General features: G+C 40.9%; 2 protein-coding genes across 3 annotated transcripts; both read left to right on the top strand.

The window, feature by feature from the left end:
- Nucleotides 1-10,911: 10,911 nt before the first annotated feature.
- LOC117819016 (VIP36-like protein) lies at nucleotides 10,912-32,439 on the top strand. The gene is made up of 8 exons (XM_034692209.1): nucleotides 10,912-11,173; nucleotides 17,943-18,061; nucleotides 18,209-18,326; nucleotides 24,108-24,190; nucleotides 25,976-26,137; nucleotides 27,561-27,675; nucleotides 27,915-28,031; nucleotides 30,276-32,439. Exons 1-8 carry the CDS (start codon nucleotides 10,969-10,971, stop codon nucleotides 30,416-30,418), a joined length of 1,062 nt encoding a protein of 353 aa, XP_034548100.1. The 5' UTR covers nucleotides 10,912-10,968; the 3' UTR covers nucleotides 30,419-32,439.
- A 1,907-nt stretch (nucleotides 32,440-34,346) lies between these two features.
- LOC117819262 (leukocyte surface antigen CD53-like) lies at nucleotides 34,347-48,249 on the top strand. Of its 2 annotated transcripts, XM_034692539.1 has the most exons (8): nucleotides 34,347-34,810; nucleotides 35,345-35,435; nucleotides 39,898-40,086; nucleotides 45,017-45,091; nucleotides 45,175-45,285; nucleotides 45,412-45,519; nucleotides 47,873-47,956; nucleotides 48,074-48,249. In XM_034692539.1, exons 2-8 carry the CDS (start codon nucleotides 35,373-35,375, stop codon nucleotides 48,140-48,142), a joined length of 699 nt encoding a protein of 232 aa, XP_034548430.1. In that variant the 5' UTR covers nucleotides 34,347-34,810; nucleotides 35,345-35,372; the 3' UTR covers nucleotides 48,143-48,249. The 2 variants fall into 2 exon arrangements, with proteins under 2 accessions (XP_034548430.1, XP_034548432.1); XM_034692541.1 differs by lacking the exon at nucleotides 45,017-45,091.
- Nucleotides 48,250-67,823: the final 19,574 nt, after the last annotated feature.

The raw sequence follows: 67,823 nt of genomic DNA, 5'->3' as shown, positions 1-67,823 counted from the left end.
GTTGTTTGCGCTCACAAAAGTGTTCAAACCCGAGACAACTTCCTGCTCTCCATCTCCATCTCCATCTCCATCAAATAAAATACGAGGTCTCTAAATGATGAGTTAGCAGAAACACATGAATATGCAAAATGAAAACTTCTGTGTGTCATTACCATGTCTGTGGCATGTGTACTGTGAGACATGTGTGGGCAACATATCAAATAGAAAGTAGTAAGGGAATTAGCATTGCTATTAAGAAGATGTGTTTTCCAGTTCGTCAGCACAAAAGCCGAGGGAATGAAAAGCCAGATAAAGAGCGGTGAAATAAGAAGGGACCATATTTCACCCCACGGGCCGCGCTGACCATCTTCTCTCAGGCCTGTTGATTTGAATCGTGTGAATATTTATGTCCAGAGGTGTTTGTCTGTTCTTAATGTCTGCACTCTGTAGACAGACGAAGAGGACAGTTAATGTCTGCTGTAAGTGGTCATATATTAACAGAGGCTTGCCCTGCCAGAAGAAGCATTAAGGTCTCCTCATTATTGAATCATTCCCTGCTTCACACTGTTGGCCTGTCAGGAGGCTGGACACACCGGGTAAGCGCTATCTGTGGTGTGCAGGGGTGGGTAGAGTAAACCGAAACAGTACTCAAGTAAAAGTACTGTTACTTTACAATGATGTTACTCAAGTAGAAGTAAGAGTACTAGTAGAAATCAAGCGTGCCGGACACGGCCCAGGTGGTGAGGCTTTCAGCAGTGTGACTGCCCCCTGGTGGGTGGCTGCAGTATAGGTAAAAAAATCCGTCTCCCCCATTCATTTGAATGGGGGAGCAGTCAAACTTTAAAAAATAAATACACGTGGTACGAATGTTTCTCACAGCCATATGCTGTGGTGATATGTAGTTAGTATTTGACTGTTTTGTGTTCAAGGCCTCTTTTTCCTGAAAAGTTTATTTTTCATTAGTTATTAGAGGTTAAAAAACGGGGTTTTACTTCCTGTTTCCTTTGATTCACAGCCGCCGTGTAGTGAAACTTCAAAGGACACACAGCGTCTTGTGACGTCACGCTGTAGGGCGGAGCTTATCACAGTGGCTTTAGAGGCTCTGGCTGCACAATGGCTGCGCCCAGGAGAGGGATTTTTTGGCTTCAGAACCGTACAACGGGAAGAGGCAGAGCAATGCTGTCCATTTTTATTTACAGTCTATGGTAGAAATAAGTACTTGAGTAAGAGTGAATAAGTACCTAAAAAAAACCTACTCAAGTAGTGAGTAACTTGTGAGTAGTATCATATATAAGATTGTATTGTATTGGAAATGCTAATAACAATGTGAAGTGCACACTGCCTTTAATAAAGTGACATAAATAGGAAAATGCCAGAATGAATGCTGTTAGGCAAAGTTTACTTTCAAACATTAAAAAAAGAGAAGCTGCACTGTGCTCAAACTAATGTACCCGCTTTCATTTTTTAAAACAAGCTAGAACTTCAAACTGTGTCTGAGATGTCATCAGAACTCCAGAACATTAATACTCCAACATTACAATAAAAAATATATCTATGCCTTCCAAACTTTCTTTTTTAACCTTTAACTTATTTTCAGTCTTACTTAAAAACATAACTTGAAAGTGCTAAAACATAGAACCCTAAAGTGTTTAAAAAGGCCATGAACTCAGTCCTGAAGAATCTCTCTGAGGTGACTGTTGAGCTTCAGAAGCAGCTGTTTGTATTAGCATGCTAGCTTACTGCTCTTATAAGTTACTTTAGATTACTTTACAACATTTCTAACATGATTTTAAGATTTAATTCTAACCAGTATGATCCTTAGCTTACCTCACTGATAACTCACTATGACATGTTTTTAAGATTTAATATTAACCAGTATGATCCTAAGCTTACCTAACTGATAACTCACCATGACATGTTTTTTAAGATTTAATATTAACCAGTATGATCATTAGCTTACCTCACTGATAACTCACCATGACATGTTTTTAAGATTTAATATTAACCAGTATGATCATTAGCTTACCTCACTGATAACTAACTATAACATGTTTTTAAGATTTAATATTAACTAGTATGATCCTTAGCTTACCTAACTGATAACTCACTATAACATGTTTTTAAGATTTAATATTAACCAGTAAGATCCTTAGCTTACCTAATTGATGACTAACTGTAACATGTTTTTAAGATTTAATTGTTCTATGTTGAAGCTCAAGATTTCCACCGTATAGAACAGAGTAATCAGCTCATAATGTGACTGTTTCTCCTCGTCATTTAGAAGTTATGAGAGAGTCTGGATGTTGGGTACAGAGTAAACATGTAACTCCAAAGGGGACGCAGGTATTAAGGCTGATTTATACTTCTGTGTCTCCCCTACACAGCAGGGGCTGACGCAGACATGAGCACCACATACTTGTGCGTCGGTGTGTCCGTGTCACGCAGCAATTCTCTGCCGAAACACTTGAGGGCAGTGTGGTCTCTCTGATAGCCGGTCGCCTGCTTGCGATCTCTGTTTCCTTTTCCACAGAGATTCAGAGCGTGTTCTGTTAATCTACAGCTGATACATGTTGCTGTTTATCATACAGACATGATTACATGATGAATAGAGAGGAGGAGATGAAATACACGGCTGATGTCCAGGATCCTGGAAGTGCTGTCAATGCGGGAAACACAATGCCGCCGAGTGGACCAATCACAGGGCTTGCAGTCCGCTTCGGCTCTACGGGGCTGATTTATACTTCTGCGTTGAATCAACGGCGTACTCAACTCAACTCAACTCAACTTTATTTATAAAGCACCTTTCATACATAGAAACATGTAGCCCAAAGTGCTTCACAGAGTAACAGACAGTAAGAAAACAACAGCAATGGTAGAATTATAGAAGGCATGAAAAAAGAAGAAATACTTAAAAAAGAAAAGAAAATCAACACAGTAAAATTAATAAAATAAGTAAGAGTGGAAATAAAAGTTAAAAATAAGGTAGAGTTAACGAGATCAGGTGAACACAATAAATAAACAAGATGAATAAATACATGTTAAAATAATGGTTTAGATAATAATGATAAAAATAATAAAAATGATAATAAAATAATAAAATAATAATAAAAATAATATTAATAATGATACTGATAATGCAGTCCAGGGCTAAAATAAATTACTTCACATTAAAAGCTAGATTAAAAAGGTAAGTCTTAAGGCGTAACCTACGCCGGGGGTCTGCGTAGCTCCTGTGCCTATGCCGAGGCCTACCCACGTAGCTGACGTGCACCTCCTCCAAAATGTAGCTCCCCGTAGAGCCGACGCAAACCGCAAGCCCTGTGATTGGACACATTGACGCACAAGTATGTGGTGCTCATGTCCGCGTCAGCCCCTGCTGAGTAGGGGCCACGCAGAAGTATAAATCAGCCTTTACATTTTGGAGGAGGTGCATGTCAGCTACGTTCGTAGGTACAGGAGCTACGCGGACCCCCGACGTTGAGTCAACGCAGAAGTATAAATCAGCCTTTACGCAGCCTCTCTCCCAAGCTGTAGGTGGAGGCGGGGGCGGAGCTACTTCTCTGTGCATTCAGTGTTGAGGCTATTTATAGCTCTGGATCAGAAGGAGCTGCGTGAGAGATCGGCTGAATATAAAACATATAAAATGAAGAAAAAAAGGAACGGTAAAAGTAGCGACTGGACAGCTCAATGTAACAAAGTAAAAGTCCATCTTTTTTAACACAAATGTACTTGAGGAGGAGTAAAAAGTACTCTGCAAAACAAATACTCTCAGAAGTACACTTTTATGAAAAAACTACTCAAGTACATGTAAAGGAGTAAATGTAACTTGTTACTACCCACCTCCTGGTGGTGTGTGTATAATATAAACTCAACCCAAGGGTCCAACTGCTTATATGCAGGCGCACAGCCGTAATCTGTCCGAGTTGGTCTTCATCCCTCATAACAGGAGAACTTCCCTGTCGAACGGGGGTCAAGGCCAGGCGGCAACCTCCAGGCGGTCTCAAAATATGAAGCCCATTCTGATGTGTTAAAAACTGCAATTCATGGAGAGTCCACTAGAGGCTGGCTGCAGAAAACACAGGAAACCACATACACACCCATTCAAAGAAGACGATCTCTGCAGCAGAAATAAACATGTTTACAGCCTGGTTCAAAAAATGGTTTCGGTCTAGGCAGCTAATCTCTCTATCTGCACACACTGTACGGGGGGTAGTGTTTTTTTCAATGTGCCAATTCAGAAGATATTAAGATTACGAGTTTTGCCCAAATAAGGACATGACTGACTTGACTGACAGACGGGAACACATAGCTGTTGGCTAGGAGGCTCAAACCCCGCCTCTTTACCTCACACTAAATTAGGTTTAGTTCCGCATTTCCAATATGGCTGCCGCCGACGATTGGCTTCAAAACAGCGCTCAGAGCAGATGGGTGATGTCACGGATCCACTACGTCCATTATTTATACAGTCTATGATCGGGAGCTGTTTAAGCTCAGGCATCAATGATGGATTGACCTTGACATTGTATGGTCATATTAACATTGCACATGTAACATTGCAAACTACAAAGAAAGGGGATCATGTTTTCTTAAGAGGCCATGGAAGATAAGTTATTGATCAGTTTTAATTATGAAGTGAAACATCTTGTAGGAATAACATGAGTAATTCTTCTAAACCTGAATGTGTCGGCCGTGTGTTGTGCAAAGTGATGCCTTCTCTTCTGCTGGGAAACGTTCACCCCGATGTTTATACTAGAACAGGTGTGTATGGCTTTAATAAAGATAAGGGCTGATCTGACTGTGCCCAATGGATATTAAAATATCTCTTGACCTTGCAAACAGGGATCACAATACACGGCTGCCACAGCAGGAGGTGGCTGCATGCAGCATGCCCTGCAATCCTCTCTGCTCAATAAGCTGAAGCAGAATTTATGGCCTTGCAGACAGCCTCATGCTGTATGTGTTAGTCTCTGCAGTGGTTTATGGGATACACAAATGGTGATGCGTGGGTGTCACGAGAGGTGCTAGACGCTGACGTTTCAGGTTTCAAGGTTCAGCTCGATTGTAGAATTCTGCAGCTTTCTGGACGTAAGGGAATAATATCCTCCCAGGGGACGTATACAGGAAATATTGAGGGCCTCAAGTCACAGCTGGATCATAAACACCTTTATGTTTGGTCTCTTATACCCACTCTGTCTTTTTGTCTGTCTCTGAGGAGCAATAGCATCACCCTCAAGTTGCATTACTGTAATTTCTCCCAGGATCCTGGCACAAACCTGGCTTCCTCCATCATGTGTCAATACTCGGCTCTGTCCATTAATCCAGCCAAGCACCATCCGTTTATGAGACACAACAAGTCTGGGTGAGGGCCCAAGACACTCTGTGAAGAGCTGAGTCAAATGTAATTCACTATTCACCCAAACATCATCATTAGATGCAATAACACTAACGAACTTCCGGGAGCACTTGTGACTGATTTAAATATGATGTGATGTAAGGCTTATTTATTCTAACTTATGGGAACATGTACATTACATCCATTATGTGTCTTCTTTGACATGTTTGTTGTTTTTGATGTGTGCTTTGTATGTTATATTTAGATGCATTTGGACCAAGAGTTCCAGGGTCTTTTAGGCCCCAGAACTACTTTCCCCTGAACTAAGATAAGATAAGATAAGATAAGATATTACTTTATTGATCCCCCGGGGGGGAAATTCAGTTGTTACAGCAACCCAGACATAAGTACAATCAAGAAAGAAGTTTCAATAAGTACAAAATAAGTACAATAAGTACAAAATAAGATAAAAAAATAAGTACAAAATAAGAATAAAAATAAAAAATAAAACAAAAAATAAAACAAAATAACATAAAATAAAATAAAATAATAATAATAATAATAAAATATAATAAAATAAAATAAAAATAAGTAAAATAAAATAGATAAATAAAGCTAGAATACAATTTAGATATATACAATGTTACAAATGGAATTTAAATTAAATAGCAGTAATTACAGGCAGTATTAAAAAATGTTTCAGTAGTGACAGGTTGACATGGTGTGATTATGGTTGGTAATGACAAATTAAGCAATAAATAGAAGAATATTTGTATGTAATATGACCATGGGTTGTACTTAGTATAGTAATGTAATTTAACAAAATATAATATAGCAAGATAATTATATAATACAGTATATTATACATTATAATGCCAGCAGCAGTCAAGAGAGAGTTCAGGATGGGATGATGGAGTGTGACAGACAGAGCAGGGATGTTATGGATCTGTTCATGGGGGGGGTGTCAGTGGTCAGCATGGTGCAGTCTGTGGCCTCCATTACTGTTCAACAGTCTGATGGCAGTGAGCACAAAGGAGCGCCTGAAGCGTTCAGTCTTGCACCATGGTGGAATGATGCGCTGACTGAACGAGCTCCCCATCAGCCACAGCTCATCATGGAGAGGGTGAGAGGGGTTGTCCAGGATGGCTCGCAGTTGGTCCATCAACCTCCTCTCAGCCACTGACTCCAGACTGTCCAGTTCTAGGCCAACCACAGCGTGGGCCTTCTTTACCAGCTTGTTGAGCTTGCTGGCTAAAAGGTCCCTGTGCCCCCATTGTTGTCTAAGTTTCGACCGCGGGCTGAAGTAAATTGTGCAAATCAGGCCAGTGACGTATGGAGAAAAAAAAGTAAATGCACTACACCATTTCGAATGTGTGATATGTGGTTGCCATTCAAGCAGTGCCTTGCTCCTAAATACCTTTTTTGTAATTATTCATTTTACAATGATTATTTTTTATTATCATTTAAATGTTTCAGTTTAATTTTCATATTTTAATTTGCATCTTTTCTGCATCCGTCTTTAAAAACTGTGTTTGTCAGACGGGTTTTAATTTGGAAATCAAAAACAGGAAGTGTATATTTTTCTGGTAAAACCATGTGACCGGTTTAAAGTGGGAGTGTATTCATATTCACAGATGGTTCAAAAGACCCTAACACAGGACATGCAGGGGCAGCTGTATACATTCCAGAGCATGAAATATACATAAAGAAAAGATTATCAGATCATGTATCTGTATACACAACAGAACTCATTGTAATGTTAATAGCTCCTATAGTAACAGCACCTATATAACATTTAAAAACAAGTTGGTGACAGAAGGTTGGTGGGAGGGAATGGAAGGGAAAAAAGTATCATCACTCGCATGAGAATAGGTCACACAGGTCTCAAACACGCAGAATAGGCAAACACCCAACAGGGGAATGTGCACATTGTAATAAACCTGAAACAGTTGCACATATATTACGTGATTGCAAAGGATAAAGCATGATGAGGAATGACTTTTTTTTCCATTTTTAAAGAGGTAAAGCATATTCACATTTCATTTGCAGGGCTATAAGGGAAAGCTACGGTGGCCATGAAGTGCAAAACACAACGGCAAATCAGAAAACATTACAGCAAATCAGAAAACACTATGACACATCAGAAAACACTATGACACATCAGAAAACACTACGACACATCAGAAAACACTATGACACATCAGAAAACACTATGACACATCAGAAAACACTATGACACATCAGAAAACACTATGACACATCAGAAAACACTATGACACATCAAAAAACACTACGACACATCAGAAAACACTACAACAAATCAGAAAACACTACAACAAATCAGAAAACACTACAACAAATCAGAAAACACTACAACAAATCAGAAAACACTACAACAAATCAGAAAACACTACAACAAATCAGAAAACACTATGACAAATCAGAAAACACTACAACAAATCAGAAAACACTATGACACATCAGAAAACACTACAACAAATCAGAAAACACTACAACAAATCAGAAAACACTATGACACATCAGAAAACGCTATGACACATCAGAAAACACTACAACAAATCAGAAAACACTATGACAAATCAGAAAACACTATGACAAATCAGAAAACACTATGACACATCAGAAAACACTATGACACATCAGAAAACACTATGACAAATCAGAAAACACTACGACAAATCAGAAAATACGACAAATCAGAAAAAACTACGGCAAATGAGAAAACATTACGACAAATCAGAAAACACTACAACAAATCAGAAAACACTACGACAAATCAGAAAACACTACAGCAAATGAGAAAACACTACGACAAATCAGAAAACACTACGACAAATCAGAAAACACTATGACAAATCAGAAAACACTACAACAAATCAGAAAACACTACAACAAATCAGAAAACACTACAACACATCAGAAAACACTACAACACATCAGAAAACACTACAACACATCAGAAAACACTATGACACATCAGAAAACACTACAGCAAATCAGAAAACACTATGGCATTAAATTTTTTCTCCATTGTTTACACACATTTTCTGAAAGCATGCCTCATACTCTCACAACTCTACACACAAATAAAGAAACACACACACAATGAGCAAAACCCCTCAATTCTCCTGCAAAATGAATCTTTACATACATAACAATGTTATTTCTTCTCAAAATGGTATTTTGTTTTCTAATGACACACACAGACCATCATATGAATAGACATATATAAGAACCAGTTGAACACTGATGTGCTCAATGTAAAACACTCAACACTCAGTGTTACACTTACTACAGACAGTACTTAAATAAGTGTGTTGTAAAATATTTTAGAATATTGTTTTTATACTTAAAATACACAAATACATGTTAACATATATATTTTATTTCCCCCCAGAAAACCAAAGTACACTGTGTACATCCCAACCAACACAAAGTTACACATGCAGCGGTCTACATAGAAAACAACAGAGTAATTTACTGTATACAGTTACAGTATATATATATATAAAAACTATGCTGCATCCTCTCCTCTGTTTTGGCCACAGAACCTCATCCACATCACAAGTATAGTTTTCCCTGGCCAAGCAGCAGGGGAAATAAAGCTCTGATTGCTAATTGTAAAACTGTGAGACAAATGTTTACCCATGTGATGAGTCAGTGTGCATAGTAGGGAAATTAACTTTAGATTTTTGAATGACAGTGTGTTCCTTGTGAAACAAGAAATTTTCTTCATGAAAATTGTGCCACATGCAGAGAATTGTGTGTAGTGTTTTGAAAAAAGTGTGTTTTAGAACTGCAGTTTGAGTGTAAAGCAGGAATTGTGCATGTAGTTTAGCAGAATAGGTTCAGGGGTTTGGTGCATGGGTTACTGTCACAGTTCAGGACGGACCCAAGAGCAGAATTAAGGAAGAAAGTGGATTTATTCACAGCAGGCAAAGCAGAGTACTGTCCGTTCTAAAGTTCAAAAACCAAAAGCAGTCCAACCAGGCAGAAGTACAAAGTCGGCAGGCAAATCCAAAAACAGGTTAACAGGCAATGGTCTAATTCCAAGGAGACAAAAGAACATATAGCAGGCTGAGATAGAAGCTGGCAGGAGCACACATGACAATCTGGCAAACAGCGAAGGAACTGGCTGGCTTATATACCAGGGAGTGATTACCAACTGGTTGCAGGTGTGTGTGAGCAGGAGAGCGCAGAGGGGGTGGGGCTAGGAGGAGCAGGCTGCTCCAGCAGTGTCCATGACAGGTTACATGTTGTGGTCATTGTATTTGTGTGTAAACAATCGAGAAAAACTGTAAACACTGATGAGCTCAATGTAAAACACTCTGATGAATGGAAAACACTTCTTCTCCATTCATCAGAATGACTTAGGCTTTTTTTATGTTCAGTGTTACACTTACTACAGACAGTACATACTGTACATAAGTGTGTTGTAAAATATTTTATGATATTGTTTTTATACTCAAATCAAACAAATACACGGTGACATATATATTATATTTTCCCCCAGAAAACCAAAGTACACTGTGTACATCCCAACCAACACAAAGTTACACATGCAGCGGTCTACATAGAAAACAACAGATTAATTTACTGTATACAGTTACAGTATATATATATATAAAAAAAAACTATGCTGCATCCTCTCCTCTGTTTGGGTCTGGCCACAGCACCTCATCCACATCACAAGTATAGTTTTCCCTGGCCAAGCAGCGGGGGAAATAAAACTCTGATTGCTAATTGTAAAACTGTGAGACAGATGTTTGCCCATGTGATCAGTCAGTGTGCATAGTAGGGAAATTAACTTTAGATTTTTGAATGATAGTGTGTTCCTTGTGAAACAAGAAATTTTCTTCATGAAAATTGTGCCAAATGCAGAGAATTGTGTGTAGTGTTTTGAAAAAAGTGTGTTTTAGAACTGCAGTTTGAGTGTAAAGAAGGAATTGTGCATGTAGTTTAGCAGAATTGCTTCAGGGGGTTGGTGCATGGGTTACTGTCACAGTTCAGGAAGGACCCAAGAGCAGAATTAAGGAAGAAAGTGGATTTATTCACAGCAGGCAAAGCAGAGTACTGTCCGTTCTAAAGTTCAAAAACCAAAAGCAGTCCAACCAGGCAGAAGAACAAAGTCAGCAGGCAAAACCAAAAACAGGTTAACAGGCAATGGTCTAATTCCAAGGAGACAAAAGAACATATAGCAGGCTGAGATACAAGCTGGCAGGAGCACACATGACAATCTGGCAATTGGTTCAGGGGGTTGGTGTATGGGTTACATGTTGTGGTCATTGTGTCTCAAGTACCAGTATCTGTGTGTAAACAATCGAGAAAAACTGTAATTAAAAGTATTTAGTTTATTTCTTTCTGTTTTTTTTTTTATTGTATTAATTAATTTATATCTATTCATTTAGTTTGTTTGTTTGCTTGTTTGTTATTAATTTTTTTTTTTCATTTATTTAGCTTAGTTTAGTTTGGTTTGTTTGTTTGTTTGATTTAATTTAATTATTTTCTGGTCTAAAAATCTCCTGTTTCAACTCCAGGCCAGTTGGTGGCGGTAATGCGCCGACAAGCCGGTTCGCCAACCGCCAATAAACTACAAAGAAGAAGAAGAAGAAGAAGAAGAAGCAGAAGAAGTAAAGATGGCCGCCGCTGAAACCAAGACAAATCCTGTTCCATTGAGGAGTTGGAGTTTCTGGTCTTCACTCTTTTATTTCAGAAACATCCGTGAATTCACATGTCTGTTTGTGACCGTGTGTGTTCTGATGAGTCCGTCTCTGGCCGAGGATCAGGACTTTGCGGAGGACTTTCTGAAGCGGGAGTTCTCCCTAGCGAAGCCGTACCGGGGTAAGTTTCTGAGTCTGATAATAAGATTAAGACACACTTCACACCTCTTAGCTAAGGTCACAAACCAGGGAATGGTTCCTTCTGTCATCGCAGAGTGAAGGCTTATCAACTTATCACTCCGGAAATGAAGTTTAGGATGTGAGGATCCTAAAACTAACGAGCTTTAACAGTGACAGCAGAGAGGAGCAGAGAGGAGCAGCTCTATGTTAGCTCCACTTCCTGAGGGTGCGTTCAGGGACAGAAAGAAGAGTCAGACAAACTGAATTATTTACAGCCCATTACAATCTCTAACGGAATCATAAACTGATTATAAACTCCACTCATTTATTATGTACAGAACAATTTGACACTTTGGTTATTAGCTTGAAAGTGGGTTCCAATAAACTCCAGACTGTAATGTTCTGATGTTCAGACACATGATAAAACAAAGAAAATGAAGGTTACCTTACTGCAAATGTTACAATGTTACAATGTTACAATGTCATTTAGCAGATGCTTTTATCCAAAGTGACGTACATATGAGAACAAGAACAACACAAGCAAAGATCTAGACAAGAGGAAACAAGATCAGTAAGAGTAACAAAGTGCTTCAAGTCCATTTGGATGCAGGTAGTAAGGAATTATTTTTCTTTTTTATTATATAAAATAAGGAACATCTACAATGAAGCAAGGAAACCATTTAAGACATTCCATTATCATCATCAACAATTAACATCATCACAATAATGACCAAAGTACCAAGTGCTGGGTCACTCCAGAGCTGAACACAGATTCCCAGAGTAGAGCAGGACAGTGTGAGTCAACTGTAGCTGGAAGACATGATCTGCCACTGGGGACAACAGTGGAGAACAGTCTAGCTAAGTGCACAGTGCTTCTTAAAGGTGACATATCATGCAAAATTGACTTTTTAATGGTTTTTCACCTGAAATATGTTTCCCTGGCATGTCTACAAACCCCCCGAGAATGAAAAGAATCCATTCTGCCCCTGTTCTGATTTCTCCACCTTTCTGTAAATGTGTGTGAAACCAGCCGTTTCAGTTTTCAGTGTTTTTGTTACGTAACAACAATATCCGGTCTGTCACGGAGTCAGAGCTCGGAGCTTGTTCAGCCCATAGACTGTATAAAATAATACTGAATCCCCCCTCCGTTTTTCATTACCTGCACACATGTGTGCTAACAAGGAGCTTAGGAGGGAGGCATGCTAGTTGTAGGCTGTCTTAATAAACACAAAGGTCGGTTTTACTCCCCACGTCTGCAGATTTGAAGATCTAGTGGATGATTTTTACTTATCATGGATAAGTGCTAGCGCTGATTAGCATAGCCACATAGCTACATGTTCATAGCTGTAGCTGTAGCTGTGTACCAAGACACACGTCGACATACTGACAAATAAAACAACAAGAAACACAGAATCTGTGACCAATCCTTCAGAAAGGTCCTGCTGCCTTTCTGGTTGAGGTCGGTTTTACTCACCACGTCTGCAGATTTGAAGATCTAGTGGATGATTTTTATTTATCATGGATAAGTGCTAGCGCTAGTTAGCATAGCCACATAGCTACATGTTCGTAGCTGTGTACCAAGACACACGTCTACATACTGATAAATAAAACAACAAGAAACACTAAATCTGTGACCAATCGTTCAGAAAGGTCCTGCTGCAGGCGCCTCTCCGTCAGGATCAGATTCAGAGGGTTGAAGTAACGCGATCTCTGAGCAGCCGTGTATATTCAGCCAACATGTAAACATTAGATCAACGTGCTGGAGAGCCGAGGCACATCCACTTCCGGAGGGGGCGTGGTCTGAGAGAAAACAGAGTGTTCTGAGGAGGACTGAAGAAGAGGGTTCTTCAGGCATGCCAAAATCTGATTTCAAAGTGATTTTTTGAGCATAAACTTTAAAGACATGTTTTGGGGACCTCTTAGACCAATATATATTGATGAAAAGAGCGTGATGTGTCACCTTTAAAGAGCTGGGTCTTTAGCTGTCTTTTGAAAGTAGAGAGTAAATATTGTGTTGTTGACTCCCCAACATCAATACAATGGAAAATAACATCAAACTTTAAAGCTGGGGTTGGTAGTCAGATTTACATCCACTTTTTGTCATACTGGTTAAAATGATCTTTATGTCCTGATGGTAATCAATACATAATGTGTTCTTAAAAAAGAGTGAAAAAAAGCTGCTATCTACAGCCGGAGTAAACCTGGGAAAACACTAACCAATCACTGTTTTTGGGTCCCCCGCCTCCTGCGCGTACATTTCCCCGGCGTGCACTCTGAGTCCCCGTCCCCTGCCTCTGCTTCCCCTGACTCTATTTACTGCCCCTCTCACTCGACCTCGGGCCTGTCCCCTCTGACCCGATGAGGTGGTTTGCTCAGGACTGTAGTCCGGATCAGAGTCTAAAAAGCTCTCACCACGAGGATCTGACAAGCAGAAGAATGAATGACATTCAGTAAGTCCTACAGAAAATGTAGATGTACTGTAGCGTCAGTCCGGACGCTGTAGTGATGACGAGCCGATTCGTGAACGTTGAGTTTCAATAACCGGTCACTGTCGGCCGTGATCACGCCAACCAACAAAACAACAATCAATGTTTGAATGAATGAAGAACTTCTCCTCTTGTCTCTCCTCTCTCCCGCTCACACACTGTACACCTCTCCTGATGCCTTCACTGACTGTCAACACTGTAGGAATTAAGAACATCTACACTGAACACGTTTAACAAACAGTAGAGCTGTTACAGTATTATATATGTGTTATAACTTTTCTCCTGATATCGTGTCACCAGAACAACTGGATAATGCTAGCATGACAGTTGTGAGTACTAACAGCAGCCATGTTTGTTTGTGTTTTTAACTTTCACTTGAGAATGTTTTGGTGAGGACCGGTTTTCAATCAGTCACCATCATATAGTCATGAATCAGCGGCGCTCATGCATGTGAGCGGGGGGGCGTCGTTTTGGAGGGGAAGGGGGGGAGGGGTTAGACAGAGTCCTGAGGAAATGCTACATTCAAATTCATGCTAGTTTTCAGAGACTACCAACCCCAGCTTTAATGTCTCAAATACATTTTCTGACAATAACAATGACACATTTATGTCATTTATTTATTTTTCATTTAAAAGGAACATGCATATTCATTTTTAATTCTTAAAGACACAGAGACAGTTTTACATGTTTTTATCTCATCACACCTGGACTGCTGCGGCTTTGACCAGAACCAAAAATTACGACCACATCACTCCGGTTTTAACTTCCTTGCACTGGATCCCTGTTTGTTTTAAAATTGATTTTAAGATGTTACTGATTACTTTTAAAGCTCTACATGGACTTACTCCGACCTCTATAGCAGACCTTTTAATACCCTGTAAGCCGATGCACGCACTGAGATCCTCAGGCAGAGGTTTACTGTTCATGCCAAATACAGAAATGAAAACGAGAGGGGACAAGGCGTTCGCAGTGAGGGGTCTGACATTCTGGAACCACCTGCCTGAGATCAGGTCTTCTGAGTCAGGATGCTCTTTTAAATCTCTTAACCCTCCTGTTATGTTGTGGGTCAAATTGACCCTTTTTAAAGTCTATTTTAGGCAGTATATGCCTTTCAAACCAGCTAAATACAACATAAAAATCTGGGCAGCCTGTGACAGAAGAGGAGTCATGTTAATTTATCAACATCACTTCATTAAAGCTGTGGTTGGTAGTCTCGGAAAACTAGCATGAATTTGAATGTAGCATTTCCTCATGACTCCGTCTAACCCCTCCCCTTCCCCGCAGAGCTCCTCCAAAACGACGCCCCCCCCCCCCGACTGATTCAAACTGGTCCTCACCAAAACATTCTCATAGTGAAAGTTAAAAACACAAACAAATATGGCTGCTGTTAGTACTCACAACTATCATGCTAGCATTATCCAGTTGTACCGGTGACATCATATCAGGAGAAAAGTTATAACACATATATAATACTGTAACAACTCTACTGTTTGTTAAACCTGTTCAGTGGAGATGTTCTTAATTCCTACAGTGTTGACAGTCAGTGAAGGCATCAGGAGAGGTGTAGAAAGTGTGAGCTGGAGAGAGGAGAGACAAGAGGAGAAGTTCTTCATTCATTCAAACATTGATTGTTGTTTTGTTGGTTGGCGTGATCACGGCCAACAGTGACCGGTTATTAAAGCTCAACGTGTTCACCAATCGGCTCGTCATCACTACAGCGTCCGGACGAACGCTACAACATCTACATTTTCTGTAGGACTTACTAAATGTCATTAATTCTTCTGCTTGTCAGAGCCCCCGTGATGAGAGCTTTTTAGACTCTGATCCGGACTACAGTCCTGAGCAAAGCACCTCATCGGGTCAGAGGGGACAGGCCCGAGGTCGAGTGAGAGGGGCAGTCAGTAGAGTCAGGGGAAGCAGAGGCAGGAGACGGGGACTCAGAGTGAACGCCGGGGAAATGTACGCGCAGGAGGCGGGCAGAACGGCAGGACGGGATTTGAATGGTTTAAAATTTTAGGACCCAAAAAAGGCTGATTGGTTGGTGTTTTCCCAGGTTTACTCCGGCTGTAGATAGCAGCTTTTCTTCACTCTTTTTTAAGAACACATTATGTATTGATTACCATCAGGACATAAAGATCATTTTAACCAGTATAACAAAAAGTGGATCTAAATCTGTTTACCAACCCCAGCTTTAAGTTTTTTTAAGTGGGTTTGTATGAGTTTTTATCACTAGTAACTGTAGGGGCCACAACGGATGCTGCTCAGCTTGTCCCCTGTGACGAGAAACTGCAGGAGAAATGAGACATTTAAATTGATCTGTTATCGGCCATCGGATTAAAAAGAAAAAGGCCGATATGCGTCAAAATGCCGAATATCTGCGCCGATAATCGTCCCAGTCGAGAATCGGTCTATCCCTACTAGTTTACACCTGTAGTCCCTTGCCAGATGTTAAAAAGGTTCCCTAAAAAAAATCAAGATTAAACCTAAAAAAGAAAGAAAGAAAGAAAGAAAGAAAGAAAGAAACTTAAAGCCGCAAGCGGCAATGAACTGGCCCTCGCACACCCGCCACCGCCTACGCGAGCCACCGCCACATGTAAACCGTCTCCTGATATTTGCCATCACATGATGCGAAAGCAAGATCTGAGAGTATATACTGCCTCAGGTGGTGCAAATGTTCCAAGTTTTTGGCAGATTGCCAAGAAAACCTCAAAACTTGACAGTGTGCCACGCCCACAATTTTAGTCTGAACAGAATTCCTTTAACAATAATTTAATCGTCAATATGTCTGCTATAGAATGTGCCTTGTTTGGACTGAATCAGAGAAAAACTCTAGGGGGAGCTCTCAAAAGTATGCACCCTTATTTGTGCGTCATTCTTCACATTCAAAGCTGTATGTGCGTTTGATGCCCCGCCTCAACGCCTGCCATGCCCACATTTTTTGTCTGATCAAAATTTGTTCTGATAATTTTTTCTCGTCAAGGTGTCTACTATAGGTTGACCTTGGTTTAGACTGAATCGGAGAAAAGCTCTAGAAGTTAATAGCAAAAGTATGCACCCTTATTTTGGCCCCGTTTTTCATGTTCAAAGCTAGGTGGCGCTCTTCCTGTTGAGTTTGGGATATGGGTGCAAGAGGCTTTTTTGTGCGTCCTGATAACATGAATATGGGTAAAATTTTTCAAGCATGTAGCTTAAAATAACCCCTATGGGGAGGGGTTTTTGAAAACTGTAGGGGGCGCTAGTGAGCACATTTTTTCGACTTTTTTTGTGAAACCCATGAAATGTCGCAATTTTCCCCAGCACTGATGAGTGTGTTGGATGAGGTGAAATTACGTGCATTTTAAAGTCACAAAAATCAATTTTCCGACGTTTTTTTTGTATGCCCCGCCCCAAAGTCTGCCACGCCCACATCTTTCGTCTGAATGGAATGCCTTTACTGTGTATTAATCGTCAATGGGTTTACTATAGAATGTGCCTAGTTTGGACTGAATCAGAGAAAAGCTCTAGGAGAAATGAGCAAAAGTATGCACCCTTGCACGGACCCATTTTGGCCCCATTTTTCATGTTCAAAGCTAGGTGGCGCTCTTCCTGTTGAGTTTCAAATATGGGTGCAAGAGGCTTTTTTGTGCGTCCTGATGCCATGAATATGTGTAGGACTTTTCATGCATGTAGCTCAAAAAAACTCTATGTGTAGTATGTTACTTTTACCTCTAGGGGGCGCTACTGAATTTTTTTTTTGCAAGACCTATAATAACTTGCAATTTGCACCAGACTCGATGAGTGTGCAAAAATTCATTCACGTTCAGGGGTCCAAAAATGCGTTTTAAGTGGCGGAAGAAAGAACAATCCTTAGGGTTACAATAGGGCCTTCGCCACCAGCGGCGCTCAGGCCCTAATTAAATGAAAATAACAAGGGAGAAGAGAAAAAAATACACAAAAAAAAAGTAAAAAAGAAAAGAAAAAAGAGTACAAATAACACCATATGATTAAAAATGACTAAAAGCTACACACACATTCAATTTCTGAGCTTTGCTGTAGTCATGTAACACAAACACCTCGCACCAATCAGTATTAATGACAGTTGAATGATCCATACCACCATCGACCTGTTAGGGAATATACCAGGAACATAAAGAAGTTCATGTGCATGGAGCTGATCTATCTTCTGGTAAAAACAAATCAAGTGAACAGTTTGGACTCAAACCAGTTAAGACTGTAAAGTTCTGTTCATCGACAGAGAACAGCTGGAGGACGTCTTTGTTAAGCTAACAGATGTGACTCTTTCAGGGTTGGGCTTCTCTAGCTCCTCACAATGGGACCTGATGGGCACTGCCATGGTGACACCTGACTACGTGAGGCTGACCCCAGACCTGCAGAGCAGACAGGGAGCAGTATGGAGCCGCATGGTAAGTCTGGACTTTATAACTCAAGAGCATTTCATATTGGCTGATGCTGTAACAACAGAAAACCATGACAGCCTGTTCAAAAATCAGAACGGCACAGGAGCACAGCACAGGACTAACTTCCTCAACATCTTTTCTGTTGCCTTGCAGCCTTTCTACTTGCGAGATTGGGAGCTCAAGGTGCACTTTAAAATTCACGGGCAGGGAAAGAAGAATTTGAATGGGGATGGTCTGGCCATCTGGCTGACCAAGGACCGCATGCAGAATGGTAGGTGAAGACTGGTTCACTCCAGAGGTTGTTTTCCTCCTTCCTCCATGTGAAGGAACAAGAGACTTCAGGTCATTTCATTTGATTTACTGAAACAGGACTGGCCCACGTGACTCAGCTCCATATTTACCCAGTCTGGTACACTACCAGTCAAAAGTTTGGAAACACCTTCTCATTGAATTATGATTATTTTAATATTGTAAACACTGTAAATTAATACTGAAGATATCAAAACAATGAAAGAACATATATGGATTTTTTTAAATTTTAAAAAAGTGTTAAACAAAGCAGAATCTGTTTTATATTTAAGATTATGTAAAGTAGCCCCCTTTTTCTTTCATGACAGCTTTGCACACTCTTGGTATTCTCTCAGTCTGTTTCATGAAGTGGTCTCCTGGAATGGTTTCTAATGAACATGAGCCTTGTCAAGAGTTCATTTGTAGAATGACTTGCCTTCTTAATGTGTTTGAGACCATCAGTTGTGTTGTTCAGAGGTAGGGTTAGTACACAATGGATAACCCTATTTGACTACTGTTGTAATCCAGATTATGACAAAACCAGATTATTTCATAGTTTTGATGTCTTCAGTATTAATCTACAATGTTGAAAATAATTACAATAAATAAAAAAACATGGAATGAGAAGGTGTGTCCAAACTTCTGACTGGTGGTGTGTCTGTGTCATCACGGATCAGTCTCAACAAAAACAGGTCCACCTTAGACCAAAACAATCTCCCCAAAATAAAAGTCGCCTTTGGGCGGTTTAACTCAACATGTCATCAAAGGTTTAACTTAACATGTCATCCTGTAAATGTATTATAATTAATTTGATTTATTTGTAAAGGGACCATGTACAATATTTAACATAAATGTCACTATCTGAGGCATTGTACCAGAGTTAGCTTAAAGCTAATTTACATCTGCAGTCCCTTGGCAGGTCACAATTAAAACATCACATTGTAAAAACGCACGCACGCACGCACGCACGCACGCACGCACGCACGCACGCACGCACGCACGCACGCACGCACGCACGCACGCACGCACGCACGCACGCACGCACGCACGCACGCACGCACGCACGCACGCACGCACGCACGCACGCACGCACGCACGCACGCACGCACGCAGTACTGTATAACAAGTTAAAAATATCAAATCAGTGGTTGCAGTGTTGAGTGTCCTTTAGCAGACTTTTCAGTTTGGTTTTGAAGCTGCTGAGAGATTCACTGCAAAGTGGACTTTCTAATGGTTCTCTACCTGAAATATGTGTCCCTGGCATGTCTACAAACCCCCCAAGAATGAAAAAAATCCATTCTGCCCCTGTTCTGATTTCTCCACCTTTCTGTAAATGTGTGTGAAACCAGCCGTTTCAGACTTCCGTGTTTTTGTTACGTAACAACAATATCCGGTCTGTCACGGAGGTCAGAGCTCGGAGCTTGTTCAGCCCATAGACTGTATAAAATACAACTCAACCCCTCCTCTGTTTTTCATTCCCTGCACACATGTGTGCTAACAAGGAGCTTAGGAGGGAGGCATGCTAGTTGTAGGCTGTCTTAATAAACACAAAGGTCGGTTTTACTCCCCACGTCTGCAGATTTGAAGATCTAGTGGATGATTTTTATTTATCATGGATAAGTGCTAGCGCTAGTTAGCATAGCCACATAGCTACATGTTCATAGCTGTGTACCAAGACACACGTCAACATACTGACAAATAAAACAACAAGAAACACTAAATCTGTGACCAATGGTTCAGAAAGGTCCTGCTGCAGGCGCCTCTCAGTCAGGATCAGATTCTGGATCAGATTCAGAGGGTTGAAGTAACGCTATCTGTGAGCAGCCGTGTATATTCAGCCAACATGTAAACATTAGATCAACGTGCTGGAGAGCCGAGGCCACATCCACTTCCTGAGGGGGCGTGGTCAGAGAGAAAACAGACTGTTCTGAGGAGGGCTGAAGAAGAGGGTTTTTCAGGCAGACCAAAATCTGATTTCAAAGTGTTTTTTTGAGCATAAACTTCAAATACATGTTTTGGGGACCTCTTAGCCCAATATTTATTAATGAAAGAAGCGTGATATGTCACCTTTAATATCCTCTGGTAAGATGTTCCACTGAGTTGTGGCTTTCACAGAAAAAGCTGACTGCCCAAAGGCAGTACGATGAAAGGGCACATTGCAATTTCTGAACGAAGATATTCTTGTGGATTTAACGGAGTCCACTGAGCGAAAGTTAATAAACTGACGCAGTGGAGGCGGGGCCAAGCCATTTAAAATCTTATACACAAGACACACATTTGAATACAATTTAAAATTCTCAAAGCTCAAAAGATGATGTTTGTTTATACAGAGAGTGAAGTGGTTTAATGAGCGTCTCCCCAGCCTGACCCCAGCATGTGATACAGTATGACATGTGGGAAAGGATCATAGCATGCATAAAAGTCTTGGCTGCACCCACTGAAAGACAGCTTCTTATCAGTCTAAAGTTTGTCAAATTATATTTGATGGGTTTTATCATTTTCCTAACATGTTTCTTCATATTAAGGTTTTGAATCTAGGACTACACCAAGATATTTTAAACTCACTAACTATTTCAATCCTCTCAGCTCCAATGACAATGTCAGCGTTGATGGGCTGCATACTGGTTTTAGAGAAAAACATGCCTTTAGTTTTACTTACATTTAGTAAAAACAAGGGTGAGCTGGTCAAATAGAGGATCTCAGCACTCGTCTCTGTCGGTCAGAGTCAGTTCAGTCAAAGTTTCAAAGTACAAACAGAACAAATATTTGACAGCATTCTAGATGTTCTTCAGTAAATCTCAAATAACATCACCTTACTGTCTAAATATTGCGTAACTTAATGACTGCTGTCCTGGAGCGGTGTCAACGCTCATGACCGGGTGACACCGAGTCCTTCTGTGACCCTGAGTGTGGAGCAACCAAGCAGCAACCTCCGGTCTCAAACAGTGAAGCCCATGTGGAAGTGTTATAAACTGCAGTTTATTGAGAATCCGCTTGAGGCTGGCTGCAGAAACACCAGAAACCACATAGACATGAATGGGAAAAAGACGATCTTTGCAGCATTAATAAACATGTTTACAGCCTGGTTCAAAAAACAGCTTGGCCCTATGTAGCTAATCTCTCTATCGGCACACACTGTACGGGGGTGAATTTTTTTCTAACGTGACGGTTCAGAAGATATTAAGATTACGAGTTTTTGCCCAAATTTAGGACATGACTGACGTGACTCCCGGTTGGAAACACATAGCTGTTAGCTAGGAGGCTCACACTACGTCACACTCTGCCTGGTTGAGTTCAGCATTTCAAATATGGCTGCCGCCGTCGATTGGCTTCAAAACAGCTCTCAGGAACAGATGGGTGACGTCACGGATACTACGTCCATATTTTATACAGTCTATGGGAGCAACATGAATTTAAAACGCTCAATGAGACGCATTTATCCATTTACCCTCCTCCACCCGCTCACTTTAGAGCCTTCTCTCAACACCTCCACACACACTCTCTCTCTCTCTCTCTCTCTCTCTCTCTCTCTCTCTCTCTCTCTCTCTCTCTCTCTCTCTCTCTCTCTCTCTATCTCTCTCTCTCTCTCTCTCTCTCTCTCTCTATCTCTCTCTCTAAACTAACAGAGCTGTATAGAAGAAAGTAAATATATGAATAATAAAGATAATAAAAATAACAATAATAATACTAACAACAACAACACAAAATATATATATATAATAATAATAATTACAACAATAATACTAACAACAACAAAAATAATAATAATAATAATAAAAATAATTTCATTTATATTTTACAGATGACTGTAGATTATTTACAGAAATGTAAAATTATAATGTAAAGATTTAAAAAAAAAAACTGTCTCTCAATTCAGTTCAATTCAATTAAATTCAAAGGGCTTTATTAGCATGGAAAACATACGTAATCATTGCTAAAGCTTAAAAAGAAATGAAACACAAAATTACAAACAATTACAGAATAATAAGATTCAATGTTAAACTAACAGAGCTGTATAGAAGAAAGAAAATATATGAATAATAAAAATAATAATGATAATAAAAATAACAATAATAATACTAACAACAACAAAAAATATATATAATAATAATAATTACAACAATAATACTAACAACAACAAAAAATATATATATAATAATAATTACAACAATAATACTAACAACAACAAAAATATATATATAATAATAATAATAATTACAACAATAATACTAACACCAACAAAAAAATATATATATAATAATAATAATTACAACAATAATACTAACACCAACAAAAAATATAAATATAATAATAACAATAAAAATAATTTCATTTATATTTTACAGATGAAAATAGATTATTTACAGAAATGTAAAATTATAATATGAAAATGTAATAAAAAAAAAAAACTTCTCTCTCTCTCTCTCTGTCGCTGTCTCTCTCTCTCTGTCGCTGTCTCTCTCTCTCTGTCGCTGTCTCTCTCTCTCTCTCTCTCTCTCTCTCTCTCTCAATTCAATTCAAAGGGCTTTATTAGCATGGAAAACATATGTATTCATTGCTAAAGCTTAGAAAGAAATGAAACACAAAATTACAAACAATTACAGAATAATAAGATACAATGTTAAACTAACAGAGCTGTATAGAAGAAAGAAAATATCTGAATAATAAAAATAATAATGATAATAAAAATAACAATAATAATACTAACAACAACAAAAATATATATATAATAATAATAATAATTACAGCAATAATACTAACACCAACAAAAATATATATAATAATAACAATAAAAATAATTTCATTTATCTTTTACAGATGACTGTAGATTATTTACAGAAATGTAAAATTATAATATGAAAATTAAAAAAAATAACTTCTCTCTCTCTCTGTGTCTGTCTCTGTCTCTCTCTCTCTCTCTTTCTCTCTCTCTCTCTCTCTCTCTCTCTCTCAATTCAATTCAAATTTGCTTTATCGGCATGAACAACGAGATATTATTGCCAAAGCACATAAATTCCTACAGTTCATTATATATATTCACAACACACTACACTCACCATATATACATTAATCACACACCATATTCATTACATATTATATTCATCACATACATATCAACCATATATTACATATTTTATATGCATTAATGAACGATGGTGTCACCTATACAGCATATCTCAATGTCCTCACCCGATGCGGCGCGCTCACAAAACCTCCACCCAAAATCAAACCCCATGGGATGGTGCGTCCCTCAGGCTGTGACAGGCAGACACATATTTAGCAGCCAGAGGAGCTGCTGACCCTTCCCCCAGGAGAACTGACAGTTTCTCTTCTGGGGTTAATGTTGGGAAGTTTGGTACCATGTTAGTAATGTCCCTGTAGTGGGCATCTCTTAGTAAAGAGAACTTGCTACAGTGGAGGAGGAAGTGCATCTCTGTCTCTATGTCCCCTGTAGAGCAGTGAGCACATAGACGCTCCTCTCTGGGCAGCCATGTCTGTCTGTCTGTCTGTCTGTCTGTCTCTCTCTCTCTCTCTCTCTCTCTCTCTCTCTCTATAGAGATACATTTTTAGGTTGTGCCAGTCTGCAGCAACATTTCAGGTTCCATTAGAAACAAATAAAGACAGGTTTTTCTCTGTTGCTTTATTTAGTCACAGTGAAAGCTTCTGATATATGTTGCAGTGATGTTTGATGAAACCCTCAGTGTTTATTGTTTTGATCCAGTTCCTGGGATGAACCCTGATGTAACTGACTCTTTGTTTGCAGGTCCCGTTTTTGGCAACATGAACCAGTTTGTTGGACTCGGAATATTTGTGGACACATACCCCAATAATGACAGGAACCATGATGTAAGTGAGTCAGTAGAGACAGCAAACTGAGGTTTTATTATACTGTGAATATTTTCATAGAAGACGACTAGATGAACCTACACAGTCGGGTGGACGTGACGCATGTTTCAGAGGAAACAGATTTCAAATACTTCTCATGTCTCCCTTTCTGCAACCCTTCTGAATATGCAGAGGATACAACCTGGAACTCAGGTAGCATCAGCTGTTCATGTTTCATGAGCTGCTGAGATGTTTGTTTGATGTTTCCATCACCTCCATGAGTTCACCGTCTCATGTTACCTCATCACATGCATTCGTTTGTCTGATTGTGGCTCTGCAGCAGTGTAAAGGTGGGGGGGGGGGGTGTTTGATTACTGCTGAGGGCTGTGTTACAAACAGTGGATATCAAAAGTCTACACAGCCCTGTTAAATGCAAGGTTTTGTGAAGTAGAAAGTAGAGACCAAGATAAATCATGTCAGAACTTTTTCCACCTTGAACGGCCAAAAACAACCAGATCTGTGTCCGGTCCGTCTCTGATCTGCCACATCACCAGATCTGATAGGTTTCTATTCCAGTCAATGTGTTAACTTCAACTGGATTGGCTCTGTTGGGTTCCAGATCTGGTGGAATTTGGCAGTTAAAGGTGACATATCATGCAAAGTCGACTTTTTAATGGTTCTTTACCTGAAATATGTGTCCCTGGCATGTCTACAACCCCCCCGAAAAGAATCCATTCTGCCCCTGTTCTGATTTCTCCACCTTTCTGTAAATGTGTGCTGAAACCAGCCGTTTCAGACTTCAGTGTTTTTCATACGTCACAACGACATCCGGTCTGTAACTGAAGTCAGAGCTCGGAGCTTGTTCAGCCCATAGACTGTATAAAATAATACTCAACCCCTCCTCTGTTTTTCATTCCCTGCACACATGTGTGCTAACAAGGAGCTTAGGAGGGAGGCATGCTAGTTGTAGGCTGTCTTAATAAACACAAAGGTCAGTTTAACTCCCCACGTCTGCAGATTTGAAGATCTAGTGGATGATTTTTTATTTTTCATGGAAAAGTGCTAGCGCTAGTTAGCATAGCCACATAGCTACATGTTCGTAGCTGTGTACCAAGACACACGTCGACATACTGACAAATAAAACAACAAGAAACACTAAATCTGTGACCAATGGTTCAGAAAGGTCCTGCTGCAGGCGCCTCTCCGTCAGGATCAGATTCTGGATCAGATTCAGAGGGTTGAAGTAACGCGGGTTTGTGAGCAGCCGTGTATATTCAGCCAACATGTAAACATTAGATCAACGTGCTGGACAGTCGAGGCCACATCCACTTCCTGAGGGGGCGTGGTCAGAGAGCTCATTGTCATTTAAAGGCACAGACACAGAAAACAGCCTGTTCTGAGCAGGGCTGAAAAAGAGGGGTTTACAGGCAGACCAAAATCTGTTTTATAAGTGTTTTTATGAGCAATAAAGTTTAAAGACATGTTTTGGGGACCTCTTAGACCAACATATATGGATGAAAAAGAGCAGAATATGTCAAAGTTGTGACATGATTCATCTTGGTCTCATTTTTTATATATCACAAAACCTGGCATTTTAACAGGGGTGTGTAGACTTTTGATAACCACTGTAAGTCTCAACAGTTTGCATGCAAAGCCAGACAGTCTAAGCTCCAATAGGACTACTGTCTTACCTGCATGCATCACTTCCTGGATGTTTTGGATCAGGGTTAGGTTCTTCTATATCTCGTGACAGATTTCTTGACATGCCCTCATGTCGTGTGCTGAGTTCCCTTCTCCTCATTCCAGAGAGCTTTCCCCTACGTGTCAGTGATGCTGGGGAACGGGACTCTTTCGTACGACCACGACTATGACGGTCGGACAACTGAACTCGGAGGATGCACAGCCATGACCCGCAACGCCATCTATGACACGTTTGTCCTCGTCAGATTCTCCAAGAACAGACTCACGGTATGAAACCTTTGATGGGATTAATGCAGTCTGATTACACCTTTGATGTTTTGATTTTATTTTATGTTCCATGTTGCACATTCACGTCTTCCATGTTTAGCAAATGCAGAAAGTTTGACCTGCCTGTAGACGCCACATTAGATTTATTTGACAAGCTTGTTATGCCGGTTATGTTGTATGCATGTGAAGTGTGGGGGTTTGAAAATATAGATCTACTGGAAAAGCTACACCTTAAAAGTTAAAACGACAACCTGCAATAACATGGTGTATGGCGAGCTGGGAAGATACCCACTCTGTAATGCAGTTAACAAAAGAATGATTGGCTACTGGGGGAGGTTGATCACAGGTAAAGAAAGTAAGTTAAACCGTATTATGTATAATTATCTGTTTAACCTGCACAACACAGGTGCCTATGCATCACCATGGGTTTTAAAGGTTAAACAGATACTGGATGACTGTGGCCTGTCTTACCTCTGGATCACACAGCAGTGTAACAACATTAACTGGCTTAGACAAACTGTTGAACAGAGGCTTAAAGATCAGTTTCTGCAAAAGTGGCAAGGTGAACTGGATAAAATGACATCATGTGATTTATATGTACAATTTAAACCAGATGTAAAACTAGAAGAATAATTGTTGTTTGAAAAGCAGAAGTATAGACAGGCTATTTGTAATTTTAGAATGAATAACACCAGGACTCTTAAGGTCAGGGGAAGGTATAAAGGCCTGGATAGAAACAGAGGATTTGTAATCTCTGTAATGATGATAGTGTAGGAGACGAGTACCATATTTTGTTTGAATGCAGGAACACAAGCATTCTGAATAATAGAGAGAGGTTCATACCCAGGTATTATTTTCAACGTCCCTCTGTGTTTAAATTAATTCTGCTTTTGCAAACAGATAAGCCAAAACTTATCTGTAAATTAGGAGCTTTTCTGAAGAATGTCCTTCCATTGTACCATTGTACCGTACCTTGGGGGACCGGGCCTTTGCCATAGCCGCCCCCACCCTCTGGAACTCTCTCCCCCCACACATCCGTGCTTCTGACTCACTTCAGTCATTTAAGAAACAGTTAAAAACTTACCTTTTCAAACAGGCATTCCCCACACATTAACTATTCCACCTCTTCCCTTGTCGTCTGCTTGTCTTATATGTCTTTGTTGTATTTATTTATTGTCTCTCTTGTAAAGCGTCTTTGAGTTATTGAAAAGCGCTATATAAAACTTAGGTATTATTATTATTATTGTTTAAGTAAGATCTGTTGTACTTCAACGATGCTGTGTGCCATCATTATATTATTTTGTTATTTGTAATTTATGTTCTGTGGCTCCATACCATGTGATCATGGTCTGAGCATCAAATTAAAATGAATGAAAATCCTGTAAGAACTCAGTGCTATTCCTGATCCTTCCCCGCCCTCCAGGTCATGGTGGATGTAGAAGGCAGGCAGGAGTGGAAAGACTGTGCTGACGTCACTGGACTGCACCTTCCTCATGGCTACTTCTTTGGTGCTTCTTCTGCCACCGGAGATCTGTCTGGTATTAACACAAACTGGCTTCCTTAGAACAAAGGGAATATTTGCTTATTTAAATGGAGTCAAATAAACCTGTGATCACATTTGTAGGGACAATGTGTTACAAGCTGTACAAATGAAGAAATGTCAACGAGTTAGCTGATAAAAACTCAAATTCATCCCCTCCCAAACTTCAAACACGATAGAGACACGCTGAAGAGTCTTTCCTCGGGAGTGATTCTGTCCTTGTTTGTGTTGCTCCAGATAACCATGACATCATCTCCATGAAGCTGTACCAGCTGACAGTAGAGCGGACTCCTGAGGAGGAGGAAGAGGAGGAGGCCACTATCCCCAGTGTTGACAACATGAAGCCGTTTCAAGGTAGATGTGACATGGCTCTCTGTGGACACTTACCTCATGTAACAACTGCATGCTTACAAAGGACAGAACTCTATTTGACTGAAAACAAGAACCAGGGTCTAAATGTAGTTCAGGGGTAGATAATCTCCCCTCTGAAAAGACCCTGTAGTACTTTTCCAAGGTCCCGGGACTTTCGGGGGGCAGGGCCTGTAATGCTGAACGTGTCTGATTGGTAGATTAACCACAGTGTTTTTATTCCTCCCTCCGTCCACAATAACATCACACACATCTGTGATTCACTTGATTTCTCTTTCTTTCATTAGTTTTTATTTGTTCTATCTTTTTTGTATGTGTGTGTACTTTTCAAAAGAAGAAGCTGTGATTCTCTTGATTTAGCAGCTTGTAAACATTAGTCTTCTCTCAGCCCACCGTGAATGCGTCTCTCCCGGTGTTCCGGTTTTAAAAGTGACCCTGTAAACTGGAGACCTTCAGCTGAACGTGTCAGTGTTTGTGGAGTTTACACAGCTGTTGAAACACAGAGGGAGTTCCTGGGAATGCAAACTAGTTTAGTTTTTATTAAGATTTCAAAATATCCTCATCAGATATTTAATGATCGTCTAAAGACGTTTATGAGGGATGCATCCGGCTGAAAGTCTCCAGTTAACAGGGTCGCTGTTTAAACCAAAACACCGGCCGATCTCTGCCACGGCTTTTTGAGTTCAAAAGGATTTTAAAGCCGTGTTGAAACGTCTTTGCTACTCGCGCTTATCTCCTCTCACGTGTTGATTCAGTGAATCCATCTGTGATGAAATATAGCACCATCTAAAACAGCACCAGCTGAGTCTCTTCATGCTAACAGGCTAACTGTTGTGTTGCTCATAATGATACCTGCCTGTCCGCATGCTTCTATGGCGTCATCTGTGATGAATGGCATTCCTCTTTGTTTTACTGCCCTCTACTGGTCTGGTGGTGTAGTGCATTTACTTTTCTTTCTCCATACGTCACTGGCCTGATTTACACAATCTACCTGGGACTTCAGCCTGTGGTCGAAACACAGACAACAATGGGGACACAGGAACCTTTTAGTTCAGGGGGGCTAAAATACCCTGGAACTCTTGGTTGGAATGCATCTCATGACTGATGTTTGTAGAGGTTATGCCATCTCACAGAACACACTGAACAAAGGGCGTGTGTGTGTGCTCATTGAACAGAGTTTATCTTTCCAGCGTTTTTAAATCCCTGAAGCAGCTGATTGTTGAATTTGGTTTGATGTTTTTATTTCTTCCTACGTCTTAAAGGTGACATATCACGCTTTTTTCATCAATATATATTGGTCTAAGAGGTCCCCAAAACATGTCTTTAAAGTTTATGCTCAAAAAAACACTTTGAAATCAGATTTTGGTCTGCCTGAAAAACCCTCTTCTTCAGTCCTCCTCAGAACACTCTGTTTTCTCTCTGACCACGCCCCCTCAGGAAGTGGATGTGCCTCGGCTGTCCAGCACGTTGATCTAATGTTTACATGTTGGCTGAATATACACGGCTGCTCAGAGATCACGTTACTTCAACCCTCTGAATCTGATCCAGAATCTGATCCTGACGGAGAGGCGCCTGCAGCAGGACCTTTCTGAAGGATTGGTCACAGATTTAGTGTTTCTTGTTGTTTTATTTATCAGTATGTCGACGTGTGTCTTGGTACAAAGCTACGAACATGTAGCTATGTGGCTATGCTAACTAGCGCTAGCACTTATCCATGATAAATAAAAATCATCCACTAGATCTTCAAATCTGCAGACGTGGGGAGTAAAACCGACCTTTGTGTTTATTAAGACAGCCTACAACTAGCATGCCTCCCTCCTAAGCTCCTTGTTAGCACACGTGTGCAGGTAATGAAAAACAGAGGAGGGGTTGAGTTGTGTTTTATACAGTCTATGGGCTGAACAAGCTCCAAGCTCTGACTCCGTGACAGACCGGATATTGTTGTGACGTAACAAAAACACTGAAGTCTGAAACGGCTGGTTTCACACACATTTACAGAAAGGTGGAGAAATCAGAACAGGGGCAGAGTGGATTTTTTTCATTCTCGGGGGGTTTGTAGACATGCCAGAGACACATATTTCAGGTAGAAAACCATTAAAAAGTCCATTTTGCATGATATGTCACCTTTAAAGAAATCTCTCTTTCATGAAGTTGTTGTATAAACTGAATGAACACTGAAGGACTCTATATCCTGTTATAATGACAACAAATCTCTTGTCCTCTCTGTAGTTGAAGTCCAGGAGGAAGGGATGAGCAAAGTCCAGTTCTTCTTCACCCTCCTCTTCTCCATCCTGGGCGTGGGCGTGCTGGCAGTGGTAGGGCTGGTAGTTTACGGGCGCTGGAAGGAAAATAGACGCAAACGATTCTATTGATCAGAGAACAATGTACCGACGGTGTGTTTCTAAATCAGCACAAGAAACAACAATGCAAAGACTGCCATAGCTTTACCAAACCAAACAATCGAATGATCAACAAACAACACTGTGTTTCTAAAGCCAAGATGAACAAACGGAGAGATTACAGACGGAGCCAGCTGGGAAACTCTTACATCTAGACAGATTAGATCAAAAAGAAATTCATCTCAAAGCACCGTGGGTCTGTAACAGATGCACTAACCCAGACACTGAAGTTTGAACGTGTTCCTCCACAAAGAGAGGCACTCAAACGTCAGAACCAATCCCAGATGCTGTATGTGGTTTACTGACATCTCGTTACCTTTGACCTTCACTGACATGTGCATACCTCTTTCTGCCACTTGGTGCCGCCAACAGGAAGCTTAAACCTGATGAGTAGAAGCTGTGAAGACCAATCAACCTGTGTATCTTTCTTCTTCTTAATGCACTGAAAATTCAAATTGTAATGAGCTCTCTAGATTTTATGGGGGCAGCTTGTGAGGCAAGCAAAGCACTTAAATCAGCTGGAATGGAACTGTGATTGCTGTTTCTACATGTGTGACTGTTGATGAGTGGCTTTCTGTGTTGTACATTTCAAGGGGAAGTCATTTTGGGGCCCTCCTTATTGTTTTTGTCACATTTTGGGGTTGTGCTGTTCCAGTAGATTACTTCAGATAGCATCATAATATTTCAGGGAAAATAAACCAGATTAAAGATTGTCCACTTAAAGTGATTGTTACTGTTTTTAGACGTTCATGGAAAAATGCGTCTCAAGGCTTAAGTCCACCAGATCTGTGTCCGGTCCGTCTCCGATCCGTCACAGCACCGGATCTGATCGGTTTCTATTCTAGTCAATGTGTTAACTTCCACTGGATCCACTCCATTGCGTTCCGGCTGCGTCTCTGATCCGGCAGGTTGGAGTCCTCCGGATCAGATACACAAGACTTCTATTTTTGACGCATCAATCTCAACAGAGCAGATGGAGCGGGACAGGAAGTCAGGTTTCACCAAAACAAAATGAAAACATCCGGTTAATTTTCAGAATAAAACACTCTGTGTTATCACCAGATCGTATTTCACTGAACTACAACAACAAACCAAAGTCATGATGAGCGGAGCCAGGCCTGGAGTCAACAGGTCAGAGGTTTTCAGAGGACCAGAAAGACAACATGGATGAGGAGAGGAGGAGGAGGAGAATCCTTGATTCAGGGATTACAGTGGGTAAACCTCGGTTACATGACTCCGGCTCTCTGACGGTCCTGCTCTGTGCTGCGTTCCGAAAACACGATCGGTGGGTGTTCATGGATGAGAGAGCACCGCAGCGGGTCGGAGACAGACCGGACACGGATCTGGTGGAAGTCCCGTGCCAGAGTTCTCAAGTTAGCAGTGCCTCACGAGGACCAACTCAAACAAGCTTTTCATTTTCTTTTGAATATCTCACATTTTGATTTTCCAAAGTAACTCCTACCTTCCTGATGTTGACAAGTAGATGTTAATATATGTATTCAATCAGTCCGTCACCTCTGAGTAACAAATGATACTACACCTGTTTTCAAAATAACCCGTATCATGCCTCTGAAATGTCTTAGACCCCAAACTACAACACTGTGTTTCTTGTTTTAAATAATATGTTGTAATCATGTTGCTTTTGAATTGTGCTGACATGTGTACTGTGATTTTGGTAGCCATATGCAGGATCGTGTAATGAAGTGTGTTTGAGTAGAATGAGCGTTTTCTGATTATAGTCTCTGTTTGTTAGCTCCTTCACCCCATGACAGATGACACAAGCTCTGTCTTTGGTGTGGCTGCTGGATGTGTTCTGTTGCTTCTCTGATCAGTCTGCCGGTGTTCACTGGACCTGTGAGTCATTTCTGAATCATTTTGTAGCAATAAGAGGCGGAGGATGAAGTCAATGGAAATCCAATATTTTAAACTGAAAGTGAAATAATGTATTAAATCAAAGTAGAAGAACAATTTAAATCTGTGCAGAAGAACACAAACATGTTGTCTTGGTTTTTATTCCACACGTTTTTTATTCATTGGCCGCAACAACTTCTCAACTCAGACGCTGGAATCATCAGAGGACAGAAGCATCACCTCACTTCCTGTTTACTACCAGCTCCTTGCTTCAGGCTGACCACAGTCAACATGGCTGACTATAGTTAGGGTGCATCTCAAAGCTCTAAACTTCCATCCTTGCGTTGTTCACTCACGTCTTAGCCCTGCCCACCAATCAATCAATCAATCAGTCTTTATTTGTATAGGGCAATATCACAACAAACATTACCTCAAAAACAAACAAAACAACAAAAGAAAAAAACAATTGATGTTTATGTAAACGAAATAGAGCAGACATAACCTAAAAAAGTTAGTAATGAAAGAGGGGAAATATATGAATAATAATAAGAAAGTAAATAAAAATATATTATATCAATAATTATAATGAAACAGTTAAAGCGGAATGACAGTTTCTTAATTATTAATTTAAAGTGGTTAATATTAAATACTAAAAAAATTAAAAATAGAAAAAAATAGATAATATATAAACACGTATACAAATAAACAAAGTGTGTCTTGTGAGGGGTAGTAGTTGTTTGGGAAGGTTGGAGGTATGAAGGTTAGTGAATATCTTCTGATGTATTCTAAATATATATATATATATATATATATATATATATATATATATATATATATATAAATCGTTACTCTTACTGATCTTTTCCTCTTGTCTAGATCTCTGCTTGTGTTCTTCTCGTATGTACGTCGCTTTGGACAAAAGCGTCTGCTAAATGACATTTTAACATTGTAACATTGTAACAAATATGAGAAGTGTGAAGTGGAAGAATTGATAAGGTCGTTATTGCAAATGAGAATTGGTTCTCAATTGACTCACCTGGTTAAATAAAGGTTAAAATAAATAAATAAAATAAGATTATAAGGAGTAAAGAATTTTTATTTTATTTTATTTTGCTTTTTCTATCTATTGGTGCCAAACATTAAAGTCTGATTGTTATTGGTATCAGAAACTTGGTATGTGAGCTTTGAAGAGAGGGAGAGAGAGAAAAGTAGGACAGGAAACAGACAAAAAAGATCAAATGAAAAAAAGAAGAACAACTACATGAATACTAATTATTATTGTGCTGTACCTGTAATGGCTATGAGTTTGAAGTACTGTTCCGGTTTACAGTGCAATTGACAGGTACCCCACTTTAAAAACATTTAAAGCTAGGGTTGGTAGTCAAGGAAAACTAACATGAATTTGAATGTAGCATTTCCTCAGGGTTCCGGTGGCTGGTGGTGAGGCTTTCAGCAGTGTGTCTGCCCCCTGGTGGCTGGCTGCAGTATAGGTCAAAAAATCCGTCTCCCCCATTCATTTGAATGGAGGAGCAGTCAAACTTTAAAAAATAAATACACGGAGCAACGCTGTCCATTTTTATTTACAGTCTATGGTCTAACCCCTCTCCCCCTCCCCTTGTAGCTCCTCCAAAACGTTGCCCCGCTCACCTGAACGAGCGCCGCTGACTCAGGACCATATAATGGTGACTGTTTCAAAACCGGTCCTCAGCACATGGTTTGTGTTTTGCACTACGTCAACTCATGTCTCACTCAGCGGTAAGAAAACACCAAAACATTCTCATAGTGAAAGTTAAAAACACAAACAAACAGGAAATGTACGCTCTGCAGGAGGCGGGCAGAACGGCAGGACAGGATTTGATTGGTTTCATCATTTGGCTCCTGATGGCAGGGATTGGTTGGTGTTTTCCCAGGTTTACTCCGGCTGTAGATAGCAGCTTTTTTTACCTCTTTTTTTAAGAACACATTATGTATTGATTACCATCGGGACATAAAGATCATTTAACCAGTATAACAAAAAGTGGATCTAAATCTGACTACCAACCCCAGCTTTAATGCTGCACTAAGATTCTGTTCCCACTTATTCCAAATAGACCAAAACAACTTCCTTTGTAGACTGACCTTTTGTGTTACAGCACATTTCTCAAAAACTGCCCAGTTACTGAGTAACAGCCTCTCCAAGCGCTGAACTTCAGGAAGTAAAGAGAGCAGATAAATCTGTGATTAATTCAAGTACTGCTTGTTTGCTGACGCTCCTCGTTTATCAAAGCTATGCTCTCATGTCTCTCTCTCTCAGCCCGTCTTTCCTGTAAATGTGGATGCTCCTCCTCTTCAGTGCTGGTCACAGGTACATACCTCAGGACTGGCTGGCAGTCAGAGGCCTCTCTCTTTCCCTCTCTGGCTTATCTTCTTCCTCTTCATTGTGTCATCATTTCACACTGGGGATGGTGGGAACAACCCCAACATACTGCCCTCTGGATCTGTCTCTTGGTTTTCCCTGGATACAGTTTTTTTAAGGTAAGTTATTTGATACTCATTGTTGTTAGTAAATCCCAACTATTAGACTTAAATGTATATGTTTTAAATACAAGACTGCTTATAGAACAATAAACACAAACAAAGGTGTCTGACATATCTTGATTATGTGCTAAATCAATGGTACAAGAACTAATGTGGATCAGTGTTTATAAACACTACTTTGTAACATACCAATTGAATGCCACTGGGGAACAATGAGTCACAAAGACTACATTAGTTTTTTTATTTTTAGCATAAAGGAGAACATGTACTAAGCTGCTTCAGCTAAATAATCTCAGACATGTTTAATCTTGAGATAAGAGCAGGTAATAATAATGAACAGGCCTGAATAGGTTACACTGTGTCCACTGTGTCCCATGGCTCAGTGTTGTCACATCAAACAGTGGTGTCCTGTAAACACTCCAGTGCTCCTTTGTTTTTCCTAACAATACATGGAAGGAGTTCTGTAATTTGATGTGCAATCTGTAGTTCTTTATATAACATGAACTGGTAACAGCTTCTCCATCCCTCCAGAACATACAGAGGAAGATCGTGAGGAAGGATGAATCGCTCGTGTGTGAACTTTTGCAAAACTACGGTGGTCAATCTCAACTTTCTGTGCTGGGTGAGTACGCAAAGAGCAGCCACCACACTCACCCACCAAACACCAGACTGCTCCAACAGATAAGACATAGAAACCTGGACCGCTGCCATCCCTTCGTTTGTCAATAACATGATAACCTCCTGCTGTCAAGAAGGGGTCAGATCTGTGCCAAAGACGTCATGTTGAGGTGAGCTACATGACGTCATGTTGAAGTGAGCTACATGACGTCATGTTGAGCTGAGCTACATGACGTCATGTTGAGCTGAGCTACATGACGTCATGTTGAGCTGAGCTACATGACGTCATGTTGAAGTGAGCTACATGACGTCATGTTGAAGTGAGCTACATGACGTCATGTTGAAGTGAGCTACATGACGTCATGTTGAAGTGAGCTACATGACGTCATGTTGAAGTGAGCTACATGACGTCATGTTGAGCTGAGCTACATGACGTCATGTTGAGCTGAGCTACATGACGTCATGTTGAAGTGAGCTACATGACGTCATGTTGAAGTGAGCTACATGACGTCATGTTGAGCTGAGCTACATGACGTCATGTTGAAGTGAGCTACATGACGTCATGTTGAAGTGAGCTACATGACGTCATGTTGAGCTGAGCTACATGACGTCATGTTGAAGTGAGCTACATGACGTCATGTTGAAGTGAGCTACATGACGTCATGTTGAGCTGAGCTACATGACGTCATGTTGAGCTGAGCTACATGACGTCATGTTGAAGTGAGCTACATGACGTCATGTTGAAGTGAGCTACATGACGTCATGTTGAGCTGAGCTACATGACGTCATGTTGAGCTGAGCTACATGACGTCATGTTGAAGTGAGCTACACGACGTCATGTTGAAGTGAGCTACACGACGTCATGTTGAAGTGAGCTACATGACGTCATGTTGAGCTGAGCTACATGACGTCATGTTGAGGTGAGCTACACGACGTCATGTTGAGGTGAGCTACATCACGTCATATTGAGGTGAGCTACATGACGTCATGTAGGTTACCTACCTCAACTGATCCCTGTCCCTTAACACTCTATTCAGACCCCCTGCCCCCCCCTGTCCCTCCCAACTAGCCAGGTGAGGACTCAAGAGGCAAGAGAGAGGCTGCAGGTCCAGATAGCATCAGCTCAAGGCTCCTCAAATCCTGTGCAGATAAACTGTGAGGGATTGTGGGGCACATCTTCAACTTGAGCCTGAAACTAGGGAAGGTACCAGAGCTTAGGAAGACATCCTGCTTAGTACCGGTGCCAAAGACCCCTCACCCAAAGGCTTCAACAGCTACAGGCCGGTGGCGCTGACATCGCAGCTGATGAAGACCCTGGAGAGACTGGTTGTTGGTCAACTGAGACCCCTGGTAAGACCATCGATGGACCCGCTGCAGTTCGCCTACCAGCCTGGCACCGGGGTGGATGACGCTGTCATCTACCTCCTTCAGAGAGCCCTCTCTCACCTGGACACGGCTGGGGCCACTGTGAGGATCATGTTTTTTGATTTCTCAAGCTCCTTCAACACCATTCAGCCCCTGCTTCTGAGGGACAAGTTGGAGCACTCTGGAGTGGATCACCTCCACACGGCCTGGATTCTGGACTACCTCACGGATCGTCCGCAGTATGTGAGGGCCCAGAGGTGTCAGTCGACACCATCGTCTGCAGCACGGGGGGCCCCCCAGGGAACGTTCCTGTTCACCCTCTACACTGCAGACTTCACCCTCAACACAGCGAGCTACTACCTGCAAAGGTTCTCTGACGACTCTGCCATTGTTGGCCTCATCACCAATGGGGACGACAGGGAAGGTCAGGAGCTCGGACATCCGGAGGGAGCTCGGAGTAGAGCCGCTGGTGGAGGGATTATATCTCCCGCCTGGTCTGGGAACGCCTCGGGATTCCCCAGGAGGAGCTGGAAAGTGTCGCCGGGGAGAGGGATGTCTGGGTCAATTTGCTTGGACTGCTACCCCCGCGACCCGACCCCGGATAAGCGGAAGAAAATGGATGGATGGATGGATGGATGGATGGATGGATGGATGGATGGATGGGAGTACGGAGAGCTGACGCAGGATTTTGCAGTCTGGTACCAGAGAATCCACCTCCAGCTCAACGCAGGAAAGACCAAAGAGCTGGTGGTGGATTTCAGAAGACGCAAGCCCCCTCCTCCCACACCAGTGAACATCCAGGGAACGGACATTGAGATTGTGAAATCTTACAAGTACCTGGGTGTTCACCTGAACAATAAACTGGACTGGTCAGACAACTCAAATGCGCTGTACTAGAAGGGACAAAGCAGACTCTTTCTGCTCAGGAGACTCAGGTCTTTTGGTGTGGAGGGGGCTCTTCTGAAGTCCTTCTTTGACTCTCTTCTTCTTCTGCAGTGGTCAGACTGTATAATCTATATATATATATATACATATATATATATATACATATATATATATATATATATATATATATATATATATATATATATACAGTGGGGCAAAAAAGTATTCAGTCAGCCACTGATTTTTCAAGTTCTCCCACTTAGAAAGATGAGAGAGGTCTGTAATTTTCATCAGAGGTACACTTCAACTATGAGAGACAAAATGAGAAAAAAAATCCAGGAAATCACATTGTAGGATTTTTAAAGAATTCATAATTACGGTGGAAAATAAGTATTTGGTCAATAACAAAAGTTCAATTCAATACTTTGTAACATAACCTTTGTTGGCAATGACAGAGGTCAAACGTTTCCTGTAAGTCTTCACCAGGTTTGCACACACTGTACCTGGTATTTTGGCCCATTCCTCCATGCAGATCTCCTCTAGAGCAGTGATGTTTTGGGGCTGTCGCTGGGCAACACAGATTTTCAACTCCCTCTACAAATGTTCTATGGGTTTGAGGTCTGGAGACTGGCTAGGCCACTCCAGGACCTTGAAATGCTTTTTACGGAGCCACTCCTTCGTTGCCCGAGCGGTGTGTTTGGGATCATTGTCATGCTGGAAGACCCAGCCACGTTCCATCTTCAATGCCCTCACTGAAGGAGGTTTTGGCTTAAAATCTCAGAATACATGGCCCCGTTCATTCTTCCCTTAACACGGATCAGTCGTCCTGTCCCCTTTGCAGTAAAACAGCCCCAAAGCATGAGGTTTCCACCCCCATGCTTCACAGTAGGTATGGTGTTCTTGGGATGCAACTCAGCATTCTTCTTCCTCCAAACACGACGAGTTGAGTTTTTACCAAAAAGTTCTATTTTGGTTTCATCTGACCACATGATATTCTCCCAATCCTCTTCTGGATCATCCATATGCTCTCTGGCAAACTTCAGACGGGCCTGGACATGTACTGGCTTAAGCAGGGGGACACGCCTGGCGCTGCAGGATTTGAGTCCCTCTCGGCGTAGTGTGTTACTGATGGTAGCCTTTGTTACTTTGGTCCCAGCTCTCTGCAGGTCATTCATCAGGTCCCTCCGTGTAGTTCCCGGATTTTTGCTCACCGTTCTCATGATCATTTTGACCCCACGTGATGAGATCTTGCGTGGGGCCCCAGATCGAGGGAGATCATCAATGGTCTTGTATGTCTTCCATTTTCTTACAATTGCTCCCACAGTTGATTTATTCACACCAACCTGCTTGCCTATTGTAGATTCACTCTTCCCAGCCTGGTGCAGGTCCACAATTTTCTTCCTGGTTTCCTTGGACAGCTCTTTGGTCTTGGCCATGGTTGAGTTTGGAGTCTGTCTGTTTGAGGCTGTGGACAGGTGTCTTTTATACAGATAACCAGTTCAAACAGGAGCCATTAATACAGGTAACGAGTGGAGGACAGAAGAGCTTCTTAAAGAAGAAGTTACAGGTCTGTGAGAGACAGAAATCTTGCTTGTTTGTGGGTGACCAAATACTTATTTTCCACCATAATTTACAAATAAATTCTTTAAAAATCCTACAATGTGATTTCCTGGATTTGTTTTTCTCATTTTGTCTCTCATAGTTGAAGTGTACCTCTGATGAAAATTATAGACCTCTCTCATCTTTCTAAGTGGGAGAACTTGCAAAATCAGTGACTGACTAAATACTTTTTTGCCCCACTGTATGTGTATAAGATGTGCTTATTTTTTACCACTTTAATTTAAATTTAAATTGCTAATAACTTTTTAATAATTGTTCTTTATAGGCTCTTGTTTGCTTTATATATTTTTTGCACTGTCTACTGTGTTACTGTGACACTTGAATTTCCCCGTTGTGGGACGAGTAAAGGACTCTCTTAATCTTAATCTTATTTTATCTTACATGAGGAGTCCCAAAGTGCTGTCCCATTCCAGCTCTACAGTTTGAGCCCTCACAGCCTCACAGTCTAATGACTGCCGTACAGACACTGAATGATACCAACACAAGAACTAATGTGTCTTCTCTCTCCTGTGTGTGTGTGTGTGTGTGTGTGTGTGTGTGTGTGTGTGTGTGTGTGTGTGTGTGTGTGTGTGTGTGTGTGTGTGTGTGTGTGTTAGCTGTGTGGAGCGTTTGTGGTGGCTTTCGGGGAGTTCCAGGTGATTCACTCCAGGTACGCCTCCCTCGTCACCACCTTCTGGCCCATCTACCCAGCCAACACTCTGGTGGTGACCGGTACCATCGTGACCTGTGTGTGTTATGTGGGAGTGTTAGGGGGCATGAGGGAGAACCGCTGCATGCTCATCAGTGTGAGTATTTACGAGACTCTACCTTACAGGGTGGGAAAGTTTAGCGTACTGCATTTAAATGAGGGTCATTGATTCATTCTAGCGTTTCACTGCTTAACAAGGTTTTCATCGAGCCCTCTTTACACTTGGCAATATCATGCCTCTTTGGTAATCCAATCCCCAATGACCTGACTTCAACCCTGTGGAGCTCAGGTCATCCACAACTCACCTTCATCACCCCAGTTACAAAAGTCCAGGTGGTGGAAATGTCTTGTTCTTCAGACCCCACAATACGGTGGCTGAGAAGTGCGATGCAGATTGACATAGGATGAAACACTTTTACAAAGATGGAGACAAATTTACATTTTGGAAAACAAGTTTATAAAATCAGAAACATAGAACATTTTTACGTGTCCTGAACATAGTCTAAAGTATAAATAATGGACGTAGTATCCGTGACGTCACCCATCTGTTTCTGAACGCTGTTTTGAAGCTGATCGACGGCGGCAGCCATATTGGAAATGCAGAACTCAACCTAACTTCTGCTGAGCTAGTGTGAGGTAAAGAGGCGGGCCTTTAGCCTCCTCGCTAACAGCTACAGTGTTCCCGCCTGTCCATGAAATCAGTCATGTCCTTATTTGGGCAAAACTTTTAATCTTAATATCTTCTGAACTATTCTAAATAAATGTACCCCCGTACAGTGTGTGCTGATAGAGAAATGTGCTATTCAGACCTGAACCATTTTTTGAACCAGGCTGTAGACATGTTTATTAATGCTGTAGAGATCATCTTCTTTGAATGGGTGTGTATGTGGTTTCTGGTGTTTCTGCAGCCAGCCTCTAGTGGACGCTCCATGAACTGCAGTTTGTAACACTTAGGCATCATATTTTGAGACCGGAGGTTGCTGCTTGGTCCTGTAACAACTTTACAAACGGGCAGATTCTACCAGAAAAGGAATGTACTAGGACTGTTAACGAATATTCAAAATTTCGAATATTTCAGTCAGACAACTCACGTTTACTTAATAAGTTTATTGCAGCATACAGTATTGTGTTTGGCGTGTGGGCTCCAAATTTCATTACTCCTCGTAGATTATTTAAATGCAGACATTAGGAGCAATGAGATAGGACTAACCCCCCTCGGAGCCCGCAGGTGGAAGCCGGGGAGGAGGTGGGGACAAACTTCACATAGCACCGAGCAGAACAGCAGGAGCACTGCAAGCAGAGGCAGAGACAGGAGGCTTGCCGTTTAAATAGACCGCCGAATGAGGATGTTGAGATCAGCTGATGGAGAGGTGGTGACGTGTCAGTATGATGAGCGCGGCTCGAGTTGTCTGCCTGAACTAGCTTGCAGGCAGCGCTCCATATATTCAAATATATATTTGAATATTAAAAAAAAAACGGAGACTCGAATGTGAAAATTAATATTCGATTGTGGAAAAAACACATCGGCGGCTGCTTTGCGAGTGGGCGCACTGCATGACAGGTCAGGGACAGGTCACAGGAGTCACACATGCACAGCATGAAGCAGACTGCAGAGAGAAATCTTTCCCTCCCCTGATCCTCAGAGTGCTCTGAACTCGTCTTTTCCTCCGTTGGGAATACAGTGAATAAAAAGAGATCTGACCTCTTCACATGTGGACTGGCCTCTTCACATGTGAACTGTCTCGTGTTTTAGGCAAATAACCTGTCAGGCCTAAGACCCTGCATTGACAGTGGACTAAAAGAGCCAGACAATCAGTGATACTGTGATAAAATGCAGTTTTTCCACTTTTTTTTATACAATCGCCAAGAATGTATGTGGACTACTTTTTCCTTTTTAACTTCAATTAATTTTTAATAATATTTGCTTCAATCACTGAATGAAGCCTGCCTATATTAGGGACAAGAGTCGGGACCTTTAATTGCTCGAACAAGTCTTGTTCAGCACTCACTCAGCGCATTACGCACAGAGAGGGGGGCGAGCGAGCGAGCGAGTGAGAGGTCAATCAATCAATCAATCTTTATTTGTATAGCGCCAAATCACAACAAACTTTATCTCAAGACTCTTTTACAAACATAGGAGGTCTAGACCACTCTATGTCAAATTATGAACAGAGATCCAACACCAAGACAGGGTAAGACTCAGTCTGACCCCACCTTAATCCATCATGAGCATTGCACATCGCAGTATTTAGCTAGTTACAGCAAAGAGGACAAACTTCCTTTAACAGGCAGAAACCTCGAGCAGAACCAGACTCATGTTAGACACACAACATGCCTCGACCGAGTTGGGTCTGGAAAGACAGATAGAGGGGAGTAAGAGAGAGAAGTGATAGTGATGAGACGAGTCGTAGAAGCTGTTGTCTCTGGAGTCCAGCACGTCCGTATCAGCTGGAGTCCAGATCGTCCGCAGCAGGAGGACGTCTACGGCAGCTCAGAGGAACCTACGAGACAAGGGAGCTCAGGGACTCCAGAAAGGTCTATGGTTAGTAACTTTAATGGGACAGGGAGAGTTAAAGTAAGTGATGAAGGGGTTGGGGGGAAGGGGGTGAGCTAGGATCCCAGTGTGTCAGTGCGCCACTTCCCCCGGCAGTCTAGGCCTATAGCAGCATAACAAAAGCTGGTCCAAGCCTGATCCAGCTCTAACTATAAGCTTTGTCAAAAAGGAAAGTTTTAAGCCTACTCTTAAAAGTGGAGAGGGTGTCTGCCTCCCGGACCCTGACTGGTAGATGATTCCAAAGGAGAGGGGCCTGATAACTGAAGGTTCTACCTCCCATACTACTTTTAGAGATTTTAGGTACAACCATCAAGCCTGCATGTTGGGAGCGTAGAGTTCTAGAGGGGTAATAGGGCACTATGAGCTCTTTAAGATACGAGGGTGCCTGATTTTTAAAGGCTTTGTAGGTTAAAAGAAGGATTTTAAATTCTATTCTACATTTTATTGGGAGTCAGTGTAGAGAAGCTAACACTGGAGAGATGTGCTCTCTCTTCCTAGTTCTAGTCAATACTTGAGCTGCAGCATTTTGAACTAGCTGAAGAGTCTTTAGAGACTTATTGGGGCAGCCTGATAAGAGGGAGTTACAGTAATCTAACCTGGAGGTAACAAATGCATGGACTAGTTTTTCTGCGTCCCTCTGAGACAGGAAGTGTCTAATTTTAGAAATATTGCGCAAGTGAAAATAGGCTGACTTTGAGATTTGCTGAATTTGAGAGTTGAAGGATAAATCTTGATCAAATAGGACTCCTAGATTCCTAGCAGAGGTGCTGGATGCCAGACTAATGCCGTCTAAGGTACTTATATTATTAGAAAAAGTCTCTCTGAGGTGTTTGGGGCCAATAACAATCATTTCAGTTTTTTCTGAGTTTAGCAATAAGACATTTCTGGTCATCCAGGTCTTTATGTCTTTTAGACAAGCTTCCAATTTAGATAACTGATTGGTTTCTTCAAGCTTCACTGATAGATAGAGCTGAGTGTCATCAGCATAACAATGAATATTAATAGAGTGCTTCCTCATGATGTTACCTAAAGGAAGCATATATAAGGTGAAAAGAATTGGTCCTAGCACAGGTCAACAGTCTTCAAAGTGTTACGGTATAGACCATTAGGTCATTTACTTGTTTTGTAATGTGTAGGTATGTTTTAGGCGTGTTATATCTTAAATGAAAATACATATACAAGTAGTTATGTCTCCTTGTATTAGTTTGTCCACCTGTTATTGACATAATGCGCAAATATAGATATTCGAATGCTTCGAACCTCTGGGTTTTTTTTAGAGCGAATATTCGAGCGTCATTTTGGAACAATTTTGACAGCCCTAGAATGTACCAATGATTTTCAAAATAAAAGACATCTGTAATATAAAAATGTGCCACAGCTGGGGAATATATGTGCATATATATATATATACACTACCAGTCAAAAGTTTTTACACATTCTCATTCAATGGTTTTTATTTATTTTAATTATTTTCAGCATTGTAGATTAATACTGAAGACATCAGAACTATGAAATAATCTGGTTTTACCATAATCTGGATTACAACAGTAGTCAAATAGGACTATCCATTGTGTACTAACCCTACCTCTGAACAACACAACTGATGGTCTCAAACACATTAAGAAGGCAAGTCATTCTACAAATGAACTCTTGACAAGGCTCATGTTCATTAGAAACCATTCCAGGAGACCACTTCATGAAGCAGACTGAGAGAATACCAAGAGTGTGCAAAGCTGTCATGAAGGAAAAAGGGGGCTACTTTACAGAATCTAAAATATAAAACAGATTCTGCTTTGTTTAACACTTTATGTTCATTCAATAATTCCATATATGTTCTTTCATAGTTTTGATGTCTTCAGTATTAATCTACAGAGTTTACAATCACTAAAATAAATACAAACCCTTGAATGAGAAGGTGTTTCCAAACTTTTGACTTGTAGCATATATATATATATATATACATATATATATACTAAAGTTCCATTGTTGTTTTTTTTAGGTGTTTTCTTATCAGTCTGAATCAAAATGTTGACGTGGAATCAGGATTGTTACTGTCAATTATATACTAATTCCCCAGCTGCTGCACATTTTCCTATTACAGACATCTTTTATTTTGGAAATCATTGGTACATTTCTTTTACGGTTGAATTTGCTGTTTCTAATTTTGTTACAGGACTGGTAAAAATGTTGCGTCTCTTGTAAAATGATCTCACCGAACATTAGAGTTTTTCTGATTTTGTAAATTTGAATTGTGCTTCACAGCCACCGTAGGACAAGAATGTAATGAACAAATACGTCATCAATTCAGGACAACGTGGTCTTCTCTCTTTTGCAAGTCACATATAAAAGTGTTCTTCCTATCTCAACAGAAGCCAGTATGTCACAGTGGTCCACTTGTCTTTGAATCACTGATTTCAAAAAGAAGTCAAACATACACATTACACAAACTGACCTGTGTCTGAATGTGATTCAGTTCTACATCTTGATGGTCACCCTGATGCTTGTGGAGCTGGCCATGGCCCTTGTGTTCCTGGTCTACAGCAGAGAGGTAGGGGTAGGGGTGTATGTCGCCTCTGGTTCGCTGGTACTTGTGTGCTGCAGATCATGAAGCTGGCTTCTCTGTTTTGGCAGATTGACACATACTTTGAGAGAGATCTGATGCAAAGCCTGGAGATCTACAGACAGTCCAGTCCAGAAGGCAACAAGACCATTAAAGATGACTTTGATGCTGTCCAGCACGTGGTGAGTGATCCGCCACTCTTTGGCATTGCTTTGTGTTCATCACTGTAACAGGTTTGTTATGTCATATATATACATTCTGAATTGATGTTGCCCTTGTCTAAAACATTGGATCATTTCATTGTACAGTTTAGGTGTTGTGGAGTTCATGGAGAGGCAGACTGGAAGGGTAACACCCCGATCTCCTGCTGTTCCAAGGACCCATGTAACAGCGCTTTCCCCACCAACTGGCAAGAGGTTATTAAAACTTTGTGACTACAGGACGGTATGCAAGCCTTAGATTCTAAGGGGTCTCTAAACAGACCTATGGCACTCTGCAGTGCCTTATTAGAGGGGACTGGAAACTAATTCAAAAATTCCAATGTTAGAATATTTTAAATATAATATCATGGACTGCACTTTGTTGCATTAAGTCCTTAAAGGTGACTTATCATGCAAAATCGACTTTTTAACGGTTCTCTACCTGAAATATGTGTCCCTGGCATGTCTACAAACCCCCTGAAAATGAAAAGAATCCATTCTGCCCCTGTTCTGATTTCTCCACCTTTCTGTAAATGTGTGCTGAAACAAGCCGTTTCAGTTTTCAGTGTTTTTGTTACGTCACAACAATATCCGGTCTGTAACTGAAGTCAGAGCTCGGAGCTTGTTCAGCCCATAGACTGTATAAAATACAACTCAACCCCTCCTCTGTTTTTCATTCCCTGCACAAATGTGTGCTAACAAGGAGCTTAGGAGGGAGGCATGCTAGTTGTAGGCTGTCTTAATAAACACAAAGGTCGGTTTTACTCCCCACGTCTGCAGATTTGAAGATCTAGTGGATGATTTTTATTTTTCATGGAAAAGTGTTAGCGCTAGTTAGCATAGCTACATAGCTTCATGTCGTAGCTGTAGCTGTGTACCAAGACACACGTCGACATACTGACAAATAAAACAACAAGAAACACTAAATCTGTAACCAATCCTTCAGAAAGGTCCTGCTGCAGGAGCCTCTCCGTCAGGATCAGATTCTGGATCAGATTCAGAGGGTTGAAGTAACGTGATCTCTGAGCAGCCGTGTATATTCAGCCAACATGTAAACATTAGATCAGCGTGCTGGAGAGCCGAGGGCACATCCACTTCCTGAGGGGGCGTGGTCAGAGAGAAAACAGAGTGTTCTGAGGAGGACTGAAGAAGAGGGTTTTTCAGGCAGACCAAAATCTGATTTCAAAGTGTTTTTCTGAGCATAAACTTTAAAGACATGTTTTGGGGACCTCTTAGACCAATATATATTGATGAAAAAAACGTGATATTTCACTTTTAAGTCCACACCACAGGGGGAAATTAAATAAATAAACAGACGTTTTTCTACTTTACCTCGAAAACTACATGCTTTTAGACCTCAGGAACCAGGGTCTAAATTTAGTTCAGGGTGTAGGTAATCTCCCCCCTGAAAAGCCCCTGCTTGGGGGGTAGTACTTTCAAAGGTCCTGGGACTTTCGGGGGACAAGGTGTGGTGTGACTGTACTTTTAAGAAAAGAAAAGAAGAAGTTGTGATTCACTTGATTTCTCTTTCTTTCATTAGTTTTGATTTGTTCTATCTTTTTTGTATGTGTGTGTACTTTTCAAAAGAAGAAGCTGTGATTCTCTTGATTTAGCAGCTTGTAACAGTAGTCTTATCTCAGCGTACCGTGAATGCGTCTCTCCTCCCGGTGTTACGGTTTTAAAAGTGGCCCTGTAAACTGGAGCCCTTCAGCTGAACGTGTCAGTGTTTGTGGAGTTTACACAGCTGTTGAAACACAGAGGGAGTTCCTGGGAATGCAAACTAGTTTAGTTTTTATTAAGATTTCAAAATATCCTCATCAGATATTTAATGATCGTCTAAAGACATGTATGAGGGATGCATCCGGCTGAAAGTCTCCAGTTAACAGGGTCGCTGTTTAAACCAAAACACTGGTCGATCTCTGCCACGGCTTTTTGAGTTCAGAAGGATTTTAAAGCCGTGTTGAAACGTCTTTGCTACTCGCGCTTATCTCCTCTCACGTGTTGATTCAGTGAATCCATCTGTGATGAAATATAGACCCATCTAAAACAGTGCCAGCTGAGTCTCTTCATGCTAACAGGCTAACTGTTGTGTTGCTCATAATGATACCTGCCTGTTCGTCTGCTTCTATGGTGTCATCTGTGATGAATGTCACTCCTCTTTGTTTTACTGCCCTCTACTGGTCTGGTGGTGTAGTGCATTTGCTTTTATTTTCTCCATACGTCACTGTCCTGATTTACACAATCTACCCGGGACTTCAGCCCGTGGTCGAAACTCAGACAACAATGGGGGCACAGGAACCTTTTAGTTCAGGGGGAAGTAGTTCTGGGGGCTAAAAGACCTCTTAGAGCATGAGGGATCCCTGACTACTTTAATCAGTATACATAATAATGTGAATAAATAGAGAGTAGCAGAGAGAGCCTTGTGCATTTTCCTCTTGCATCCGTCCTCTTTTTCTTGCTTTACCTCTCTGATCCGTCCTTCATGTGTTTCATTGGTTCAGTTCTCTTTGGTGTATGCTGTGTGTGATCTCCTGTCTGTCGTTTTATGATATCTCTTTGTGTCTTTCAGGGATGTGTTGACAAACTGAAGAACTGGTTTGCCAGTAACTATCTGAGCACAGGTGCAGGTGTTGTCACAATGTTTATCATACAGGTAGAGTAGACTCAGTGTTTTCCCTCCATCATCAGGCTTCTAACATCTTTAACGTCTCTGAATATAACTGTTTGCAGTAACTTATATTTGTATATACTGTGTTCTCTTTGTTTACAGTTTATTTGTCTGTCCATCACCGTCCCACTATTTTGCCACTTCAAGAGACGTGGACTGGGTTACCAGTGAAAAGGAGCCAAAAACCCCAACCCCAACCCCAACACGGTCTCAGCAGATGTGTGTCTAACATGAGTCTGGTCCTGCTGGAGGTTTCTGCCTGTTAAAGGAAGTTTGTCCTTGCCACTGTAACTTGCTAAATGCTGCAAAGTGCTCTGCTCATGGTGGATTAATATGAGATCAGACTGAGTCCTGTCTGTAAGATGGGACTGGATCTGATCCTGTCTTGATGTTGGGTCTTTGTTAATAATAGAAAATAGAGTACGGTCTAGACCTGCTCTGTTTGGAAAGAGTCTGAGGAGAACGTTTGTTGGGATTTGGCGCTTTATAAATTAAGATTGATTGATTGGCAAAGACTTTTTTAAATTCAGGTTTTCAACATATCAAGCTTTTATTTCACTTATGAGACACTTAGAAAAGTTGATGTTAGGTTCTAAAGTTGAAAACTGAAGCCACCTGGAGGATGTGTCCTTTTCCTATGACAATTAATTAGCTGCCTTTATGTTTTTTTGTTGTTGCTATAATCTTCAGGCGACCTGATCGATCTTCATGTACCGTGTTCTTCTTATGTTTCCACCTCTTTGCTTCACTTCTTTAGAGCAACAAGTCTTTTTGACCTTTTTAAACTATCTCAGATTTGATTTTCTTTCATTTGTGTGATGTTATAGGCTCAAGTCTAAGCTCTAATTTCAGGTCACGGTAATGTTTTGTATTTTTTTGTGCACATACTACACTTCAGCCTCCTCTGCTCCGGGCGTCCCATGTTTCCTGATGCCCCGGAGACTACAGAGTGATCAAACTAATAAATGATAGAAGTCCTGATTCTGAAGTATTTTGTGACTCTTAAAAACTTCCATCCAGGAACTCAAAAGCAATCCAGTTTGATCCTACCACACTGAAACCTCAGCACTCACACCAAACCACTAGGTGGCAGTATTGTGTGACTTATTGAAGGAGAACACTTCTACAGTACATGTCGGGTCTACTGGCAAGCTTTCTTTCTGAAGGATGACTGGATTGACTCCCAGCTGAAGTGAGTCTGGCATGCAGCGAGCACATCTCACTAAATTTAACATAATAAATGCCAACTTGTTTTTTCTTGGCAGTCTGCTTCTTCAAGAAGGAAAGAAGGAGCTGGAACATTTGATTAAAACATCACAGTTTTCTTTCCTTTAGCTCTCAGTTTTCACACCCAGGTTTGTATTTTGTATGTGTGTTTGAGACTCTGAGTTTTTATTTGTGTAAAAACTGCAGGATGACCTGCCCCCCACATGCAGAGGCTACAGTCCTCGATGCATCAGTTGCAGTTTTTGACTCCTGGCTGCAGCCGTTTGCTGCATGTCTTCCCCTTTTTTATATAGTCTATGGTCATCCCCCACTCTCTCCTTCTAGTATTACCTGCTGCCAGCTGTGCTATTAGCAAAAGCATGAAATGACCTAATATCTCGATCCTGAGTTCACCAACACTCTCCTGAACAATGTTTTTTTATTTTTTATTTTTTTTTTCAAAGTAAAACAAAGACAGAAAAAAAGGCTGAGTACTGTGAATGGAAGAAACAGACCTTTCTACAACTGGTTAACATCTATGTCTGCCATTTTTTAAAAATAATTATTATTTTATTATAAACAAAATAATAAAAAGAAATACAATAAAATCAATAACAATTATTATTCTATTATAAACTAAATAATAAAAAATAAATACAATAAAAACAATAATAATTATTATTAGTATTATATATTAATAATAGCCATTTTAATTATAATAATACCAATAATTATTGAAAATGATTATTAATATTATGATGATGATAATAATAACAACAGTTATTATTATTAATATTATTATTATTAGTATAATGTTGATAACAATAATAATAATTGTTATTATTATTGTTCGTAATAATTTACTATAATAGCAATAAAAATTATAATGATAAAAATAACAATGGAATATTAATAATAAGTATTACTAATGTGATGATGTTGATTTTAATAATAATAATAATAATGATAAAAATAATGATAATAATTATTATTACCATTAATTATAATATGAAAATAATACGCATATAATAATAATTATTATTATTATAATTATAATAACATCATTATTATTATAATTATAATAACATTATTATTATTATAATTATTATTATATGATGTGATTATCATCATTAATAATAATATGACAATAATTATATAATGCACATATAATAATAATAATAATAATAATAACAACAATAACATTAATAATAATATTATTATTATTGCTATTATTATTATTGTTGTTGTTATTTGTGATATTTACCTTTTTTAGAATTTGACAGAATTGTATTTATGTAATCAGAGTGACACTCTTCAATCTTGAATTTTTGAAGCTTTTTTTGTAGCTAATATTAGACTCATTTCTAAAATATTTTCACCTTTTTTCTGGTTATATTTTGTTCAAACAAAAGTTTGCATTAAGCTGAAATTGAAACTTTGAATAAAGAGGTTTGACAGATTCATTGCAGCTTTCAGAAATGATTGACTTTACCTGAATCAGTGGACACTCTTTTTCTGTTTGTAAATAACTCCTTTTAGTGTTGTTGTTCTTCACCTTTACCAGCTAAACACTCCTCATTCATCCCTCCAGGCTTCTGGGTCACCCCTCTTTTACATATCAAACAAAGCAGGTCACACAGGTAAGTAGGTCATTGCACAGCTGAGGCTGAGAGTCCCTGGCTCCAGCACATGGCTGTGTACTGTACACGTTGTCAATCTGGCATTTGCTCCCCGCAGACTTCAGACATGTGAAGATGAGGCTCCCTACAGGAATCTCCATCAATGTGCCAGTGACCCGTTTGTTCTCTGACACCATCACCTCCTGGCTTAATGAACTGTCACAACAATAATAAAGCACGCGTTCCACCTCTGGTTCTCTCTATTCATTTATCTTCTTTTCTTTTGAAATGATGATTTCACAATAGCGTCTTATCGCCGTCCTGGCGTGCTTCTAACTTCTTCAAGTCTTTGTTTTGAAGAAAGCTCAGTTGTGTGTTTGTCACTCTGAGTTTGGAGTGATATTTGTTTACTGATTGGTAGCACGCCTCCAGGTTGTTATCAATATTCATGGTCCCAAAGCAGGACTTGGACTTTGATGATTCCCTCCCTCCTCCTGAAGTGGCACAAGCAGTTTGGCATCATTAGTCTTATGTGATGCATCTTAATTCAAGTTTACAAGGACATGTTGATTAAATATTAACAACTCATTTGATAAGCATTGAGAGTTGTGTGGGGTTTAGGCACCCAGATTATCTTTATCTCTTTGTAGTGTAACTGAAGTCCTGTGGGGAAAATGCCAGTTTTAAATGTCTGTGGTGTTAGATTGGGCGCTATAAGTTATTATGCAGGTAACCTTTTCTTGAAAATCTGGAAGTCTGATGTTCAGAAAGAAACAGTGTTTCAGTATGATGTATGTAAGGCCTTGTGCTTTAACAAAACCCTTTGTGTTTGAATCTACAAAGCTTTCTAATATCCTTTATCACAGACCACATGTATATAGGTGTGCCACATTATTATTGAAATCACTGAAATCATCATCATCGGCCCCAAATCCCTCCTCCCCTCCGCCCAGGACTTCAAGCTCTCCATAGACGGTCACTCAGTCACCCCCTCCCCTCAGATCAAGAACCTTGGCGTCATCTTCGATCAGACTCTCTCCTTCCAACCCCACATCCGTCACATCACCAAAACTGCCTTCTTTCACCTCCGCAACATCGCCCGCCTCTCACGACTCGACTACTGCAATAGCCTCCTGTATGGTCTTCCCTCCTCCCATCTACAAAAACTACAATACGTACAAAACTCTGCTGCCCGGCTACTCACCCACTCCCGCTCCAGAGACCACATCACCCCTGTCCTTCAACAGCTCCACTGGCTCCCCGTAAAACAGCGCATCCATTTCAAGATCCTGCTCACCACGTACAAATCCCTCAATAACCTGGCCCCCCCATACTTCACTGACCTTCTCCAGTACTACCACCCCTCCCGCCGTCTCCGATCCTCTGACTCCAACCTCCTCACTCCCATCACTAAATCCAAGCACCGTACCTTGGGGCAGCCATTCTCAACCCTGGGGTCCCGACCCCAATGGGGGTCGCGAGATGATTTCTGGGGGTCGCCAAATAATTTTCGAAAAATATATCTAATATTATATTACAGAATTTCAGTCAGGGAGCTGTTCTAGTTGCTTTGTGCTTCATTACTTTTTCAAAATGCATTGTATCAACTAAATTTGTATGAATTGACCTGTGCGCGTGAGATCATGCTCCGTGACCCACGGCGGGAAAAAAGACAAAGAAAAACAAACCATTAACCTCGCGCTACATTTTGCAACAAGTTTGCTAGCTTTCTGATGCTGTAAAATGGAGCCATGGCTTAAGAGAAAAAGTGTTCCAGCTCGAGACTTGGGTCAGCAGCAGGGGTCTCAGAGTCAGTCACCAGACAGTCTGACAGCAGGACCACCCCCTGAGAAACGGAAGGCACTGGGGCCGACACCGGCTGTACTGATGGGGCGTGTAAGTTACAGAAAGGACACGCCTTTAGAATATTAGAAGTTATGAATTTAGACAGAATGTCATGAAAAACAAGTATCTAATGAGATTTAATGTGGATGTTATTCATCATATTCAGAAATGTCCCTTAATATCTTGAGCGAAAGCTCATCCACGGAGGCAAAATGGCTACTTTTCTCTCTCACACACTTGTCGACTATCACTTCACTTAACTGCGTTTCCTCAATCTTTCGATTTCTCTACTGGCATTAAAGTTAAATTGGAGCCATAGTTTTATTTACAACTAATTAAGGGAGTGCAATAAGAACTCAAAGTATATTTTTCAGTTGGTTTTTCAGTATACCTGCACCGTTTTTCTGTTTCAGCACCGCGGACAGCGCTCATTATCCATTCTCACCGGCAATGCGTGCGTGATTGGGGGGGGGGGGGGGGGGTCGCGGACACCAGTTCATGTTAAATTGGGGGTCGCCACTCAAAAAGGTTGAGAACCGCTGCCTTGGGGGACCGGGCCTTTGCCATAGCCGCCCCCACCCTCTGGAACTCTCTCCCCCCACACATCCGTGCTTCTGACTCACTTCATTCATTTAAGAAACAGTTAAAAACTTACCTTTTCAAACAGGCATTCCCCACACATTAATTATTCCACCTCTTCCCTTGTCGTCTGCTTGTCTTGTATGTCTTTATTTGTATTTATTTATTTATTTGTAAAGCGTCTTTGAGTTATTTAAAAGCGCTATATAAAACTTAGGTATTATTATTATTATTATTATTATTATGCATGTCCTATTCAACTTTGACCATGGGCAAGGAAAGTGACCTGACCATAGAGAGTCAAACTGTCAAGAGTCTGAGTAAGAGGGAATCTACTGATGATATGGACAAGAAATGACAGCGTGACAACCGAACCATTAAAAGATCCGCTCAAAGTAGTCAGGATGGGAGAAAACCCAGAGGAGAAGAAGCCTGTTGAACATTATCAAAGTGAGAACGGTCAAGAATCAAACCAGAGGTTGCTTAAAGACTCTTAGCTATGAGTTAGGCCATTTTAAAGCTGTGGGGCTCGATGATGTACCCAGGTCTACTCCATGTAGGACGCCAAGACGAGTGGCAAAGGTCCAAAAGGCAAAGAAAAGACCTCCACTGATGAAAACATGACTGGAATGGACTCAACAATACATGAAGTCCAACTTCTCCATGAGTGCCAGGCGACCCTACATCGACCAGATGGGTGCATGCCTCCCTCAAGTTCTTGCCTCCAGGCATCTCAGGGCCGGTAATTAAAACCTGCTGAAGGAGAGTAAATGCCACACATCTGTGAGATCAGATGGCCTATTTGAAGGGAGGGAATGTGAGAAACCAAATTGAGTTTCTTTTATGGACGCTTGCATTCCCTGGTGAGTGTTAATTATAGTATGCTATAAAACACAAAGGGCTGAATGGGGATGTGGGGCACACACACACTTAACCTCTATGCTAACCTGTAGAGAGGGATGTAGTTAAGTGCTCCATGTTGAGGCTAGGCTCATACAGCTCACTCATATTTTCTATAATTTTCATAACCCAACTGTTGAGTATATCTGTTCTTTCAGTGTACCCGCCCTCTCTGTGTTATATTGACTTGGGGTCAAGGTTTTTTGAAGAGGGCTGTATGGGGTTCAGTTTTTGGCTCACTTTTGGACAGTTTCATGGAACATCAAATCTCTATTGCATGTTTACACCTGAAACATTTCCTTAACTTTTAGAAACCTAGTTTTTGTGTCGGCTTATTGGCCAAAATGAAAAGCTGTGATGTCATCGTTTGAGCCACACTGGTCAAAATGTAAGAATGCTTTTTCATGACATCCTAGTGTGGGGCGCTGTTGTCCTGGAAAACCCTGATCCAACAAATTCAAATTGCGCATGCCTACTACACATAAACAACCATAAACATGGTGAGAGGTACCGGCGTGACTGAGAGAAGATCAAGAAGAAATGGACATTTGATTAGAAGAATCTAGAATGAACAAACAGCTGTTTTCAGCAAGTCAATCCTCAAAGAGAACAAACAAGGAGAAAGGGAAAGTTTGGCTTCAGATCTTGAACCGGGTAAATGCGTGTGGTGTTTCTGAGCACGCTCAGTAGAAGACCTACAAAATAAAATAAGCAACATGAAAGCGGCTTTGAGCAACATGCACCGGCACCAATGTGGTCCAGGTGGAGGACCACCTGTCCCCCCATTGAAGGATGTGATAAGGACTTGTTAACAGAGTTGTTTGGGAAGGATTCACTTCAGGATGTTGCTGGTAGGTTACCTAAGAATTATGTTGCGTCTCCTAAATCTAAATTTGATGTATATTTCAACATGGTCATACTTTTCCAAAGGATTTGTTTGATCCCTAAATATACATTGTCTTCTCATATTTGGTCTTAAACGGTAACATATAAGGACGATGTCCTCCATCCTTTAAACAGCCTAACAGGTGAGATAATCCTGCTGTTAGCACCTGTAATGGTGGAGTCTACCTCCATTAAATGTAATGCTTTGTTGGGGCGTTAACCTGGATCATGCAGACCCCTTATCCATTTTTATTTCACCATTAGTACAAACGGCCTGTTTTCATCCCTATTGGCTGGACGTGCATACGGGCCCTGGTTGCCAGGGTACATTATGGATGCTGAGTGGCTGCCTGTGGTTGTGGCGCTGGGCGTTTGGTTGTAGAAAACTTACTCTGGTGAGGAGATCTGGTCACAGGGAGATACTGTCATGTCTTAACAGCCCGTGATGTGCAGATGTAGAATGAACCTCGTGACACTGGCCAGCTTGAATAGTAATTCGATTTATTACAATCAAACAGCATCAGCATCAGTAACAAGCATCGCGACTGCTTGGAGGACGACCGGGCCAGATGAAGTCGCCTCTCTTCTGTCTCCACGTTCTGGCTTAAATACTATGAAGGTGTACTCAAATTAGAATGAGGGTGTCCTTCAGACATACACAGATATGGACTCTTCAACACAAGTTTCACGTTAGCTGCTATTTGACTCCATTTATGAACGCCTTGTTCTAAGTATTGACAGAGACGGCAACTGTCACTGTCAATCATATATTTGCCTAGGTCAAAGGTGATCTTTTTTAGGCCCTCCCTTGAGACTTCTGGAGCCTACTATTGTAACTCATTCTTGTGGGCCCCTGGAATTATTTTAAACAACACAGACTAGCAACATATACTTAATCTTATGTGGTTGAATATCAGATACTTCAATACAAAGTAAGTTTCTCTCAAGGGAAAAAAAAGGGGTTAAAAAAAAAAGCACTTCAAGAGGGCCTGAGCTGATTACCACGCTTGGTAAACGGACGATCTGGCGATGAGTGGAGGACTGAGCCGGGCTTTAGTACTGCAGACAGAGTGGATGGCTTGATTGCAGATGAGCAGCAGGTGAGTATACTTGATTGCAGCAAGGTGAGTTGAGTCCACCCCCATCTCCAGATGTGCCAACAAACAAGACTGAGGCTGTTTCCAAAACCTCCTACTATACTAGCAGTACGTACTGATTTGGTCTAAATTCAGTATGTAGTAAGTAGTAAGTGAACCAGAGCAAAATCTGCAGTAACCCATAATGCATAGCGCTCATTCTGCTTTTTCTTTTTCCTTCTTTTTTGACAGGAGGAAATCCATTTCTGGGTGTTGTGAAAATTATTGAATTATATATAAACCACTTTTTGACTTTTTAAATCATAAATGGATGATAAAGAAGCAGTTTCTCTATCGGCTCAACCGTTGTTTACTTCCTCTTTGCGAAACCGGAAATCTTTTTTTTAATTTTTTTTCTTATTTTCTTCCCTCCTCTTGTCTGCATATATATTTCTGGTTTGTGTCATGTTTGTCACAAACTGTCAAATATTAATGCAATTTATTCTTGCAGCAAAAGAAAAGAAAGAAAACCTTTTTCTTCTGTGCTTGTGACTGTGTGCATGCAACCATCACCATCCCTCTTAGAACTCTGGCCTATCTTTTATTGGCAGCTAATATCATGTTCTGTAAAAGAGGGCGTGCACACCTAGGTGGACCAAAAAATTAAATAAAGTAAAAAAAGGAATACACAAAGGAATACAAAGGGACAGGGAAAGAGAAGGAGAGAGAGAGACCTAAGACACTTAGGGCCTGATCTACTAAGATCCCAAATAACGAGCGCTAATTTGCGTGTGCAAATAATAATTTTGCACGTGTTCTTTCTGGGCGTGTTGCGGGTGATCTACTATGACTGCGTGCGCAAATGATAACAAGTGCAAAAGTGATGCGGACTGCCCTTTAATGAGCATTTTGCGTGTGCTATCGGCTGTCACCATGGAGAGTTTGAGGGAGCAGAGTGGTCTTAAGCGATAAATGAAGTTTGAAGACATGGAGTTGGAGGTCTTTGTGGAGGAGGGAAATAAACACATCGGTGAACTCCAGCAAAAGTGAATGATGTGAGAAAAAACAGAAGATCTGCCGATGAAATAAACGCATCTACTCTACTCCAAAACTCAATCAGTGTTTTGATGGAGTTTAGAGAGCGATTTGATGAGGCCTGTCCCTTCTTTCATTTTTTACTCTTCCCGTCAACGTTGCACCTTCTGAGCGCTCATTCTCCAAGTTAAAACTAATTAAACCCCTTGAGGAGCACGGTGGGACAGGAGAGACAGAGTGGACATATCATGTTATCTATTGAGAATGACAGAGCAAAGAAAATGGACATACAGTGCATCGTGGACAAGTCCGCAGAGCTTAAGGCTCCTTCAAACAGTGGTGAGTAGGCCGAGTACTTCATGTTGATTTTTTGTTTGTATGTGAACATGTGGGCCGCTGTGCCAATTTGACTAAACTTTATATCTGTTGATACAGTGACCTACTGTGCTCTCATTAGTTGAAAAAGTTAAAGTGGGTGTCAGAATGATGCGGTCGCTATCCGTGGTGCTGAACTGCTTTGAATTTATGTTGTTTTATGTATTTATTTGTGTTGTTCTCTTGGTTTGTTAGACTTCATGTCCGTTTGATTGACTTAAAAATGACATAAACTGTGTGTAAAAACTGTAGTAATGCTTGTAAGCCCAGCTTTTGTGGGCATGTTTCAAAGCGATGTTATGATGAGCGTTACAGGCAGCCATGTGTGCGTAACGCTCTGCCAGTTTGCACCTGCCTTTCAAACGTGCTAAATATAGATGCAAAAATACCGCTCGCTATCTGCTTCAGGTTTGATAAATCACATTGCGTGTGCTAAATAATTACATTTGCATCTCCTCCTCCCAGTATTTTGCGCGTTCTGATGATCTACATGTATTCTGCATATTCATGAAGGCAAACACGCTAAATGGATAGCGAGCGCTATTTTGCTCATTTGACAGACGCAATCCTCAGTGCTCCCGGTTAGTACGTCAGCTTTGCAAGTTTGCACATGTTTTTATACACGCAAACCTTTAGTAGATCGGGCCCTTAGATGGAGAGGGACCATCTCACCATGACGCCAAAAACACTGTGTGGTAATCCTAATGATTAAGCAACCCTTAGTGTCCACAATCATTACTGAAGCTTGGGTCAGAGGGTTGCCGCCGTGCTGTGTTCTATTTGTGTAACAAGACCACCACTGGTGCAGATGATACCACTTGGGTCAGATCAGCCGAGCGGTTCAGCCCAGCACACGGGCCGCGAGAGCAGTCAGACCGAAGGACCCAACGCGCTGCGGGAGACCCAGGCCAGGGGACAAGGAAAGGACCCAGACCGGAAGCAAACAGGTACCGCCGGGGCACCCAGGGCGACCCCCAGGTCACCCAGCAGGAGGAAAGGGGGGCGAGGGGGGAGAGATCCCGCAGCCCCCCCAAGGAACACCTCCACAACACCGCCCCCACAGCCCCCAAGACAGAGCCAAAGGAGCCACCAAGGCCGAAGGGGCCCAGCACCAGGAGCAGAAACCGGAAATCTAGTGACGTCTGGCTCAGCATACTGCAGAACAGATCGAACAGAACAGCCATACTACAGACTAAATTCAAACGCAGTATGTAGTAGGCAGTACCTACTGTCTACTACATTAGTAAGTAGTATGTAGAAGGCGGTTTCTGAAACAGCCAAACACAAAGGGAAAGGGAAACAGAAGAAAAGGGAGGGAAGGAGACCTCACAGTATATGTGTTTGATCATTTACTGGATATACCTCATTCCATAAAACCCCTTTGTGTTTTTATGGGTAGAGAACACTGAGTTCTCTGCAGCGAAGCAGAGAGATAATACTGAGCACAGGCAGCAGTGGATTAGTGAGGCTTGAGAGTGGAGCAGGCTCCAGCTGGACGGCACTGATGGAGCTATATGGTAATTTTGCAGGTTTTTCATAGTAATAGGCCGATTCACTCTCCTGACCCAGGGACAGGTGAGCACAGTCACTTGATTGACAGGTAGATAGAATATAAGTCAACAGGAAGTCTGTGAACTCTTTTATATACTTTGTACATCTTTGCTGATGCACTGTTTTGTGTAGCTGTGGATTGTCTGTGTTGTGGAACTGAATTTGATCCCTCTTTAAAATCTTGCTGTATATCCTGAGGAAATAATGAAGTGAGAAACACAAGTTAAATTACCATTAGAGGGAGAGTTAATGAGCAGGACATCTACATTTACATTCTTTTTGAAGTTTGGAATGACCCAGTTTTTGCTGCTTTAACAACTCGGTGTTTTATCTTCTGGTTATTACTTTCAGAACAAAGTTTGATTCATCTAGCAAGTTATTCATCCTAAAGTGTAGCACTCTTTACTGCCGAAAGGTCTTGTTGGAATGTTAAAGAGGAAGGTCAGATCAGCTTAACCAGTACTGATTTACGGTGGCTGGGAAGTGCAATGCAAATTAACGAAGGATGAAACACGTTTACTAGGGGTGCAACAATACGTGTATCTGTACGATACGCAATTTTATATTCATTTTATCAACTTCTGACGAGGCGCTCTGTGCTGAAAGTTCAGAGGATCTGCGCTCGACTCCTCCGGGCTGCATTGTCGAGCGCAGGTCCACTGAACTGCGCGCTCCTCCCACATTCATTCAGTCCAAGCTGGTCACGTTTGTTTTAACTGTGCTTCAAATGGTAATATTTATTTCACCACAGGACGGTCTGCTGGGATCATATGTTCACGTATGTGTGTGTGAGCGTGCCCGAACGAGAGGGAAGCACGAGTGTCCGCTTTGGTTGCAGAGCAGAGTTGTTCCGTGGTCCTGTAGTGATGCTAGACTGGGTGATGTGGTTTTAAAGTGCGTATATGCATTACTTGTGGTCTTATACTGCATGCTGTGTAAGACTTCAGCCTGATACCAAACAGTGTTTTCCCCTGCCGTTATATGGGGGGGGACCCGCTGGGTCCCGCCCCCCCTTGGAAGTCAAAGCAGAAGTGATTTAAAGGGGACATATCATGCTTTTTTCATCAATATATATTGGTCTAAGAGGTCCCCAAAACATGTCTTTAAAGTTTATGCTCAAAAAAACACTTTGAAATCAGATTTTGGCATGCCTGAAGAACCCTCTTCTTCATTCCTCCTCAGAACAGTCTGTTTTCTCTCTGACCACGCCCCCTGAGGAAGTGGATGTGCCTCGGCTCTCCAGCACGTTGATCTAATGTTTACATGTTGGCTGAATATACACGGCTGCTCAGAGATCACGTTACTTCAACCCTCTAAATCTGATCCTGACGGAGAGGCGCCTGCAGCAGGACCTTTCTGAAGGATTGGTCACAGATTTAGTGTTTCTTGTTGTTTTATTTATCAGTATGTCGACGTGTGTCTTGGTACACAGCTACAGCTATGAACATGTAGCTATGTGGCTATGCTAATTAGCGCTAGCACTTATCCATGATAAGTAAAAATCATCCACTAGATCTTCAAATCTGCAGACGTGGGGAGTAAAACCGACCTTTGTGTTTATTAAGACAGCCTACAACTAGCATGCCTCCCTCCTAAGCTCCTTGTTAGCACACATTTGTGCAGGTAATGAAAAACAGAGGGGGGATTCAGTATTATTTTATACAGTCTATGGGCTGAACAAGCTCCGAGCTCTGACTCCGTGACAGACCGGATATTGTTGTTACGTAACAAAAACACTGAAGTCTGAAACGGCTCGTTTCACACACATTTACAGAAAGGTGTAGAAATCAGAACAGGGGCAGAATGGATTCTTTTCATTCTCGGGGGGTTTGTAGACATGCCAGGGAAACATATTTCAGGTAAAGAACCATTAAAAAGTCAATTTTGCATGATATGTCACCTTTAATAATATTTAATATAATAATATTTTTTATTTGTAGAGCACCTTTCAAAACCAGGTTACAAAGTGCTTTACATGGGTAGCAAATAAAACAGGCAGATCATAAAAACACACAAGTCAAGATAAAGAAATAAAACATATTTTAAAAGACATAAAATTCCCTTAAAAGAACTCTAAAGGAATAAAATTCTTTCAAAATATATTTCTTAAAGACGGTTAAAATAAAATAAAATTCAGATAAAATCCGGGAAGGCTCTGCGATAAAAGTATGTTTTAAGAAGGGATTTAAAAGAGCTCACTGACTCAGCAGACCTGATCTCCTCGGGCAGAAGGTTCCAGAGCGTCGGACCCCTTACTGCAAACGCTCTGTCCCCTTTTGTTTTCATTTTAGTGTTTGGAATGCACAGTAAACCTCTGCCCGAGGATCTCAATGTACGTGTCGGCTCATAGGGTGTTAAAAGGTCTGCTATATAGCTCGGAGCAAGCCCATGCAGGGCTTTAAAAGTAATCAGTAAAATCTTAAAATCAATTCTAAAACATACAGGGAGCCAGTGCAAGGAAGCTAAAACCGGAGAGATGTGGTCGAATTTTCTGGTTCTGGTTAAAACCCTGGCAGCTGAGTTCTGTACAGTCTGGAGACGATCAAGTGATTTGTTGTGCAGGCTGCTAAAAAGACTGTTACAATAGTCCAGGCGTGATGAGATAAAAGCATGTAAAATCGTCTCAGTGTCTTTAAAAGTTAAAACGGACCGAATTTTAGAAATGTTTCTGAGGTGGTAAAAACACGACTGTACAAGTTTTGTGATATGATGCTCAAATGTTAAATTGCTGTCAAACCAGACGCCAAGATTCTTTGCAACAGGTTTTATGTGGTTCGCCATTTGACCAGCAGATGGCAGTAACTGCTTGGTCATGTGTGGTGGTCCGATTAAAATCATCTCTGTCTTGTTTGAGTTTAATTGTAAAAAGTTTCTTGACATCCAGCTCTTTATTTCTGAAAAGCAATTATTCAGTGAACTCAGCATGCCAGGGTCTGTGTGACTGATGGGCAGGTATAACTGTGAATCATCTGCATAAAAATGAAATAAAACACCATGCTTGCTTATGATGTGCCCCAGGGGGAGCATATACAAGGAAAATAAAATCGGACCCAAAACCGACCCCTGAGGCACACCATACTTCACCTCAGTAAAACCAGAAACATAATTATTTACAGACACACAGAACCTTCTATTATTAAAATAAGATTTGAACCATTCTAAAACCGTACCAGAAACCCCTACCCAATGCTCTAATCTGTCCAATAAAATGTTGTGGTCTATAGTGTCAAAGGCTGCGCTCAGATCCAGGAGCACAAGGACTGAGCACATGCCTTGATCTGCAGCCATTAAAAGGTCATTAGTGACTTTAAGTAGTGCTGTCTCCGTGCTGTGATGCTTGCGAAAGCCAGACTGGAATTTTTCAAAAGTCTTGTTATTTTCCAGCACAGAGAGGAGTTGTTTGGACACTAATCTTTCTAAAATCTTTGAAATAAAAGGTAACTTAGAAATGGGCCTGTAATTCTGGGGAAGGGAAGGATCCAGTCCAGGTTTTTTTAACAAAGGATGGACACAGGCATTTTTAAAATAATCAGGGACACAACCATTGGACAGGGAGCTATTAAAAATGGAAAGCAGCCAAGGCCCCACAGAATCCATTACTTTCAGTAAAAACCTTGTAGGCATCACATCAAGAGGGCTGGAGGACACTCTCATATGTGATACCATTTCTAAAAGTTCAACCAAAGTAACTGGATAAAACTGATAAAAGGGATTAAAACCGTCGTATTTAGTAGGGACGTCAGAGTAATTAAAATCAGGAGTGATCGAGGCTCTGATAAAATCCACTTTCTCAGTAAAATATGATAAAAACTTCTCACAGTCAGTGTTACTAAAAACTGGGGCAGGAGGGGGTTCTGGATTTACAAGTTGATCGACCGTTTTAAATAAAAACCGAGGGTTGTGTTGATGAGTTAAAATCAATTCAGAGAATTTAAGGTTCCCTCTCTCATAGATCAGGTCTATACATTGTTCTTTCATTTAACAGACTAAATATCCTAATATGTTATTTATCTTATTTACATGACGGGATGTCATTTCTGTCTCTACATGGAAGCGCATTCACAATTCTCCTCTGCTCTCTATCGCGCACGGCAGATGCGCACGCAGACAGACAGACAGACAGACACACACACACACACACACACACACACGCAACCTCCGCATGTACAGCAGAACATGTGTCAGATATAGCTGCCCCTGATACATTTAATTTAATTTAAAAACTGCTTTTGAGCTGAAACAAATGTTGGTAATATCAATAAACTACAAGTAAAAAAAGGCATGGAAATTTCTCCTTTTCTGTATCGAACCGAACCGAACCGTGGATTTTGTGTATCGTTGCACCCCTAACGTTTACCTAGGATGAAACAAATTGGTGTGATGTTATTGTGGACGGCGGGCGGAATAAAAACACTGCGGTTAATCTACCAATCAGACACGTTCAGCATTGCAGGCCCTGCCCCCTGAAAGACCCAGGATCTTTGAAAAGTACCTTCCACCAAGCAGGGGCTTTTTAGGGGGAACATTATCTACCCCTGAACTAAATTTAGACCCTCGGTCTACCGGTCGAAACGCACGTAGTTCAAGGGTAAAGTTCCTGCAGTCTAAAAACATCTCATGAAGTTTGGTTTGTTGTGCATGGACTCAAAATGAAGGATTGAGTTTGTCAGACAGGGAGGAAAGGGGAGGAGTGTGCATCACTGGGACTCACTGTGGTTTTTCCCCAGGTCTCCACCAATGAGGGGGAAGAAAACAAGTTCACCCCAAAGTCCAAAGTCTCAGCCACACAGCCAAACGCCCTTGCAGACAGCTTTCATGCTTTCTTCACGCTTTGAATCTTCGCTGTGGAAAATGTAAAAAAGGATATTTTCAGAGTGTACTTTATCACTTTGTCTGACACCTACTCCACAGACTTTCATGCATTGAAAATAATAGAGAGATAATCTTAATTCCTTAATTCATTTGCTCTTATAGCTCAGTTAGAGACGTCATTATTATTCTCAGTCTGTTTTTAACCAGCAAACAACTCCTCACAGGTGCTTTGAGATACGGCCTGACCAGTGGGGGTAAATATAGGAAAATGGTAACAGTGCCTCCAGGTTAATAATGCATACACCATACTAGATCAAAATACACATACACACATTTTATCCATTGATATGCATACATATTCATTCATGCGTAATACTAGTGTGTTAGTTAAAATGCTGATGATATTCATATTGATCAGACAATACAGTCTGTGGATTCTTTAAGTAGACCTTGTGTTGTCCTTTTTCACAAACGCTGTCAGGGAAAAAGATTGGAGCTGAATCTGGATTATTAGTAAGAATCTCAGCACGCACACAGATCCAGCTCTATTTTTGTTTCTCACAGGGTGAGTCGAGTTTAAAGGCTGAAGGAAGGGGTTGGGGAGTGATGAGTGCGTCATGAATTCGTCAAACATCTATAAACAGCACCAGGAGCAGCTTCAAAACCCTCATGACACCCTGTTTTTACACCTAGTCTGCCAAGTGGAAATCGGAGTCATGCAGCAGTCCAGCTGATTATAATGGAACACCTCCACTTACATGTTTAATTATGTGTCCAGATTTTACAGAAACACACAATTAATGCCGGAGGACGACTGATCGTGTGAGGACACCAAGTTACTTCTAAAATGTAATACATTGTATATTAGTGCTTACTGTCATTTGAAGGTAATTAGTTACATTACAATATGACTGTCTGTGAATTGTAATGCATTACACTACTTGAGTTACTTTCACCAAAATAACTGCAGAAGTATGACGAGCATTCTAAAATGTTAAAATATAGTTTATTGCAGCTGATTATAAATCCAGTGAAGGGTGATGTGGTGTAGCATGATGACTGTGTAGGCCCTAAGGCTGCTAACAACTTAATATAATAGGCACAGTGAAGGCTCATGGCACAATACAATAAGTAACAATGACCGTCAGAATCACAAAAGCAGACAAAGTCAAAGTCTGGTAAGTTATGATGAAGATATCCTAAATATTTAAACTTGACTTCAAGTTAAAACCTTTGAGTTTTCTACTTTTGAATGTCAGGATTTTTTGTGTTATAAGGCATGTATAATCTTATTGGTCTATCTTATCTTTTTCTCTTGAAGTGACAATCGTAGTCTCTCTCTCTCACTCTCTCTCTCTCTCTCTCTCTCTCTCTCTCTCTCTCTCATTGTTCGCTCTACCTGTGTGCGACATTTCTTCCCCCTCTCCTACATATGAGTGCACTGTACCAGACAAAGAAACAAACACCAAGATGTTAATTTTACATGGAAACAACATGCTTTAAAAATACCAACCAGCAGGGCCGGCTCTTCCAATAGGCAATATAGGCAAATGCTGAGGGCGCCGTGGCCTCTAGGGGGCGACACAAAAGAGGGAAAAATACCTTAAATATAATTGTATTAAAACTCGTTATTACTATTAACTCTTCAAATGGAAAAGCTCACATTGATTCAAATGTAAAGCAATGGGGCGGCGCCCCCCCTCCCCCTCCTCCCCCTCCTCCTCCTCCTCCTCCGGCTGATCGTTACCTGCTCGCTCTCTGTGGGGGGAGGGGCGAATTTATTGATGTGACCCCAGAAAACATGTCAAAACGACCGAAACTGTCCGGAGCACAGGGGAGAAAAAAAAGAAAAGAAGAGCAGGAAAAAAGTGAGAAAGAAAGAGGTAAAGTAAAGATACAGTCATAACATGAAGCAAGCATCAGTGGGAGAAAAGCTAGGAAAGTACAGCTGTAGCAGGAGAGGGGAGGCTGAGTAGGTAGGTTTGGTGACATGTTACCTTACAAATTAAAGACATTGATAAAAGCAATGCTATTCGATTTCTTTTGTAAGTGCATGTTAATCGCCGATGGAGGGGGGGCGCCATTTAAAATCTCGCCTAGGGCACCACATTGGGTAGAGCCGGCTCTGCCAACCAGGTATTGTCTTTTGTGTTTTTTTGGGATCAATCTAAGTGTGATTTTTATCTTGCTTAATATACAATTAATTACATTGGTTTGAGTTGGACAAATGTAAATCATTTTCTTTTAGTAACTACAATAATATCATCTTGGCTGTATTTGTTAAAAATGAGTTGGGCAAATGTAAATAAATAACTCTTAGTTATTTCAAAAATTTCATTTTGGCTTTATTTGTTAAAAATGAGTTGGACTAATTCATTTTCATTGTATTCCATGGATATACCAAGTTTGAGTTGGGGCTACATATATGTATTGGATGGAAATCCTGCCCTCAATAAAATTGAGTTTGTCCAATGAGTTATTTCTTTGAGTGTGTTGCAGATATAAAAACCTGGATGGCTCAAAACTTCTTACAACTTAACAACAGTACAACTGAAGCCGTGCTCTTTGACCCTCAGGATGCCAACAAACTAATTCGCAATAACCTAGGCAATCTGTCAAACTTCATCAAACCATCTGTTAAAAACCTTGGATTTATTTTTGACTCAGCCCTCACCTTTGACTTACAGGTAAAATCAGTGGTAAAAAACAGTTTATATCAGCGCCGTAATATCTCAAAGTTAAAACCAGTTCTTTCTCGAATCAGCCCTGAAAAAGTCATCCATGTCTTTGAATCGTCCCGCCTTGACTATTGTAATTCCTTATATTCTGGAATCAGTCAGTCGGCCTTGTCCCACCTACAGCTGGTCCAAAATGCTGCAGCCAGGCTTCTGACTGGTACCAGGAAGAGGGATCACATCAGCCCCGTCTTGGCTTCCCTCCATTGGCTTCCAATTTGCTTCAGAATTGATTTTAAGATTTTGCTTTTTGTTTTTAAAAATCTGAATAGTCTGGCCCCTCCCTATATAACTGACCTCCCTTACAAAACCTCCAGGCCTCTGAGGTCTTCTGACACAGGTCTCCTGGCAGTTCCCTGGTCAAAATATAAGCTGAAGGGAGACCATGCTTTTAGTGTAAAGGCCCCACATCTTTGGAACAGCCTCCTCCCCTCAATCAGGGCCGCCCCCTCTGTCGACTCTTTTAAGTCTCGCCTTAAAACACACTTTTATATTTTAGCATTTGAGTCCTCTAGCCCTGAATATGTTCTCATTTCCAATGCTGTGCTTTCCTTGTTGTTTGTTTGTCTCTTTTTAAATGATTGCTTGTTTGGTCTCACATTGTGTTTTTTTTATGTATTGTAGAGCACTTTGGTCAGCTTCTGCTGTCTTTTTAAATGTGCTGTATAAATAAATTTGACTTTACTTGACTAAATAAAATTTGACTATATATATTCTTGTTGAAATTCTTGTACTGTCCACCTTCTTGTTTGCTGCTGTAACTCCATGAATTTCCCCGTTGTGGGACGAATAAAGGAGTACCTTATCTTATCTTACTAGTAATGCTCTTCATTTCACTTTGTGTTGTAAATCAGACAAACATTTGTAAAGGCTGCTCTTATTTTTCAACTGACTTTTACCAAACTCACCTAAATACTGCTTTTTATTTTATATATCAAGAATCAACAAGACAGGAAAAAAATCACTAATGGCCCTTTTCCTCTTCACAGTTCTGGCCCTACTCGACTTGACTCGACTCGACTCGGTTTGGGTTCCTTTTCCACCGGCCCGAGTACCGACTCAAGGTGGGTGGGGTCGTCATAAACACAGCTGAGCGAAACTGCGTTCACGTTATTTTGAACGTGACACAAACACAACAATCACAAACAATGGAGGACATGGTGTACTTGCTTCTCGGTCTGTGGCTTTTTTGTCGCAGGCCGAGTGAGAGAGGAAAGCAAAAATGACAATTGTA

Source organism: Notolabrus celidotus, chromosome 9 (assembly GCF_009762535.1).
Source record: "Notolabrus celidotus isolate fNotCel1 chromosome 9, fNotCel1.pri, whole genome shotgun sequence".
Classification (NCBI taxonomy): Eukaryota; Metazoa; Chordata; class Actinopteri; order Labriformes; family Labridae; genus Notolabrus; species Notolabrus celidotus.
This window is presented reverse-complemented; position numbering and strand designations above follow the sequence as displayed.

Bases quoted from the DNA above. Each gene is read 5' to 3' on its own strand.
- LOC117819016 (XM_034692209.1), top strand. From the start codon at position 10,969: ATGGCCGCCGCTGAAACCAAGACAAATCCTGTTCCATTGAGGAGTTGG. The intron at 18,327-24,107 runs GTAGGTGAAGAC...CTTTGTTTGCAG, and splicing joins CAAGGACCGCATGCAGAATG to GTCCCGTTTTTGGCAACATG. The intron at 28,032-30,275 runs GTAGATGTGACA...TCCTCTCTGTAG, and splicing joins CAACATGAAGCCGTTTCAAG to TTGAAGTCCAGGAGGAAGGG.
- LOC117819262 (XM_034692539.1), top strand. From the start codon at position 35,373: ATGAATCGCTCGTGTGTGAACTTTTGCAAAACTACGGTGGTCAATCTC. The intron at 45,286-45,411 runs GTGAGTGATCCG...TTCATTGTACAG, and splicing joins TTGATGCTGTCCAGCACGTG to TTTAGGTGTTGTGGAGTTCA. The intron at 45,520-47,872 runs GTTATTAAAACT...TGTGTCTTTCAG, and splicing joins TCCCCACCAACTGGCAAGAG to GGATGTGTTGACAAACTGAA.